Genomic DNA, 64,534 nt, shown 5'->3' on the forward strand with positions numbered 1-64,534 from the left:
GTATTTACTCAGTAGAAAATTCCTTATGGGTTACTTAGAAGTGTGTAGAGATGAGAGGAGACGAGCAGTGAAGAGTCTGAGGTGAGGTGAGGAGGAGTAGGGTACAGAAGACCTTTATTTGGGGAGGTAAAGTGAGGGGTCTCACCTGTATGGAAAGATCTGATACACCCCGCTGCGGGTGTTGCCGGCCAGCAGCAGGTCATGACAGTCGCGGGGCCTGCCAGGGACACACACATCATATAGTTAATGTGCTCTGTTCACTTTTGAAAATTTCAGAAGTGAGTTACACTTATCGCCTGGGACAAACTCTTACACAGACAAGGAACTCATTATTGTGGCGAGGTGTCAGGTCGCCATTAAGTAGAAGTTTTCACCCAACATTAAGAGGGATTCTTCAGCCCTAAAGCTCACCTGTTGGTGGGAGTGTTGCAGCTGTTGTCCCCGGTGATTGGTAGCTGTGGCTGCAGTGGCTGTGAGGGAGACTGATGTGGCTGTGAAGCTGTGTTGTCACCTGTAGAGAAGGATGGGTGCCGTGTTGCCAGCTGCCTCACCTCCTGCTGCAGCTGTAGTAGAGGTAACAGGACGGTGTTGATGGCGGCGCTCCACTGCTCGCCGGAGACAGCAGTGTCTCGCCCACCCACATCCCTCATCTGTTGACTCACCTGCTCTAGTACTCTGCTGTGCCTCACCTGTTCGGTTTCTAGCAGGAGCAGCAGAATTTGCTTGGATATGTCACGGCGGAGAACACCCGCAGCATTCCCTGACACGTCCACGCTGGCCTGGTTCTCTTGAATCGGTGTCAACAACGACTTGACATCCTGAACATGGTGGAGAGTATTATTGGTGACCGCCAGGAGCTGCTGTATCACCTCAGGACTAAGATGATGTGCCACACTGTCGTTCTCCTCCATGAGGGGCGTCCCGTGTGAAGGACCGAGTCTCAGCACCAGCAGTACCACCACCAACACGCCTCTTAGGACCATCTTGCTCAATAATGTGACGACTCCCAGCCTCTGCCTTCACTTATATCCTCCACACCTCACAGTCGCCACAAACTGCACTACAGGAACATGTCTGCTCTGCAAGGTTATTCAATTCGTTCGTTCATTGTGGGATTTCTCTCAAATGTTGAAATATAAAGATGTAAAATATGCTTTACAGTCACTCACTGTCTATGGGTAAACAAATGAACAGTGAGAGAGAGAGAGAGAGAGAGAGAGAGAGAGAGAGAGAGAGAAACACACAATATTGGACACGTTGTCTGCCACGAACAAATTAGAACCAATAGACGAAAAATAAAACACAAGTTATTTTTGGTTTGTTTTCGTAATCGGGAAGTTATGAGCTGAGTTGACGTGTGTTTGTGCACGTGTGTAGTTCAAGAGGCATGGAGAGAGAGAGAGGTCAAGTGTGTAGGTCAAGAGACTTGGAGAGAGAAGTTAAGACCACGGCGTAGTTTTAGGCTGAGAGAGAGAGAAGAGCTTCTAAAAGTTAGTTAATGATACACATGACATTAATAACAGAGGAGATAACAGGTACAATCATACAAATGATCGTACAAGTATGAAATTTGGTATGAACATTCAATATGAGTTACTTATCACATCTTTGCGATTGGACATTCAAACTTCGCGGATGCCAGCCATTTTCCAAGATGGCCGCCAAATTTGCTTAATCGAAAACATTTATATTGTCACATGTTGGCCGACACTGCTGTCTATGATTGGCTAATTAGGTGATGCTCGAGAACGACTAATGTCAATGAGGGTGGTTCACGGCCTCTATGCTGATATAAATTTTCTAGTGTTTTCATTAACGATGGTTCCTTAAACCAAAAACATCTGTAATAACTTCTGCACTGCCTCTTTTCCTCCTCTCTTTCGACCTGATAACTCTATAGCCAACTTCCCCCCTGACAAAGCCAATCTCTTTGGTACCTTATTCTCCTTTAACTCCACCTTAGACTATTCCCACTCTATCCCTCCTACCCTTGCTCCTCCTACTGAACCTATGCACTTTACTATAATCTCCACTCTTAGGGTTGCTGGTGTGTTATCCAGGTTGGCTGTGAGTAACGGGCATGGACCGGACGGAATACCCCGTCGTGTTCTGAGGGAGTGAGCTGAAGTTCCGGCCCCTGTGCTTGCTCGCCTCCTTCGCCTTTGCATCAAAACCCAAACTTTTCCTTCTTCCTGGAAGCATGCCTCGGTTCAGCCTATCCCGAGCAATGGTGACCATTCTAATTCCTATAACTATCGCCCGTTTGCTCTAAATTCATCCCTCTCTAAGATTTTCGAAACTATCTTGAACTCCCATTTTCCCCATCACCTAGATTCCATTCTCTTTTGTCGGATCACCAGTATGGCTTTCGCCAGGCGAGTTCAATTGGTGATCTGCTCTCTTACTGCACCCATCTTTGGTCATCCTCTCTTAGGGATTATGGGGCCCTCGACATCTCCAAAGCATTTGATCGGGTATGGCACAAGTCTTTGCTTTTTAAACTTCCCTCTGTTCTCAAATCTCTAGTTTCCTTAAGAACCGAACCATGGCAGTTGTTGTTGAGGGATCGGCCTCTCACTCTTTCTCTACCAATAGTGGTGTCCCACAGGGTTCTGTTCTTTCACCTACTCTCTTCCTTCTTTTTATCAATGATTTACTTCACATTACAACTAATTCTATCCATTCTTACGCTGATGATTCTACTCATCACTCTTCTTCACATTTTCCTCTTTCCCTAATTCTCAAAATCTGTTTCTAGAGCTGATATCATTACATCTATCAATGCGGATGCGTACAGCATCTCCGAATGGGGATGTAGAAACTTGGTTAAATTCAATAGATGATCTCCCACCAATCACATTTCAGGACGATATCATTCTTCCAAATTCTGAAATAGATATGCTAGGCCTCACCATTTCCTCTAATATGTCATGGAAGCCACACATCCTTAACACTGCTAAAGCTGCTTTTCGAAAGCTGGGAATGCTGTGCAGATGCCATAGCTACTTTACTCCTGAGCAGTTGCTTCAAGTATATAAGGGATTCATTCGTCCTAACTTGGAGTACTGCTTGTAGACAGTATGCAGTAGGCAGCTACCAAACAGGGAGGTGTTACCGCCTGGGAAGATATTGGAAGCATAATGTGTTGTCTAATGGTAGACCCTGCTGCTATAAGGCATCACGAAAATTGTAACCAAGTCCCAGGTTGCTGATCTATCTTTCTGCCTCATTTACACACAATTGCAGGGTCTCAACTGTCTCTCTTACTATTGACAACACCACAAATAAAACCGTACTCATTCTTGATCCGTTTTATTCATTCTATTTTATTCTCCTATGTCAGTTGAAATTAACACTGCAGCCGGGCTTTCTCGGATGGGTCCCACTTGTCGGGAAGGTTGTGGACCCCAGAGCCGACCTGATCATTATCAAGCTACTGGGGCCTCAACTAATTTGGGAATGAAATTGACGCTGATAGCGTCTTCCAGAGGGTGGAGGAGGGGTCCGATATCAGGGATAGTGCGCATCAGGTAGTTCCAGCGATGCTTGACTCCATGGGTGAATGCCGCAAAAGCCGCATGTGTGTCTGTGTTAGAAATCTCACACAGAGCTTGGATTTCCCTAACCCACTCATTCATCTTTCCCATTACGTACTCGGTCTTGAAGTCCGTCGTGCCAATTACTGCGCCTAGGTGTCTTTGGCCATCCTTTGTTATTTTGACCTCACTTCCACCGAACACCTCCGTTGCCCGTTCATAATATTCTGGCTTCACAATGAGTAAAGACTTGCTGGCGTTTGGATGGTACCCTCTTTGTGGCCTGGTGATGTTACCAAGTCCCAACACTTTTTAATGTCCTCCACTTTTCCTGCTCCTGTAAGGTCATCGGCGTACGCCACTTGCTTGACCTCAGTTGTTTCAAATTTTATTGTGTGTTGGAGCACGGATAGGCCTATTGCGTACATTGCCATTGCAACAGGGTCCCCCTGCGTTGTTCCCTCTTTTGACTGTATGATGGTATCCTCTCTTAGAGCCTTGTTGCTTACTATATAAAGGTCTGATTCCTATAGGAGTTTTCAACATACATTGCAAAGCTTGGACACTTGATGATGATGTTGTGCAGTGCGGCCTTGCGGTTAAGTACGTTGAATGCGTTTGAAGCTTCCACCAGGAGAAAAGCCTCACAAGTGCGCTGCTCAAATATCGTTCTCATGGCGTGAATGGTAGCTTTCCCACCAGCTTGCTGGACAGCACAAACTTGCAGGTTCCCTGCTGCTGCCCTGACATCATCCTTTACCACCTCCATTATGCATTTTCCGATGATCCGCAGCAGCACTTCCCCCACTCCTATTGGCCCACATCCTGGATTCTTATCCAGGGGAATGAGGCGGCAGGCTGTCAGAGCATGGAGGTGTTGGCAGCACGAGCATGCTAGCTTTCTTGCAAGGACGGCAATGGCCAATGGCCATGCAGAGATCACTTGCTACGGGGCCAAACTTGTTAGTGCTGACGATGACTCTCCAACCGTTTGCATCCAGACCTGAAGGGCCTTTGCCTCCCTGAGTCTTCAGTGCCTTTATCCACACCATCCCTCCTATTATTTTCTCGAACAGGACAGCATTTGGTGAGATATAGGCACCCTGGAACCTGTTGCCTTCATTTTCACTTGCAGAGGGATGTTTTTATTTCAGTTGTTTTAATGTCTCTCTGTTTATTGGCAGAACCCCACCGGAGGATTCCACTGTGAGAGATCTTACTGCCAAAGACACTTTTCCCACACGCATTTTGTTTCCAAACTTTCTTGCAGCATCATCGGTGTTTTGCTTTCCGTTTCCTGCAGATTTTAGTCTCTCCTGCAGTGTTCTTGCTTCACATGGGAGATCATCAAGGGCCCCATTCTGCCACATTGTCAATCTTCTTTTCATTGCTGCCACATTTTCTTTGCGCTTAGTCTTTGTGTGTGTCCTCTGACAGAATAGATGTGGTATTATCGCCAGTATTTGAAGCGCTAAAGGGGCAAGGAAATAGTCCTGAGTGTACTCAGTTATGAGGCGAATCATCTCCCGAATCATTTCTTTGGTGGCCGCATACTTGGGTGGTTCAAACAGGTTAGCTGGCGACCACCTGACAATTTCTGAGTAAGTTTCTTTAACCCATATGTCCGCCTTTTACATCGACATGCCATTCCACTGTTGTGGCTTTCTCTCGTTCACCTCGTGGACATCTGCTACTACTGGAGCAGCGTTTATTAGTACTACATTTTCAGGTTGAGTAGACTCACTGCTATCATTTAGGATATCATCGGGCTCTTGGGTCTCTGAGGTATCCACTGTGGCCTCCTGTGTCGGCTCCCTGCCTTGTGGGTTTCGACAATTGTTTCCCTTTCTGCAAACCATACATGGTCGGTTGTTTCTCGCACACTCACAGCTAGTGGAATTTTTCTACTAGCTAGCACAAACACAGCAATGTCTGTTACCCGGCATAGTGTTCTGCACCTTGGGCGACAGTTATATCCGCCTCCGACATCTGCTTTGGTCCCATACAGAAGAGGAATCTAGTTCTTATGAGTAAAGGGCAGAAAGGTGACAGGCTGGACTGCTGTGTCCGGATAGTAGGGGCATACGTGCGCGCGCGCGCGCGCGCGTGTGTGTGTGTGTGTGTGTGTGTGTGTGTGTGTGTGTGTGTGTGTGTGTAGACCACCCCCCTGTGGACGACAATCCACACATCAAAATAATACACTGGGAGCGAGAATTGTCACACCTAACACTTGTTTATATATCCTTGGCAGAAATAACCACTATTTCTATGGTCGCACTGATGTAATATTAGTTATATATACTCACTACAGGCAGTGACCGTTACTTGGGGGTGGGGCGACCGCAAGCTTAGGGCACTTGGTCCCAAAAGGGCGAGAGTCTCCATGCCACCCCTGCCAAAGTAGGCCTATCGACACTGGTACTGGCACCTGCAGTAGCCGACCATCCAAATACTCACAAAATCGCTTGGTGATCGCCGGTGAACACACGGATTATTTGCGATTAATGCCGTAAGGGATGAGAAGAACCTTCATTGACAATGCTTAGGAAAAGATCCGATATTCACCGACACACTGTGAAATTCCTGATCCCACACTCTGAATATGTCCCCTCCAATAACCCTTTAGATCAGGGACGACACTCCACCACACCCACACCGAGCAGGCCCCTACTACTACTACTACTACTATTTTTTTTTTTTTTTTTTTTTTTAAATGAAATAGGCCTCCAGCCTCCCCCAATAGCCACACCTTCGCCACCATTTATTTACCTTAATATTAAATATCCTAATACATAATAAGCTATCCTATCTGTGTTAAATTAGTTGAGCCGCAGATCTATGCGGCATTCAGTGACTGTAGCCTCATAGTCAATATCTGCAGCAGTTGTCGGAGTAGGGGCAGAAGCTCTCGTTCCCCTGAGGCAGAGCAAAGCCGACCGAAGGAGAGAGAAGGACAGTCGACATCTCATCCAGGCTGTAACATAACTTCTGGGCTGCTGCTTCTGTTCGGAGATCAACTCCGCGAGTCTGGCGTAGAAACATCTTGCACTTGGGCCCATCCCACCAGAGGTTGTGAACACTAGAGGAGTGAAGCTGCCTTGATCAACGTTTTGAATTCTCTCCCCATATGCCCTTCTCTTGTCGTTTTCGTTCCTCCTATGTGCAGCATCGAGAGCTAGGTTACGGTGACATGCGGCCATGGGATCAAAAATCCTGATGTCGAAGAAAGCTCGCTGTCCCCGCGTCCAGAATCCTCGAGCACTGACGTCCACACGGGTTTCGTTAGATGTGTTTGAAGTCCTGTGTTGGAAGATCTCGCCATCCAGTGGAAGGAGGGTCGGTTCTACCATGACGTCCCGGCAGATTTCCTTCAACATATTTGCTGTGAGATCCCTTACCTCGTCATGCCTCATGCATATGAAGCCCCCCTTCTTGCAGACCATGGCGTGATCACCATCATAGGAAGAGCCACACACGCATTGGGAGGGCAAACCATCTACTGGCCAACCGTACCTTAGAGCAATGGCATCTGTAAATTCTTGTTTGTTAAGGCTGAAACCATTTGCCCTTATCGGTAACGTAGTTAACCAGTTCGAGGCGCCCACCTCCTGCGCTATAGCTACTTTTTTTGTCAAATTTTCTGGAACCTGCAGCAATAGTTGCTGCAACATGTCATTTACTACTACTACTACTACTACTACTACTACTACTACTACTACTACTACTACTACTACTAATAATAATAATAATAATGATAATAATAATAATAATAATAATAATAATATTTCCTTTAACACCATATCATTATAATTCGACATTCCAACATATTATTTCGACAGACTTGCAGATATTACACTGACAGATCACCAAAATATAGTCATATTAAACTATCCAGGACAATGAGACACATAATATCAACAGTGTCATATGTTTAATCCAACTCAGACAGATGACAGAGTAACATCAAGTTGAAGGACTTGGTACATGTATATGAAATACCAATGTATGTTTCACCAGAGACTATGCCTTATACAATACATAGATAATATACTGTTGAAAATAAACTGAAAAATTGTGCGAGTAAAATATAAAAGGGGTGGTACTACTACTACTACTTTTTTTTCAAACGTGGCCTCCAGCCTCCCCCAATAGCCACATCTTCGCCGCCATTTTATTACTCTAAAATTAACAATCCTAATACATAAGTAGCTACCCTAGCTGTGTTGAATTAGTTGAATCGCAGATCTATGCGGCATTCAGTGACTGTTGCCTCAAAGTCGATATCTGCAACTGTTGTCGGCTTCGGGGCCGATGCTCTCGTTCCCTGAAGCAGAGCAATGCACACCTAAGCAGAGAGAAGGACGGTCGACATCTACTACTACTACTACTAATAATAATAATGATAGTAATAACACGCAGAAATTATCATTCATTCACTATTATTACCGAAACACATAGGTATATTGCCACTCTTTAGTAAGAACAAGATTTAGGCTTGATCATGAAGGTGGCGTTCTTGAGTGTGGTTCTGTCAGTGTACCACGTGTTCCAGGTAATCCCTTTTGTACTCTTCTGTTTCTCCAGTAACAGGCTGGTGGGGCTCACATCATGACAATTGGTGTACCAAAACCCTCCATGGTAGTCTACTGCGCAGTTGACAGTTCCTGTAAGCATATCACACATCATATCCTGATTTATTAATACCGGTAATATCTCTCTTTCTCTCTCATATATATATATATATATATATATATATATATATATATATATATATATATATATATATATATATATATATATATATATATATATATATATATATATATATATATATATATATAGATATTAGACTGGCTACCGCCGGACGATTTTAATCAGCAGATAGAGACCCCCAAGAACCCAAGAATTTAAAAACTAGTTGAGTCACTCGGCCATTCAAACCTCCCTAACAAATTTTATCTACCTTCAACACTGTGGAAATATATACAGGACACACACACACACACACACACACACACACACACTGCTATTATAGATAACAAGTATTTTAGAGAACGATGGTGACTGTAATTAATGGTTTATGAATATACTGAGACCATCGATAACGTGTATTTTAGTGAAGAAAATCTGTGATGTTAGAACTGACTGTCTCTATAGGTATGACTAGGGAACCTATTGCGAAATGTGGTGCGTCAGGTTAGGTTAGGTATAACACTCACCATATTTATCGTTATCTCTGTCGGAGGTGGTGAATGGCATGTTGTCATGGTGACTGAAGGCATCCCCGGCGTCACCTGAGTACTGGCCCAGGTGGAGGCGGAACTGACTGTCCTCGTCATCAACCAGAAACGTTTGATATCTGGCTGAACGACTCTCACCGTCCCAGTCACCCAGATCCACCTTCAGCACCTGCGACCACCTGTACGTCAGGTCATGGAGCGCAGCGTTACCTGTCAACACACACACACACACACCAGCGTTACTCCAACACACACCCTAGAAGGAACTATCACAGATATAAATGTGTTATAGTGACGTATTGGGTATAGGACCCAGTCACTCAGCAGTGTGTTGTAGTGACGCGTTGGGTGTAGGAACCAGCCACTCAACAGTGTGTTGTAGTGACGCGTTGGGTGTAGGAACCAGCCACTCAACAGTGTGTTGTAGTGACGTGTTGGCTGTAGGAACTATCCCCTCGGCAGTGTGTTGTAGTGACGTGTTGGGTGTAGGAACCAGCCACTCAACAGTGTGTTGTAGTGACGTGTTGGGTGAAGGAACCATCCCCTCGGCAGTGTGTTGTAGTGACGCGTTGGGCGTAGGAACCAGCAACTCAACAGTGTGTTGTAGTGACGTGTTGGGTGTAGGGACCAGCTACTCAGCAGTGTGTTGTAGTGACGTGTTGGGTGTAGGGACTAGCCACTCTGCAGTGTGTTGTAGTGACGTGTTGGGTGTAGGAACCAGCCACTCAACAGGCAACAGCACTTACCAATCCAGTACTCTGTGTCTGGGTCACCGAAGCCTTCACGGTAGTCTCTCCAGCCTCGGTTGAAGTTGATCTGTTGGTCCAGTGGGCGGCGGGCCAGTACCACGGTCCACCCTCCTTCCTCATCTTCCAGCTCACACCACACCTGCACGCCCTCGTCCTGCCTCCTGCACCTGGGAACCAAGAACCAACTGTGGCAATGTTCAATTGTTGTAAAACTCTAAAGCAACTCCTGCACATAGTGGCAACATTCCCTCGTACGAAGGTGAATCACAGCGGAGACACAAAGGGTGACTATATTAAACAGGAAGTAGTTACTCAGTTATAAGTTTATCAATATTTTTCACTGTTTTGAAAAAAAATGAAGAAGTTATAATTTCAGCCAAAAACAAATAGTTCATATTTATAGAATAAAGAATAGTGGATTATTTGGCCATAATCTAAGCGTTCGTGGGATAATGGTAGAGACTGGGATAGATTAATAGATATCGAAGCTTTGATCACCAGAGAGATACAAAACCTGGGAGAAAACTGTTGGAGTGGAGGTCCAAGGTCGCCAACCATAATATATGAGTATGGCACTTTGATTGATATTTACTCATTAGAAAATACCTTATGGGTTACTTAGAAGTGTGTAGAGATGAGAGGAGACGAGCAGTGAAGAGTCTTAGGTGAGGTGAGGAGTAGGGTACAGAAGACCTTCATTTGGGGAGGTAAAGTGAGGGGTCTCACCTGTATGGAAAGATCTGATACACCCCGCTGCGGTTGTTGCCGGCCAGCAGCAGGTCGTGACAGTCGCGGGGCCTGCCAGGGTCACACACATCATATAGTTAATGTGCTCTGTTCACTTTTGAAAATTTCAGAAGTGAGTTACACTTATCGCCTGGGACAAACTCTTACACAGACAAGGAACTCATTGTTGTGGCGAGGTGTCAGGTCGCCATTAAATAGAAGTTTTCACCCAACATTAAGAGGGATTCTTCAGCCCTAAAGCTCACCTGTTGGTGGGAGTGTTGCAGCTGTTGTCCCCGGTGATTGGTAGCTGTGGCTGCAGTGGCTGTGAGGGAGACTGTTGTGTCTGTGAAGCTGTGTTGTCACCTGTAGAGAAGGAGGGGTGCCGTGTTGCCAGCTGCCTCACCTCCTGCTGCAGCTGTAGTAGAGGTAACAGGACGGTGTTGATGGCGGCGCTCCACTGCTCGCCGGAGGTAGCAGTGTCTCGCCCACCCACACCCCTCATCTGTTGACTCACCTGCTCTAGTACTCTGCTGTGCCTCACCTGTTCGGTTTCTAGCAGGAGCAACAGAATTTGCATGGATATGTCACGGCGGAGAACACCCCCAGCACTCCCTGACACTTCCATGCTGGCCTGGTTCTCTTGAATCGGTGTCAACAACGACTTGACATCCTGAACATGGTGGAGAGTATTATTGGTGACCGCCAGGAGCTGCTGTACCACCTCAGGACTAAGATGATTTACCACACTCTCGTTCTCCTCCATGAGGGGCGTCCCGTGTGAAGGACCGAGTCTCAGCACCAGCAGTACCACCACCAACACGCCTCTTAGGACCATCTTGCTCAATAATATGACGACTCCCAGCCTCTGCCTTCACTTATATCCTCCACACCTCACAGTCGCCACAAACTGCACTACAGGAACATGTCTGCTCTGCAAGGTTATTCAATTCGTTCGTTCATTGTGGGATTTCTCTCAAATGTTGAAATATAAAGATGTAAAATATGCTTTATAGTCACTCACTGTCTATGGGTAAACAAATGAACAGTGAGAGAGAGAGAGAGAGAGAGAGAGAGAGAGAGAGAGAGAGAGAGAATATTGGACACGTTGTCTGCCACGAACAAATTAGAACCAATAGACGAAAAATAAAACAAGTTATTTTTGGTTTGTTTTCGTAATCGGGAAGTTATGAGCTGAGTTGACGTGTGTTTGTGCACGTGTGTAGTTCAAGAGGCATGGAGAGAGAGAGAGGTCAAGTGTGTAGGTCAAGAGACTTGGAGAGAGAAGTTAAGACCACGGCGTAGTTTTAGGCTGAGAGAGAGAGAAGAGCTTCTAAAAGTTAGTTAATGATACACATGACATTAATAACAGAGGAGATAACAGGTACAATCATACAAATGATCGTACAAGCACGAAATTTGGTATGAACATTCAATATGAGTTACTTATCACATCTTTGCGATTGTACATTCAAACTTCGCAGATGCCAGCCATTTTCCAAGATGGCCGCCAAATTTGCTTAATCGAAAACATTTATATTGTCACATGTTGGCCGACACTGCTGTCTATGATTGGCTAATTAGGTGATGCTCGAGAACGACTAATGTCAATGAGGGTGGTTCACGGCCTCTATGCTGATATAAATTTTCTAGTGTTTTCATTAACGATGGTTCCTTAAACCAAAAACATCTGTAATAACTTCTGCACTGCCTCTTTTCCTCCTCTCTTTCGACCTGATAACTCTATAGCCAACTTCCCCCCTGACAAAGCCAACCTCTTTGGTACCTTATTCTCCTTTAACTCCACCTTAGACTATTCCCACTCTATCCCTCCTACCCCTGCTCCTCCTACTGAACCTATGCACTTTCCTATAATCTCCACTCTTAGGGTTGCTGGTGTGTTATCCAGGTTGGCTGTGAGTAAGGGGCATGGACCGGACGGAATACCCCGTCGTGTTCTGAGGGAGTGAGCTGAAGTTCCGGCCCCTGTGCTTGCTCGCCTCCTTCGCCTTTGCATCAAAACCCAAACATTTCCTTCTTCTTGGAAGCATGCCTCGGTTCAGCCTATCCCGAACAATGGTGACCATTCTAATTCCTCTAATTATCGCCCCATTGCCCTAAATTCATCCCTCTCTAAGATTTTCGAAACTATCTTGAACTCCCATTTTCCCCGTCACCTAGATTCCATTCTCTTTTGTCGGATCACCAGTATGGCTTTCTCCAGGCGAGATTAATTGGTGATCTGCTCTCTTACTGCACCTATCTTTGGTCATCCTCTCTTAGGGATTATGGGGAAACTTCCGTTCGTGGCCCTCGACATCTCCAAAGCATTTGATAGGGTATGGCACAAGTCCTGTGACTGCTGACAATGGTGCCCAGACCCAGGATACAGATTGAGTGGAGGCATTGGAAGTGCAAGGTGAGGACTAAGTAACAATAGAGAAGGAGACTTTACGACTATTGAAGGGAACATAAACAGTGACGTGTTTTAAATCGACTAACAATGGACCTCGCAGAATTGACTCAAACTGGTCGAGACTTAGGGTATGATGGAACTGAATTGAAAGTTTTTGTGACTCGACAACAATCAATTCTAAGAGACGAAAGACAGCAAGAGAAAAAGAAAGAAGAGAGTATGTGTTAAGGAAAGCAGAACAGGAATTGGAATACGAGATCAAAATTGAAGAAAAGGAAGTAGTGGAAAGACAGAAAGAACGAGCCGAAACGGATAGAGAACGAGAAAAGGAAGCAGTGGAAAGAGAGAAGGAACGAGTCGAAAAGGAGATCCTGATCCTTGCATATTTCACTTTTATCCTTAATATATTCCATTCTTTAAGGTATCATTGTGACCTGAGTGGCAATAAGCACCCAGGGCACTGCATCTGTTCCATGAATTCGTAACCATAAAGAAACAACTGTAAGACAAAACGTAGTTAAAAAGGCAGCTTGAAATTATGGTGGTATAAATAATAAATAAACCTGCCTCTCATCCAGTCCCCCACCTCCTCTATTCCCCCCCCACACACACTACAGTGGGCGACATCTGTTGACTTACCATAGCATTTTCCCCAGCTGCTTCGAAACTTCAGACTCAAGGCTATTCGAAGCCTCACTGTGGATGGGTAGTATACACGACTTTTGTGCACGATAGTAGTGTGATCAGAAAATCTTATGTCTGTGTTCAAGTAGTGCAATGTGTGAGGGGAGGGTCCCTAATTACAGTTTTAAGTGAAGTGGATACCCACGCTCTGAACATACGGCATTTGTTTCAAGGCAGCGTCCCTTGTACCCGGCCTACAGGTGTGAGTTCTTGATATAGCCCACTTAATTTCCCCAAGAACTGTCAAGCCCGAACCGTATTCTAGTATGTAAGTTAGGATTAAAATATGGATTTAAAAGACACCAGGTCACAATAAATGGGAAAATGGAGATGTGAGAACCATAAGATATCAAAGTAAAAATTAAAGATTGGAAACTGTAGGCCTACACGGTGAGGAGCGGCAGGGCACTGCCCTCAGTATCCTTCGTTCTCCCATCACTTCAGGTCCCACGCGGTCGGAGCACCTTGCTGGGCGTCGGCCATTATCCCTGTGACCGTCCCACCTTGTCAGATGATGACTGCCAGCTATGCTATTCCACTGTGAACCTGTGGATTCCCAGCATACCACCCCAAATGAGTAGGAATAAATAAGGAAATGCTGTGAAACTCCGCGGTCGTCACTTGGAGCGACCTATAATGCCAGGTGTAGAAACAGTACTGGTATGTCTCTTGGTGAAACCTTCGTCTCTCCCCACCGAGGGCGGTGTGCGAACGAGGTGCCTGATATGTGTACTTAGAAATTACAACGAGTCCCATACTTGCAGGTGTGGAGTATAACAGGTGTGGTGAGCTGGTGCTGCAGGGAGGTGAGATGGTGCTACTATGTATGATGACCTAAGGTGCTATACAGGTGGAGCAGTCTATCGTGTGGAGTGTTATTGTAAGAAGGGTAACCAAAATCCTCGTTGTTCTTCTGAGGAAGGCCAACTCATTTGTGTTTTACCGGAATGCAGTATGTTTTATAAGGAATAAATTAGTTAAGACATGTTATGGTTTCACCCTTCCTTCCCCTTATCGATCTGGTCAATGAAAAACCTAACCCAATGCCTAGTCCACTCTGCACGCTACCTAACGAGCTTCATACTGCCCAGAGGGGGTCTGGTGGCAGCGACCTTTAAAATTAAGACGATAGTTAAGTTATCTCCTTAGACTTAGTGACCTCAGAATCTGGCAGTATAATACATTGTACAGAGTGTAGGTATACATTGTACACAGTGTAGGTATACATTGTGCTCTCTGTAGGTGTAAAATGTACACTGTAAGTATACAAAGTACCCATTGTAGGCATACAGTGTACACAGTATAGGTATACATTGTACTCAGTGTAGGTATACAGTGTACACAATGCAGGTATACAAATAATACAGCGTAAGAATACAATGTACACAATGTAGGTATACGTTTTACACAGTATTGGTATACAATGTACACAGTGTAGGTATTCATTGTACAAGGTGTAGGTATACAATGTACACAGTGTAGGTGTACATTGTACACAGTGTATGTATACATTGTGCACAGTGTAGATGTACATTATACTAAGTGTAGGTATACAATGTACACAGTATAGGTATACATTGTACACAGTATAGGTATACAATGTACAGTCACCTTGAAAAGTCTGTGTTCTCGGTAATCAGAATAAACCTGGGAATCTTATAGCTCAGTTTTGATTTACAACCCACCGATGGAGCTTCTTACACCACGAGTTAAACAACACGGCGTCTAGTACAGCTGCCGTATATTCTTTACAGGTGGCGTTGATCATGGCTGGCGACTTTTTACAGAAATCATTAATTTGAGAGTAAGATTAAATTACAGTGAAACATGTAATTATGAGACCAATACTGTAGACAATGATATTTGGTTACTATACTCCCGTACCCTGGATGTATTGACAAACGGTACAATGCAAGTTCCCACATTATGTAGGGCAGCCCAGCTAGTTCGTGGGCCACATACAGTAAGTGGCCCTCCATCATCACAGTGGGCCACATAAGAGGCCATCCATCACCTCAGTGGGCCACAAAAGTGGCCTCCATCACCTCAGTGGGCCACATAAGAGGCCATCCATCACCTCAGTGGACAGCATAAGTGGCCTCCATCACCTCAGCGGGCCTCATAAGTGGCCCTCCATTACCTCAGTGGACCACAAAAGTGGCCTACATCACCTCAGTGGACCTCATAAGTGGCCCTCCATCACCTCAGTGGGCCACATGAATCAGGTGTTTGGTAAATGGTAAGAGAAATAATTGAATTCTCCTTACAGTAATGAGACAGGTTCATTTAGTCCCATGAAGCTCCGACACTTGCTTTGAGATGTTATATGAATCAGTGTCATGAACCGTGAAGGTCAGTTTCGTTGCAGCTGTTGTCGTGTAAACAAGTACCACAGTAAAGTGTGAAAAAGTGCCACAGTGAAGTGTTACCATGTGCCACAGTAAAGTGTTAACAAGTGCAACAGTAAAGTGTTAACAAGTGCCACAGTTAAGTGCTAAAAAGTGTCACAGTAAAGTGTTAAAAAGTGCCACAGTAAAGGGTTAACATGTACCACAGTAAAGTGCTAACAAGGGCCACAGTAAAGTGTTAACAAGTGTCACAGAAAGTGTTAAAAATGCCACAGGAAAGTGTTAACATGTGCCACAGTAAAGTGCTAACAGGTGCCACAGTAAAGTGTTAACAAGTGCCACAGTAAAGTGTTAACAAGTGTCACAGTAAAGTGTTAAAAAGTGTTACAGTAAAGTGTTAACATGTGCCACAGTAAAGTGTTAACAAGTGCAACAGTAAAGTGTTAACAAGTGTCAATGTAAAGTGTTAAGTGTCATATTAATGTGTTAGCAAGTGCCACAGTAAAGTGTTAACATGTGCCTCAGTAAAGTTTTAACAAGTGCCACAGTAAAGTGTTAACAAGTGTCACAGTAAGATGTTAACAAGTGTCACAGTAAAGTGTTGGCAAGTGCCACAGTAAAGTGTTAACAAGTGCCACAATAAAATGTTAACAATTGTTATAGTAAGGTGTTAACAAGTGCCACAGTAAAGTGTTAAGTGTCACAGTAAAGTGTTAACAAGTGCCACGGTAAAGTGTCATCGTTGGTGAAGGAATATAAGATCAAGAGGTAAGTGTTGGTCAACACGGCTGTACTCTATATGATGATGTAGTTGTTGTGGGCCGGAGCTGACACAACACAACCAACTGCTGAAACTATTCTATATAACATTACCTTAAAACTCTTACCAATCACTCCGTGGCCTTACTTGCCTGAATACATAAACATATTGTTATAATTAATAGGAAATAAGTAAATTTGCTGCCACTGTGTTTACAATATGGCGTCTCGGTTCACCTGCTTTCAGTAGAAACATAAGCAAGAACTGCAGCTGTTTCCTCACAATAGTTATATACCATTAAAATATTATCTTATTTAGTATTGATACATCAAGTGAGTGTTAGACTAACTGTAACTTTTGTGACACTGTAATCCTGTCCCTCCCTTCTTATGTGAGGTAAGTGAGGAATGAAAGGACAAATAGTGTATAAGCCATTCAACACACGTGAATAGTTTGGAAGGGCACCTTGCATATTTTTAGTAGCAATTAAGAAAACCTAACGTAACCTAACGTAACGTAACGTAACCTAACCTAACCTAACCAAATACCCTCACCATAAATTTTGGTTGGGTGGGCCAGGTCAGGTTTGGTTGGTTCATAGGTTGTTATTAATATTTAACCAGAGAGTTGTCAATTAGGGGGGGGGGCATAATCTCTTGTAACACGTTTGTTGTAATACAGAGATGCTTATCTAACAGGAGAGAAAGAAAAAACTGTAGGAATGTCAACTATAAACAGTCTCCTTGAGAACTTTATGATCCTGTCATCAAAACTCCCCCAGGAAGGCTGCAGGTCTAAACCACTAACGATGACACACAACATGAACCAACTAAACCAAACTTAATCTTACATAATATTATCCAGTAATTTGGTAAGGTTTTGTTGCTTTCTGTCGCCAATCGTCGTAGCCCCACAAACTGTTACCGTTTCATAAGAACTGTAGGTTCATAGTCAATATTTAATTCTCTCCCACTTAACATTTAAACCTTAGAACAAATTCGTCCTCGAGTTCCTGCCAATATATAATCCGGTATAAATGGCGACCTTCTCCTGAACCTTTACCAACATTTTTATAGGAGTAAAGTGGGATGGAAGGTTAATCGGATTTGTTTTTCTTTCCAGGTGAGTGAAAGTTAACAGCACCTCGAGGGATCGTATCACACTACAACACATCACACTTCAGGTATGTCCAAGTCAGTTTTATATTATCAGTTTAAGTTTTTTTTTTATTTGTTCAGGAGTCCAACCGTTACCTCCCATGTTGAAGATCTGGATCACGTTTGCTGTCGGAAGTCACTCGTGAAATTGTCTTGATCCAGTGATTTCCTAGATGGTAACTTGCGTATATCATTGACTCAGTCAACTTCCGGAACTTTGAATTCCTTTATGCCATTATTAAATGATATTTTAAGTCATTTACCGTCTCACCGTCATCCATCCTCTCAGAGCTGGCATGTTGTCAAGTGTTTCTTGTGATTACCAAAGATCGGGTCCAGAGTGTATCACTATATGCAGGTCATTTTTCACTGTACTTTTCGCAATACGGGACTGAATCTGGATCCTGTTAGCTGTTGGTGATCCTTCCCGGAACGAGGAGGACGTCTCTTAGTTGTCTGGTTCTTCCTTTAAAACAACTCCAGTTTGTTATGGTTTTCCTCTCTCATGCGAGCTCCGGTAGTTATTAGAAGGAAACACAATATTCCTTCTTGAATGTCGTCGTATTTTGCTTTACAAATACAATATATCATGATAAAATGTGGTGCTCCCTGGCAGGCAGGAAGTGCTCCCCAACCTTGTCTTGTTCACCATATACTGTAGGCTCTTCAGTTTTCGCCAATAGTAGATAAACTTGCTGGTGGAACATTTATGTTTTGGGATAGGTCCCTGGTTCACCCGTGGGGCACCTTAGTTCACCCAACTTTAATGAGTACCTTACGTGACTAACACGAAGAAACATTTTAAATGCGGTTTAAAAAATATTCATAAATAGTCTAAAATAACTTAATAATTTGTAACAACCATTTGCACATGAGGGCGTAAGAGACCCGCGATTGTCAGCCGTGGAGTGTGGACTACTGTAGACCTGGTATGGTGATGCTCTGAGACACAGTATATGTTGGCTGTTTGATGATGTATTAACGTAGACGAACGAATGATTTAGACTGACAAGAATAATGACGAATAAGAGAAGATTTGTATATCTGATATAATAGTTAGAACAACAATAGCAGGTTAGATTGATTTTTGGCGCGTTAGATTATAATCTAAGCGACTTAATAACTCCAGCTGTTTACCTTCCTGGTCTTGTAAACACTTTCTTTCTTAGAAAGTGCATCTGTTAAGTTGCCATTTTGGTATTGTCATCGTAGGTGTTATTAATTGTGGGCAAGTTGGAACCTAATTGATTTGTATAAACATCTCAAGGGCCACTACTCAGTCGAGTGTCCTTATAATTATAATTGTATTTATAATTTGCCCCGCGAGGGCTACTGTATTGGGCACCTCCTTGCATACTGTGCAAGGTGAGGCGCAAAAGCGTTTACAGCGCCCTACAGGGAAGCATACGTAATTCATGCTTGCCTTCATGAGTAATACATTAAGGGCGTAAATTCCTGAAGGGTCGTGGGTTTTGTCGGCAAGTTACATAAAGTGACAATACTGAGAACGTGTGTGGGGGGGGGGAATTCCCGGTACAATTCATCTGTTAATGGAAAAGCGTAGCAGGTCCCTAATAATGTCAAGTGCCAGGCTTGTCTCTAGGAGGAGGGATATCTGGTCAGGGAGGGACAAGGTGTTGGTAACGGCTGGGGACCTGTAGGATGAGGTCATATGGCAAGTGAGGATGTTGTGAGATAGGGTGTGAGAGTCGGGTTGACCACAAAGTTTACAAATAGTGTGGCCAGGCTCAGGGTTGCCAAAATATTCCCATAGGTGCAGTCTCATGTACAAAATCTGTTGGGATCGAGTCGGAGATTGATACTCTTTGAAGTGGCGGTTGTTGTCAGCGGTTACGGCGTCTTAGTGGCGTAGTGTGGCGCTACTCCGTTGTTTTCAGCCGCATCCAGCCCATACGAGCACACACTGATTGTTATAAGAACAACCCAGTACCAACCATTGTATAAATTATCAATACCGTGTATTCACTACCAGCCAATCTTACTTTTTGCACTGTCACTATGTTGAAATGCCCTGTAGTTTGAGCTTCTCCCCACCTAGTTATTGTACATCATATTTGTATCACTTATGTTACTTGTATATTATTTGTAAATCAAGAGACCCATTCCCAAATTATGTAACTGTATATTTTAAGCATTCCAGTTGCCATGCTCTTTCAATAAACCGTTAGGTTAGGTTAGGTAATTTGGTTAAGTTAATTAAGGCTCGCATCAGGGTGGTTAATCTTCAGGTGACATAAGCTCGAGGGACACTACCCATTAAACCTTTAAATGAGGATTTTCCTAATAGGGATCATCATCTTTTGTGTGTATTGTTATTACTGGGTTTAAATTGGTTCACATCTGGTAACATTTGTTTTGTGTCATATAAGACGGCGTTTACTGTCTTAACATAACCAAACTTACACTAAATTAGGTTAGGTTAATAAAGATGCTATTAACATTTATAGTCTGTGATTATTGTTATTATACATTACCATTATACATTATATTTACTACATTATACATTACAATTATACATGGTCAGGTATATAAACACGAGTCTGAATTTCCCTACATAATATGGATTGAAATTATCCTTCAGTGTATAAAAACCGTTTTATAACATTTTATGTATAACTTTGTACATGAATCTTGTTGTAGCTTTATGTATCATTTAAGAGAGATAATCTTTCTCTCTCTCCAATATAGCTTTATTTCATCATCTTTAATTATATAATTCTTTCAGTTGGGAATTCAAATGGATTATACCCTAAGCGGCAAATACTACTACTACTTTTTTAATGGCCTCCAGCCTCCCCCAATAGCCATACCTTCGCCACCATTTTATTACCTTAATATTAAATATCCTAAAACATAAGTAACTATCCTAGCTGTCTTGAATTAGTTGAGCCGCAGATCTATGCAGCAGTCAGTGACTGTTGCCTCAAAGTCGATATCTGCGGCTATTGTAGGCTTTGGGGCCGATGCTCTCGTTTCCCTGAGGCAAAGCAATTCAGACCTAAGCAGAGAGAAAGACGATCGACATCTCAACCAGGCTGTAACGTAACTTCTGAGCTGCTGTTTCCGTTCCTGTAACTCCTCCGCGAGTCTGGTGTAGAAGCATCTTGCACTTGGTCCCATCCCACCAGAGGTGGTGAACACCAGAGGAGTGAAGCTGCCTTGATGAACGTTCTGAATTCTCTCCCCATGTGCCCTAATCTTGTCGTTCTCGTTCCTCCTTTGTGCAGAATCGAGACCTAGGTTGCGGTGACATGCGGCTATGGGATAAAAAATCCTTATGTCAAAAAAGGCTCGCTGTCTCCGCGTCAAGAATCCTCGACCAATGACGTCCATTACTACTATTACTACTAATGCTAATACAACAAATAGTAATAATAATAACATGCATAAATTATTATTATTTCACTATTGTTACCGAAACACGTAGGTATATTGCCACTCTTTAGTAAGAACAAGATTTAGGCTTGATCATGAAGGTGGCGTTCTTGAGTGTGGCTCTGTCAGGGTACCACGTGTTCCAGTTAATCCCTTTTGTACTCTTCTGTTTCTCCAGTAACAGGCTGGTGGGGCTCACATGATGACAACTATTGTACCAAAACCCTCCATGGTAGTCTACTGCGCAGTTGCTCGTTCCTGTAAGCATATCGTATCCTGATTTATTAATTCCATCAATATTGAAACTATATATATATATATATATATATATATATATATATGCAAGTAAATCACTGTAGGTGCGCGTGATCCAGGTATATGCTGATAACCACCAGGAAAAAGAAAACACGAAGTTCCCAAGCGCTTTCGTGTAATTCACATCTTCAGGGGTGAGTACGGACTAAGGAGACATACATAACAAGGCAATTATATATACAGTAGAGGAAGGTGAGATCAAGTCCACAATAGTCATGTTATTAGATAGTGACCTCTACTGTATATATATTTGCCTTGTTATGTATGTCTCCTTAGTCCGTACTCACCCCTGAAGATGTGAATTACACGAAAGCGCTTGGGAACTTCGTGTTTTCTTTTTCCTGGTGGTTATCAGCAGGAAAGTTACGTTACTTTATTATAGTTTAGTTTAGTTTAGGTTAGGTTAGGTATAACACTCACCAGATTTATCGTTATCTCTGTCGTAGGTGGTGAAGGGCATGTTGTCATGGTAACTGAAGGCATCCCCGGCGTCACCTGCGTACTGGCCCAGGTGGAGGCTGAACTGCCTGTCCTCGTCATCAACCAGAAACGTTTCATATCTGGCTGAACGACTCTCACCGTCCCAGTCACCCAGATCCACCTTCAGCACCTGCGGCCACCTGTACGTCAGGTCATGGAGCGCAGCGTTACCTGTTAACACACACACACACACACACACACACCAGTGTTACTCCAACACAGACCCTAGAAGGAACTATGACACATATAAATGTGTTATAGTGACGTGTTGGGTGTAGGACCCAGCCACTCAGCAGTGTGTTATAGTGACGTGTTGGGTGTAGGACCCAGCCACTCAGCAGTGTGTTATAGTGACGTGTTGGGTGTAGGACCCAGTCACTCAGCAGCGTGTTGCAGTGAGGAGTTGGGTGTAGGGACTAGCCACTCAGCAGTGTGTTATAGTGACGTGTTCAGCAGTGTGTCGTAGTGACGTTTTTGGGTGTAGGGACCAGCCACGGCAGTCGTACTGTTGTAGGGACCAGCTCCTTAGCATTGTGTTATAGTGACGTGTTGGGTGTAGGGACCAGCCACTCAGCGGTGTGTTATAGTGACGTGTTGGGTGTAGGGCCAGCCACTCAACAGAGTGTTGTAGTGACGTGTTGGCTGTAGGGACTAGCCACTCAACAGTGTGTTATTGTTACGTGTTGCGTGTAGGGACCAGCAACTCAACAGTGTGTTATAGTGACGTGTTGGGTGTAGGGACCAGAGACTCAGCAGTGTGTTGTAATGACGTGTTGGGTGTTGGGACCAGCCACTCAGCAGTGTGTTGTAGTGGCGTGTTGGGTGTTGGGACCAGCCACTCAACAATGTGTTGTAGTGACGTGTTGGGTGTAGGGACCAGCTAATTAGCATTGTGTTATAGTGACGTGTTGGGTGTAGGGACCAGCCACTCAGCGGTGTGTTATCGTGACGTGTTGGGTGTAGGGCCAGCCACTCAACAGAGTGTTGTAGTGACGTGTTGTGTGTATGGACCAGCCACTCAATAGGCAACAGCACTTACCAATCCAGTACTCTGTGTCTGGGTCACCGAAGCCTTCACGGTAGTCTCTCCAGCCTCGGTTGAAGTTGACCTCTTGGTCCAGTGGGCGGCGGGCCAGCACCACGGTCCACCCTCCTTCCTCACCTTCCAGCTCACACCACACCTGCACGCCCTCCTCCTGCCTCCCGCACCTGGGAGCCAAGAACCAACTGTGGCAATGTTCAATTGTTGTAAAACTCTAAAGCAACTCCTACACATAGTGCGACCATTCACTCGTTTTGAGGTGAATCACAGCGGAGACGCAAGGGGTGACTATATTAATCAGGAAGTAGTTACTCAATTATAAGTTTATCAATATTTTTCACTGTTTTGAAGAAAAAAATGAATAAGTTATAATGTCAGCCAAAAACAAATAGTTCATATTTATAGAATAAAGAATATTGGATTATTTGGCCATAATCTAAGCGTTCGTGGGATAATGGTAGAGACTGGGATAGATTAATGGTTATCGAAGCTTTGATCACCAGAGAGATACAACTCCTGGGAGAAAACTGTTGGAATTGACGTCCAAGGTCACCAACCCTAATATATGAGTACGGCACTTTGATTGATATTTAATGAGTAGAAAATACCTTATGGGTTTACTTAGAAGTGTGTAGAGATGAGAGGAGACGAGCAGTGAAGAGTCTGAGGTGAGGTGAGGAGTAGGGTACAGAAGACCTTCATTTGGGGAGGTAAAGTGAGGGGTCTCACCTGTATGGAAAGATCTGATACACGCCGCTGCGGGTGTTGCCGGCCAGCAGCAGGTCGTAACAGTCGCGGGGCCTGCCAGGGACACACACATCATATAGTTAATGTGCTCTGTTCACTTATGAAAATTTCAGAAGTGAGTTACACTTATTGCCTGGGACAAACTCTTACACAGACAAGGAACTCATTATTGTGGCGAGGTGTCAGGTCGCCATTAAGTAGAAGTTTTCACCCAACATTAAGAGGGATTCTTCAGCCCTGAAGCTCACCTGTTGGTGGGAGTGTTGCAACTGTTGTCCCCGGTGATTGGTAGCTGTGGTTGCGAGGGCGTCTGTTGTGGCTGTGAAGCTGTGTTGTCACCTGTAGAGAAGGATGGTTGCCGTGTCGCCAGCTGCCTCACCTCCTGCTGCAGCTGTAGTAGAGGTAACAGGACGGTGTTGATGGCGGCGCTGCACTGCTCGCCGGAGGTAGCAGTGTCTCGCCCACCCACATCCCTCATCTGTTGACTCACCTGCTCTAGTACTCTGCTGTGCCTCACCTGTTTGGTTTCTAGCAGGAGCAGCAGAAGTTGCATGGATATGTCACGGCGGAGAACACCCGCAGCACTCCCTGACACGTCCACACTGGCTTGGTTCTCTTGAATCGGTGTCAACAACGACTTGACATCCTGAACATGGTGGAGAGTATTATTGGTGACCGCCAGGAGCTGCTGTACCACCTCAGGACTAAGATGATTTACCACACTCTCGTTCTCCTCCATGAGGGGCGTTCCGTGTGAAGGACCGAGTCTCAGCACCAGCAGTACCACCACCAACACGCCTCTTAGGACCATCTTGCTCAATAATGTGACGACTCCCGGGCTCTGCCTTCTCTTATATCCTCCACACCTCACAGTCGGCACAAACTGCACCTCAGGAAGATGTTGGCTCTGCTAAGGAGCACAATTCGTTCGTTCAGTGTGTGGTTTCTCCCAAATGTTTAAATATAAATGTGTAGAATATGCTTTACAGTCACTCACTGTCTATGGGCAAACAAATAAACAGTGAGAGACAGAGAGAGAGCCTGAGAGATAAAGAGAAACACACACTATTGGACGCGTTGTTTGCCACGAACAAATAAGAACCAACAGACGAAAAATAAAACACAAGTTATTTTTGGTTTGTTTTTGTAATCGGAAAGTTATGAGCTGAGTTGACGTGTGTTTGTGCACGTGTGTAGTTCAAGAGGCATGGAGAGAGAGAGAGGTCAAGTGTGTAGGTCAAGAGACTTGGAGAGAGAAGTTAAGACCACGGCGTAGTTTTAGGCTGAGAGAGAGAGAAGAGCTTCTAAAAGTTAGTTAATGATACACATGACATTAATAACAGAGGAGATAACAGGTACAATCATACAAATGATCGTACAAGTATGAAATTTTGTATGAACATTCGAGTTACTTATCACATCTTTGCGATTGTACATTCAAACTTCCCAGATGTCGCCTATTTTCCAAGATGGCCGCCAAATTTGCCTAACCAAAGACATTTGTACTGTCACATGTCTGCCCACACTGCTGTCTATGATTGGCTAATTAGGTGATACCCGAGAATGAGCAATGTCAATGAGGATGATTCACGGCTTTATGCTTATATAAATTATCTAGTGTTTTGATTTACGATGTTACTTTATATCAGTGTTATTTAGTTTGGGTTGTTAAAACATTATGTAAGAGCCATATTTTGTTTTATAGGGTATAAGATGTAAGACTTTCGATGTATTGTATTAAGATTAGTTGGCAACTGAGCCATATTTGTGTGTTGGTGGTGATGGTCACGGCAGAGCAGCGTGAGCCATCGACTAAGCTGGTCCGCATGGACAACCAGGAACTCCAGGCCTGGTCTACTCACGCCGACGTGGGGTACAAGATAGCCTCCGAGTTGGGCGTTAAGTAATTGGAGATATTTGGACATGGAAACTTGCTCTGTGGATGTAAATAGTGTGATATATGTCGTTTTTACACTACGAGTTTCCACAAGGCCTTCCTCTCTGCCTGAAGGTCCTGTGACAACTGACAATGACTAACGAGCCACAGGTAACAGATATGACTAACGAGCTACAGGTAACAGATATGACTAACGAGTCACAGATAACACATATGACTAAGGAGCTACAGGTAACAGATATGACTAACGAGTCACAGGTAACTGATATTACCCCAATAAATAAATGAGAAGTAAACATTATATCCATATGAACTTGGGTGGTGGGGGGGGGGGGCAGGAATCGATTAAAAAGAAATTAGTTCCCCCTCCCCCCCCACCACCACCTTTATCGTTTTAATTTGGTTCATATGTTTTATTTATTCTCCTTAACTAAAGTTCTACCACCATAAGACATATACATTACACACTTTGTTTCCATCTAAAGAATCACACACATACTGTACACTAATGGAATATTTCAACAAGCATGGTTAATACTTCGTTATAACAGCTACTACTTATTACATGCACTCATTAAATATTCACATATATGAACTTATGGACAGTAGTGAGAGAGTCGCCAGTGCACCCATATAAGAACATAAGAATGGAGGAAACTGCAGCTGGCCTGTTGGCCCATACTGGGCATTCCCGTTTACACCCAACCCCTATTGCTCATATAAGCATCCAACATATGTTTGAAGCTATTCAGCGTATTCGAGTTAATGATGATGTTTGGTAACTTGTTCCATTCATCCACTACTCTGTTTCCAAACCAGTGTTTACCTATTTCACGCTTAAATCTAAATTTGTCTAATTTAAAACATTTGTTACGAGTTCGCTGCTGGTTGGATAGTTTGAGTACCTTTGTAATGTCCCCTTTGTTTAGCCCTGCCTTCCACTTATACACCTCTATCAGGTCGCCCCTCACTCTACGTCTCTCAGGGGATTGCAAATTAAGATGCTTTAACCTGTCTCTGTACTCAAGGTTTCTAATGCCCGGGATTAGTCTTGTCATTCTCCTCTGAATTCTTTCCAAGGATTCTATATCCATTCTGTAATATGGTGACCAGAACTGAACTGCATAATCCAGGTGTGGTCTCACAAGAGCAAGATACAGTTTTAGGATGACCTCGCTAGTCTTGTAACTAACACTCCTTTGTATGAACCCAAGTACTTTATTAGCCTTGTTAAGAGCAAAAACACATTGCTTACTTGGCTTAAGGTTCCTACTTATCATTACTCCTAAATCTCTCTCGCAGTCGGATTTCTCTATGGCATCGTTGTTCATCTGGTATCTGGTTTCCCTGTTTATATCTCCTATACTGAGTACTTTACATTTGTCCACGTTAAATTTCATCTGCCATTTTTCAGACCATTCGAAAATTTGTTTAGACCTTCCTGTAGTTTTGCGGAGTCCTCGTCAGATTTAATAACACGTCCTATTTCAGTGTCATCAGCAAATTTGCTTATGTTGCTGTCTATGCCGATATCTATGTCGTTTATGTATTTAATAAATAATAATGGTCCAAGTACTGAGCCTTGGGGAACTCTACATGTGACGTTGCTCCAATGGGACTTAGTGCCATTAATGCTCACTCGCTGTTTCCTGTCCTGTAACCACGCCCTAATCCATTTAAGGATATTGCCTTTGATGCCATGTGCTTCCACCTTTCTAATTAGTTTTTCGTGGGGGACTCTGTCGAAGGCTTTGCTAAAGTCGAGATATACCACATCATAATTGTGCCCCTCGTCCACCGATTCGAAAACTGATGAAAAGAATGTTAATAGATTAGTTAGACATGAACGTCCGCTTGTGAAGTCATGCTGGGAAGCATTGATCAATCGGTGCTTCTCCAGGTGATTTCGAATAGAGTTTGAAATGATTGCTTCCAGTAATTTGCCTACTATTGATGTTAGACTGATTGGGCGGTAGTTAGAGGATAGTGATCTATCCCCCTTCTTGAAAATCGGTATTACATTCGCTATCCTCCAGGATTCTGGTACTACACCTGTTTTTAAGGACATGTTAAACAACTTTGCTAAGGGCATACTAAGCTCTTCCTTACATTCCTTTAATACTCTGGCAAATATTTCATCAGGACCAGGTGACTTATTAGGCTTTAGTTTGTCTATTTGCTTACTAACATCGGTACTAGTCACTACTATCTCGCTTAATTTGTTTACTTCACTATCTCTGAATAGAGTCGGTGCCTCGGGTATCATGTTTAAATTTTCGGTGGTGAAAACTGTTGAAAAATATTTATTCAAATTATTGCTCATTTCTCTGTCGTTATCAGTGAGCTCGCCGGTATCTGACCGCATTGGTCCAATCTTTTCTCATGTTTTAGTTTGATACATTTGGTAGAATCCTTTGGGGTTTGTCTTCGCCTCCCTTGCTATCCTTACCTCATTATTCCTCTTGGCTTTCCTAATCTCGGTTTTAACCCTACTTGCCAATACCTTATAATAATCCCGGAGGTAAATTTCTCCACGATTTATCCTTCTACCTAAAGCTTTCCTTTGGCCAATGATGTTCTTTAAATAATTATTTATCCATCTAGGGTCATTGTTGTCTGATTTGAGTTTTTTGTATGGTATGTTCTGCCTTTGTGCATTAAGTAACTTATTATTTAAATTGTCATGGAACTCGGCAATCTCAGATCTCGTTATCAGGTCCGTGTCATCTGTCAGGTTCACGGCCAAGCGCGACACCCCCTCTCCCAGCTGCCTCATTAAACTGTCAAAATTTGCCCTTCTGAAATCTGGTACTTTAGTGGAATTTTCCTTACGTCTGCCCTGAAAATCTAACTGGAATCTAATTTCTTTGTGATCGCTGTTTGCAAGTTCGTTCCCTACATCGACATTGCTAATGAGGTTTTCTCTGTTTGACAGAACTAAATCGAGTATATTATTACCCCGGGTGGGTTCGGTTGTATGTTGACTTAGGAAACAGTCCTGGATCATCTCGAGAAAATCTTCTGATTCTGAGTTACCCATAAGGTCAGTCCAATCTATTTGGCCAAGGTTAAAGTCGCCTACTATACAGACTTTGTTGTGTATGGAAGCCCTGCGCATTTCATTCCAGATAAGTCGCTCATTGACTCTATCAAGATTGGGAGGTCTATATATTACTCCTGTGATTAATTTTTCCCTACCGTCGATTAATTCTATCCAAATTGTTTCTGTATCCGCTCAGTTTTTATTTCCTTATTTATTTCACACTTCAGATTATCCCTAACATAGATTGCTACTCCGCCTCCTTTCCTGGTTTGCCTATCGGTATGGAACAATTTGTAACCCACAATTTGGTAATCGACCGGTAACTCACGTGAGTCTAGGTTGATCCATGTTTCAGTGAATGCTATTATATCGATTTTTTCGGTACATACCAAGGCCCTAATATCATTCATTTTGTTTCTCATACTTCTACTGTTCGCGTAGTATACATTTAAGTTAGTCGTGTACTGAGTCCTCCCTTTACCGCGTTTAATTTTAAACTCCCTCTCTAATTTAGTTTTGTCATCATTCCTAACACTATTTCCCTGTAATCTTTCACTTTGTTTACCCGCTCCCACTGCAGTCTCCTCCACCCCCGTGCTCATATGTTCTCCTAGCAGTTTAAAGACTTCGATATCTTTTGAACTGCCCCCTCTAGAGACCCAGCCAGGGTTGCTACTCCATCCCTAGACAGGTGCACCCCATCCCTAGCATAAAGGTCCCTTCTGCCGTAGAATTTGTCCCAGTTGTCAATGAATGGGACTGATATTGACTTGCAATATCTGTCAAGACGGTCGTTGACACCAACTGCCCTTGACAACCATTCACTGCCAACTCTCCTTCTAGGCAGGACACTGCATATGATAGGGATACCTCCCTTAGTCCTAATACGATCTATAGCTGCCATGAACTTATCAAGAAGCTCCTCACTCCTACACCGGCCAATATCATTGCCTCCTGCACTGAGGCAGATAATGGGTTTGTTCCTATTACCAGTAAAGATATTGTCCATCCTGTCAATTATATCCCCCACCCCAGCTCCTGGCAAACACACCCTCATCCTATTTTTGTTTTTACCACAAAAAGCCCTGTCCAAGTACCTTACCTGTGAGTCACCAACAATTAAAGTTTTTATACCTTCCTTGTCAGCCCTATCCCTGACTGTACTAATGTCCAATTCGTCTATCAAGGGACTGAACGAGTTGGTACACTTAGCTGCTGATGTCGTTGTTGACGTATCCTTGGTGTGTTTCTTCATCACCAGTTTGGTCTTCCCTCTCCTTACAACCTTCCACTCGCTTGAATTTTCGTCAGACACTGGCTTTCCCTGTCCCGCCTCCCCCTTCATCCTCGCCATGTCTTCTTTTAATTTCAGGTTCTCCAACGTGGCCCTCTCTATTTCTTCCTTGGCCCTCTCCAATTCTTCCATGGTCCATTCCAGCTTGGCCAAGAAACTCACAGACCCCAGACCACACATAGCACTGGCCATATCTGATAATTATCCTTCGGGAGCTAACCCTGCCGTGACCTTTCCCCTAGTGAGGTCAGAACGTATACTCTGGTGACTTTTTCTGGAGGCGAATTATGAAATGAAATATCAGTTATTAAATTGAAAATAATTATAGATCGTTTCCCAGTCTGAAAATGTTGCATACGTCCTAATTAAGCTGTTAATCGTCTGGTAAATAAGTCACTCTTGAAAAGTGTGAACTCGTGAGCAAGCGTGGCTTGGGGAGTTGTGAGAGAGGTCAAGCTAGCAGGACCATCTCTGTGCTGTACCCAGGAGAGACTGATTGCGTGAACTGGTTCCTTTGTTTATTTAACATCAGTATTAACAACTAAGTTTTATTCAATCTCAGACAAAGCTTGATAGGGCAGTAGGAACAAACTGTGATGTGAGACAATAGCTAACAGCCCGGGTTTTTTCAGGGTTCTGTAGAGCCCACGCGGTGTGAAAACGTCTACAGTATGATAATGTCCACTGGCGGTATGAAACGAGTGGTGAAGCGAGCTGTATGAACGTCCACTGACCTGAGTTTGAGCCACGCTGTTGAGTATGGTGAGAGTTGGAGTGTAACCAGCTGTCTGGGTACCCAACTAACGACGTGACGATCGTTTGGGGTCATCAGCTCTCCTCTACCTCGGCTCACAATATCACATATCTTCAAGCAGTTTTGTGAAAACCTTTTACTAACGGGAAGCTAAAGCTTCTCTCAACTGTACAAGGTCGTAGTTGCTCAGTCCCTTCTGTTCATGGGTATACTGGGTGTAAAGTGAAGCCAGCTGAGTGAATGAATGATCACACACTGAGACCAGGAGTCTAGTGGAACTTAGAGGTACATTTTCCATGGTTGAGAAAGGCTGGTTTGGGCCTTAAACTACGGGTGCCTGTTGGTTGTGCCTTAAAAACTACGGATGCAGGTGGAATCTATGTGTTAGGTTAGGAAGCATGGTTCACGGGTATTGGTGGACTCAGTAACTTCTTAATAATAGTGATAATATTTTTGTGTGTAATTGATACTATTTTTTCAGTTACTGATGTTGTCTTGCTGTGTGGTGTTGTTCCCAGCATGAGAGTCTTCAACGGTTGAGGTGGTTTTTCCAAATTTGGCAGTCGTATTTTCCCATGAGAGCAGCACAGTCCAGCAGATTCTCCTTTATATTTCTTTGCACCGCAGTGTTCACATTTCTTATCCATGTTGCCAATGACAACAGAGGGATATTTTTCATATTCTATCTCATTGCCATAGTTAAATGCTACTCTTGCAAGTGGACGCCACTGTGTATTCTTTCTTAGAATTCTGGATCCTGCAGCTCTCTGTCTATTAGCATTCAAACGAATTTCATGTGCTTGATCATTTTCTAGAGAACGCCTTTCTGCTGTTTGCTATCTGTCAGTATTAAGACGGGATTCCCTTTCCTGATCTGTTTCCTGCGACCGACTGTCCACTGTTCGCTTTCTGTTAGCATTAAGACGGGATTCCCTTTCCTGATCTGTTTCCTGTAACCGACTGTCCGCTGTTCGTTCCGGGCGGCTCATCCGCTAGCCCACGGTAGGACGCCACCCTTCGGGAGGCTCCACATTGTCTCACTGTCCAGAAACCAAAACTTCTTCTTCCATCAAAAGCTCATTAACGGTGTATGTAAGTTCCATCAAGTTTTTCGCTACAACGGTACAGCAAAGTATATTTTTTTAGCATTAAACTGTTATTATTTTGTTGTCTAATCATCACTACATATAACACCATTCAACATCACTACATATAACATCATCCATCATCACTACATATAACACCATCCATCATCACTACATATGACACCATCCATCATCACTACATATAACACCATCCATCATCACTACATATAACACCATCCATCATCACTACATATAGCATCATCCATCATCACTTCATATAACATCATCCATCATCACTACATATAACACCATCCATCATCACTACATATAACACCATTCATCATCACTACATATAACACCACCCATCATCACTACATATTACAACATCCATCATCACTACATATAACACCATCCATCATCACTACATATAACACCATCCATCATCACTACATATAACACCATTCATCATCACTACATATAACATCATCCATCATCACTACATATAACACCATCCATCATCACTACATATAACACCATCCATCATCATTACATATAACACCACCCATCATCACTACATATTACAACATCCATCATCACTACATATAACAACATCCATCATCACTACATATAACATCATCCACCATCACTACATATAACATCATCCAATATCACTACATATAATCATCATCATCCATCCATCATCTACATATCAACTACATATAACAATCCATCATCATATAACACCACCCATCATCACTACATATTACAACATCCATCATCACTACATATAACACCATCCATCATCACTACATATAACACTATCCATCATCACTACATATAACACCATCCATCATCACTACATATAACACATCCATCATCACTACATATAACACCATCCATCATCACTACATATAACATCATCAATCACTACATATAACACCATCCATCATACTACATATAACACCATCCATCATCACTACATATAACACCATCCATCATCACTACATATAACACCATCCATCATCACTACACCATCATCATCACTACATATAACACCATCCATCATCACTACATATAACACCATCATCACTACATATAACACCATTCATCATCACTACATATAACACCATCCATCATCACTACATATAACACCATCCATCATCACTACATATAACACCATCCATCATCACTACATATAACACCATCCATCATCACTACATATAACACCAATCATCATCACTACAGATCGGTAAAGTAGTTTCCGAAATTCTCGTGCGAACACACAAACACACAGACATACTTCTTTGTTTTATATATATAAATATCTTGAAATAAAGTTAGGAATAATGTGAGACTAAGATGTATCACAGCTTAAGCAACTAAAGCTTTGTGCGTGTCTTAAGGCGATAAACCTATGTTGATGTGTGTGTGAGAGGAGGTTAACACACACACACACACACACACTGCCGTATCTGATTTAATTACTGCATTATATATTAAGAATCGAGTAATCGGTAATACGTAATAAATATAACGTACTGTATAAGGTATTAGGTGTTAGGCCTAAAGGAAGAGGTTTTATGTTTCACAGTATTAGTCTTATATCGGTCTGTCATGTATCAAACACGGGCCTCGTTGTGCAGCGCTGGGTTAGGTTAGGTTAGGTAATTTGGTTTAGTTAATTTAGGCTCGCATCAGGGTGGTTAATCTTCAGGTGACATAAGCTCGAGGGACACTACCCATTAAACCTTTAAATGAGGATTTTCCTAATAGGGATCATCATCTTTTGTGTGTATTGTTATTACTGGGTTTAAATTGGTTCACATCTGGTAACATTTGTTTTGTGTCATATAAGACGGCGTTTACTGTCTTAACATAACCAAACTTACACTAAATTAGGTTAGGTTAATAATAATGCTATTAACATTTTTTTTTTATTATAATTACCATTATACATTATATATTAACATTATCATTATATATTATTCTTGGTACTCTATATAAATCACTTGTTTGGGTTTTCGAAAAAGATATGTTTTGAAATTGTCCTCCTGTGTTTATATAGTATTGTATAATATTTTATATATAACTACATGTATTATTCACAATGAAGATTTTTATTCTTTCTCACTGGCATTTAGCTTTGTCTAGTTAATTCAAACTATAGAATTCTTTGAGTTACGAAGCCAGATGAATTATAATGTACTTGAGAAATAATAATAATAATAATAATAATTATAATAATAACAATAATAATAATAATAGAATGTAATAATAACAAAAATAAAATGCAGAGATCATCACCCGTTCGCTATTATTCGTGAAACATTTATTTTTGTCGCATCATTATTAAGAACAAGATTTAGGCTTGATCATGAAGGTGGCGTTCTTGAGTGTGGTTCTGTCAGGGTACCACGTGTTCCAGTTAATCCCTCTTGTACTCTTCTGTTTCTCCAGTAACAGGCTGGTGGGGCTCACAGCATGACAATTGTTGTACCAAAATCCTCCACGGTAGTCTACTGCGCAGTTGCTCGTTCCTGTAAGCATATCGTATCCGGCTTTACTGACCATCGTATTACTAGACGTCACATTAATTTAATTGTATTCTATTTTTTTTTTGTGGAGGGACTAATGATAGACGATTTTATTCAGCACCGAGAGTCCCTTAGTACATAAGGGGTAACAATTAGTTGAATCACTCGGCCAATTCCACACCTCCTTAACAAATGTCATCTCTCTACCTTTAAAGCTGTACACACACACACACACACACACACACACACACACAGAATGTGGTTTATATAAAATATTCTTTACCAAAATATGGTAAAAGTACAAGTAGAGACTGTATTAAGTACAGTATATCACATTGTTGGAAGACTCTCTTTATCTTGAAAAGAAGAAGAAAAGATAAAGGAATTTACTCTGGACACTAGGGTAAGAAGCCACATTAACACCGGTCACTTTAAATACTTGTAAAAAAAATTTACACCAAATAATTTAAGCATTTTTTAAGTTGTCTAGGTTATATTTGGTTAGGCAGAACCGTTTACACCCAACCCTTATCAGTCATATATTCATCCATCCTATATTTAAAGCTATCCAGCGTATTCGAGTAAATGATGATGTTTGGTAACTTGTTACCCTTATCCACTGTTTACCTATCTCGCGTCTAAATCTAAATTTATCTAATCTGAAACCATTGCTACGAGTTCGCACCTTGTTGGATAGTTTGAGTACCTTTGTTATATCACCTTTGTTTAACCCTGACTTCCATTTATACACCTCGATCATATTTTCTAATGCCCGGGATTAGTCTTGTTATTCTCCTCTGAATTCTTCTCTTGGGATTCTATATCCATTCTGTTGTACGGTGATGAGAACTGAATCGCATAATCCAAGGGAAGTTTCACAAGGGCAAGATATAGTTTCAGGATAACCTCGCTAATCTTTTAACTAACACTCCTTTGTATGAACCCAAGTATTTTGTTCGCTTTGTTTCGAGCAAATACACATTGTTGTCTTGGTTTAAGATTCCTACTTATCATTACGTCTAAGTCTTCTCACAGTTGGATTTGTCTATATAACGTTGTTCATCTGATATCTGGTTTCTGTGTTTACCTCTCCTAGAGTAATTTCTTTACATTTGTCTACATTGAATTTCGCCTGCCATTTTTCAGACCTTGCGATTTTTTGTTTTAGGTCTGGTAGTTTTGCGGAGTCCTCGTCAGATTTAATTACACGCCTTATTTTAGTGTCGTCAGTAAATTTGCTTATATTGCTGTCTAAACCTATATCTATTTCGTTTCTGTACTGTATATAATAAATAGCAATGATCCATTTACGGAGCCTTGGTGGATTCCATTAGTGGCGTTACCCCAATCGGATTTAGTGCCGTTAATGCTTTCTCGCCATTTTCCTGTCGTGTAACCACGCCCTAATCCATTTTAGAATATCTCCTCCAATTCCATGAGCCTCCACTTTTCGTATAAGTCTTTTGTGGGGGACTATGTAAATAGACTTGTCAGACATGAACGCCAACTTGTGAAGCCATGTTGGGAATCATTAATCAACTTGTGCTTCTCTAAGTGATTTAGAATAGAGTTCGAAATTTTTTGATACTACCAATTTGCCTACAATTGATGTTAAACTAGTCAGGCAGACTGATGGTTTTTAATGAGGTTGTTGGACCAGCACTGAGAAAGGCATGTGACCCTGATGATGACAATGATGCCGTTCAGCTTGCATGGGCTGCCAGCTCTGTTAGTCGAGACATGTTCAAGATGAAGACCTTATTCACTGGTACCTTCGACAGCCAATGCCAAGAATCATCAGTTCCAAACTTCCTGATGGCTTTGGTTTCTATGATCTTATATGGTGCTAACATCAAAACCCAATCAAGTTACTCAGGGAACAATGACACTGGCGCAGTTACTGATGTTCAACTGTCTTGTACACTGTCGAGAAGGTAACTCCAGCACACACAGACACGGACAGAAAAGGGAAACACCTCTTCCTGTCTATTTAGGTTTACTGATTCATACTAAAACTCGCAACAGAGAATTAGTAGAAATGCCCTGTTTAAGCTGGAATTATGCTTCTCTTATAATAGAATGCTAAGCATATCCACACATTTGGGAAATGACATCTGCCGATATTTTGAGATAGAGAAAGCTGTGTACCCTCCTAAGCTTAAATGAGGACTCTTCACTACTGCAGTCATAGACAATATTGGCCATAACCCAAGTTTAACTTCTGTATTGGCTGCTCTACAGTGTACTGCTCTTTGCCTGTGTGGAGGCCTATGTGACCGTGAATGGGTCAATCTTGTACAGTATTACAAAATTATTAATATTGATTATTGGAGGTTTTCACTTATTCAACATCCAATTTAATTTATTCTGTATTTTCTATAACATAAGTTGACACATTGCAGCCGAGCTGTCCCAATATTTGAGTGTTAGCTGATTTATGCTGAATTGTTAGTCATCTTATTTTTTGCTGTATGCATAGTTAATCTAATAACACAACAATAATGATTTTTCTTAAAATTATTACGCTTTTTCCCGTATGAGTGAGGTGGGAATAGGTTCCAGATTCTGAACCAGGGCTTAGCGCAAGTCATTTAATGGGCCGGTCTGTCTCACCCGATGATTATAATTTGTGATAAGGCATTCCAGTCGCCTCTGAGGATTCGAACCGATGAGAGATGTTTGTTTCAGTTTAATGTTGAATTCTGTTGATTAAATTGAATGTTTTTACAAATTTGTGGTGAATGCTGTTCCAAGTTTATGGTGAATGGTGTTAAAAACAAATGTTAATGCTATTTTTTTGTATTTGAAAATATTTGCAATTTTTAAAGCACAACAATTTAATTTTATATGATGAAAAACTGACTCGTCACCTCATACAAGATGTTTATTATCTTCCAAAATAAATAGGATGTATTGATACTGGTTACCTGTATTCTGAATCCAAACTGTTAATGAATCTATGTTTATATGTAGGGAAATGAATTTAATAATAATCGCTAATAAAAATGGCTGCCACAGCATTCATAGGGCAGATCTGAGATGGCCTTACCCTGTACAGCCCAAAATATTTACCCTGCCCTCCTATAAGTAGTGCTAAATTTCATGCTTTTATCATTAAACCCACAATTCCTTGATATATTCCCCCAATCTGCCTAACTAAAGTGATGGACGGTAGTTAGAGGATAGTGATCTAATCTATCGGTATCATGGAGGATAGCGAATATGATACTACACCCGCTTTTAATGACATGTGAAACAAATTTGCTAAGGTTAGGGTAATTTGGTTAAGATTCGGTTCGCTAGGCATCTGTTAGGTTAGGTAGCTGTGGTTAAGTTGCTTAGGCTATATTAGAAAGGTTGTGTTAAAATAATTTAGGTTACCTTAGTTACGGTAAAAACTCACCGTGATTATCGTTATCTCTGTCGGAGGTGGTGAATGGCATGTTGTTATGGTGACTAAAGCCATCCCCGGCGTCACCTGAGTACTGGCCCAGGTGGAGGCGGAACTGACTGTCCTCGTCATCAACCAGAAACGTTTGGTATCTGGCTGAACGACTCTCACCGTCCCAGTCACCCAGATCCACCTTCAGCACCTGCGGCCACCTGTACGTCAGGTCATGGAGCGCAGCGTTACCTGTCAACACACACACACACACACACCAGTGTTACTCCTACCCACAACCTAGAAGTAACTTTCACAGATGTACAGTATAAGGAAAATGTTTGATTTCGTAGTAAAACATATTATACATAGACTTTTTGCTCAGTTTTCAAATGGAACCAGAATTTTTAGATGTCAACCCTGACACCAGCCACTCAGCATTGTTTAAAATAATGACGTGTTGGGTGTAGGGACCAGCCACTCAACGGGCAACACCACTTACCAATCCAGTACTCTGTGTCTGGGTCACCGAAGCCTTCACGGTAGTCTCTCCAGCCTCGGTTGAAGTTGACCTGTTGGTCCAGTGGGCGGCGGGCCAGTACCACGGTCGACCCTCCTTCTTCACCTTCCAGCTCACACCACACCTGTACGCCCTCCTCCTGCCTCCTGCACCTGGGGGACAGGAACTCACTGTAACGCATTGTTGTATAACCTTTATGTGAATTCCTGCACATTACACAAAAATCTTAACATTAAAAAAATGAGAACAACACAAAATTTATGCATTAAGAAAATGAATATTTGTTATTATAATATAATTCGGGGAAAGGAGACAATGATAAAAATTACACGACAAAATTGAAGGTAATAAAGCCTTGGGAAGGTAGAGAGTGAGGCAGTATAATGAATATAGAAACACAACACCTGGGAGGATTGGTAAAGAGAGCCAGAAACTTCAGATGTGGCCGTCTGTGGTCGAGAAACCTAAGACATGAATAAGACTGAGTAGAAAATATCTAATGGGTTAATCAACAGTCTGTAGAGATGGGAGAAGAGGAGGAATGACATGTCTGGGAGGCGGTGAGGTGAGGTGGTGAGGTGAGGAGGAGTAGGGTACAAAACACCTTCATTTGGGGAGGTAAAGTGAGGGGTCTCACCTGTATGGAAAGATCTGATACACCCCGCTGCGGGTGTTGCCGGCCAGCAGCAGGTCGTGACAGTCGCGGGGCCTGCCAGGGACACATACAACACTAATTATTTAGTTATTATGTTAAATATTAGATATTTTTTAAACTTCTTCCATAATATTAAATATGAAACTGTTGCTTTCTGTTATTCTATCAATAAGGCTGACAAAGGAACTCATTACTGTGGCGAGGTGTCAGGTAGCCATTAATTAGAAGTGTTCACCCAACATTAGAGGGATTCTTCAGCCCCAAAACTCGCCTATTGGTGGGGGTGTTGCAGCTGTTGTCCCCGGTAACTGGTAGCTGTGGCTGTGAGGGAGACTGTAGTGGCTGTGAAGCTGTGTTGTCACCTGTAGAGAAGGATGGGTGCCGTGTCGCCAGCTGCCTCACCTCCTGCTGCAGCTGTAGTAGAGGTAACAGGACGGTGTTGATGGCGGCGCTGCACTGCTCGCCGGAGGTAGCAGTGTCTCGCCCACCCACACCCATCACCTGCTGACTCACCTGCTCCAGTACTCTGCTGTGCTTCACCTGCTCAGTCTCCAGCTTATTTAGCAGGAGCAGCAGAAGTTCCATGGAGATGTCACGGCGGAGAACACCCCCAGCACTCCCTGACACTTCCACGCTGGCTTGGTTCTCTTGAATCGGTGTCAACAACGACTTGACATCCTGAACATGGTGGAGAGTATTATTGGTGACCGCCAGGAGCTGCTGTATCACCTCAGGACTAAGATGATGTGCCACACTCTCGTTCTCCTCCACGAGGGGCGTTCCGTGTGAAGGACCGAGTCTCAGCACCAGCAGCACCGTCACCACCAACACGCCTCTTAGGACCATCTTGCTCAATAATGTGACGACTCCCAGCCTCTGCCTTCACTTATATCCTCCACACCTCACAGTCGCCACAAACTGCACTACAGGAACATGTCTGCTCTGCGAAGGTGTTCAATTCGTTCGTTCATTGTGGGATTTCTCTCAAATACTGAAATATAAATGTGTAAGAAGCTCTTTACACTCACTCACTGTGTATAGGTAAACAAATAAACATTGAAAGAGAGAGAGAGAGCGCGAGAGACAAAGAGAAAGAACACCCTACTGGACACATTGTTTGCTTCGAATAAATTCGAACCAACTGACAAAAAATAAAATGAGTTATTTTTAGTTTATTCTCGCGATCTGGATGTTATGAGGTGAGTTGATGTTTATTTGTGCACGTGTGTAGTTCAAGAGGCTTGTGGGGGAAGAGAGGTTAAGTGCGTAGGTCAAGAAGATTGACGAGAGAGAAGTTGAGGCCACGGCGTAGTTTGAAGCTGAGAGAGAGATTCTATAAAAACACAAACCCTTAAAGTACGAAAAGCTTAGCCTCAGCAACAGTTCAACTTATACGGAATATTCATTATGACTGTAAGAAAAGGTCTGTTAAATGACGGTTAATGGTACACATGACACACACACACACACACACACACACACACACACACACACACACACACACACACACTGTCATTTGTTATTTAATTACTTCTTTTTATATCAGGTATCAAGATGGGTCCCACTGGTCGGGAAGGTGGTGGACCCCAGGGCCAACCTGATCATAATCAAACTATTGAGGCCTCAACTGACGTCATCTCGTTTGCTGGAGAATCTCCTTTTTTCACACTTAATTTTTTTAACATTCGCGGCCCGAGATCCATTTTTTTTCTGTGGAACACCAACTATTAACCTCTTCCTTCGACCTCTTACTACTATCTGAACTTCAACTGACCAAAGCAGCTTCACCCAAACCTTTTCAAGTCTCCAACTACAACCTTTATACCTCCTTCCGTTCTCAGGGAGGTGTATGCGCCTACTGCAACACACGTACACCTACAGCTTGACTCACGGATCTTGAATCTTCTCTTTATGATGTCGCCTGGCTCAAAATATCTCTACCAACTATGAAGATTTTTTTTATTTCCTTTACTGTTCTCCCAACTCTACCAACTATTTGGAACTTTCTGACTATCTCACTTCTTGCCAGGAGTCGTTGCTATCCACACACCCCAACACCGAGATACTCTGCGTAGGGAATTTCAATGCACATCACAGAGTGGCTTGTCTCTGCAAGGGATGACACAGGGATGGTTGGGGCACTCTCTTTTTCCTTACTTAATGATTTGTAACAAATAGTTAAATACCCCGGATGGTAATGAATAAAGCCTTCCATAGCGCTAATACTCTTACTATACATCAGCTTGAAGAACAATTGAATGTCAATATGGGTGTCAATACGATGAGGGAAATTGAAAGGGTACTAAAACAGTTGAAGAACTGGAAGACACCAGGTCTAGATGGAATAACTGGAGAAATATTGAAAGCCGACGCGAATGGTGCATCTCAAGTAATATTAAAGCTATTTCAAGAATTATGGAGCACTGAGCCTGTCCCGGATGAATGGAAACAAGGAATCATTATAAAACTGCCCAAAAAAGGTGATTTACGAGAGTGTGGAAACTGGAGAGGGATAACATTACCGGGAATAGTATCGAAGGTCTTCTGTCTGGTCATACTGAACAGGATTGAAGAATCCTTAGACCAAAGGCTAAGAGATGAACAGGCAGGGTTCAGAAAATCGAGAAGCTGCAGTGATCATATATTCGCACTACGTCACATGATACAGCAGAGTGTGGAATTCAGAAAACCGTTGATAATGGCATTTGTCGATATTGAGAAAGCCTTCGATAGCGTACATAGACCAACTATGTGGAAAATCTTACAGAACTATGGAATGCCAGAAAAATACGTTCGTTTGATCGAAGAAATTCATAAGGGCAGCAGATGTCGTGTGAACGTTGATGGCCAACATTCCCCAGAATTCAATGTCGAGAGCGGGGTGTTGCAAGGTAATGTTTTGTCTCCATTGCTGTTCGCTGTACTTATTGATTCCGTAGTGAAAGAGACAGTGGGTGATAAAAGAAAAGGGATCGAGTGGGTCGAGGAAGAGGAGCTGGATGAACGATTAATGTAAGAAAACAGAGGTTATGAAAACAGACCAAGAAATTGAAGAGAACATTCGGGTGGAGGACCAAATTATGGAAGAGTTCTTGTGTTCAAGTATCTGAGGACACTCGTCAGAAACGATGGATCACTTGAAGATGAGTTTCAGGACAGAATAAGAAGAAGTCATCAAGTTTTGGATATACTGGGCAAAGTGTGGAAGTCACTGAGACTAACAGTTGTTACGGTCGTCTCCCCTTTCCCTCAATATTTGTTTCAGTTACCCATTGTATTTAGTTTCTGTTGTTTCCCGTTTTTCTTTAGAATCGAATTTCCAAGCTTATGGTAAAGACTTTAAAAAATGTCTTGATTATTTTATATAAGTATGTATACTAGTATTTGTTTCATTATGTAAACTTTGTAGAATGCATTCTTATTTTTTATACTGTTATGAAAGACTGTAAGAAGCAGGTGTGAAGTATAAAAGAATTAGAAATTATATGTTGATGAAACAAGAAAGTATTGGAACATTGTTTTGGCCTTGGAGGGTCTCTCGGTAGCAAGGTTGAGGAGGATAGGAGGGCCAAGCTTGTGTGGTGCACATTTATCTATTATTACCTGGGCAATCATGGATAATTATGGTGTTAACTAAAGTGTAATAAGTTCATTATAGTCTAAAGAATATCATAGTAGTGAGAGAGCATTGTGTTTGGTGGAGATAACATTGTTCTGAGTGAATTGATGTGTGGCCTTTTGTATGCACCTGGACGGAGAGCACACATTTATTATATTTTTGTTGTTAAATATATTTTGTTGTAATTTTAAAACTGTGTTTTGATTAAACCAGTTTTAATGGGAACAGGGGTGTTGAAATAAACACCTGTCAGCTGTCAGGGGATTGTTAGCCAGAAATAAGGTATGGGCCTGTGTTTAACTTTTAATCTCTCTGTTAACAGAAGCTGTTATTTCAGAGTGTCCTCTGATATAATGGGCCTATGGGCTGACTATACATCCTCTAGTGAGTCCTAGAAGAGGGTGTGAAGGTTGTAACACAGTCCAAACCAAACTCAGAATATATACTTCACTGGTAAGACCCGTTTTGGTATAAGGAAGTGAATCTTGGTATGATAATGACACTTTATCCAGAAGATTCATAACTTTCGAGAATAAGGCATTGGGAAGAATCTTGAACGTGAGATGGCATGATCGTATGACAAACGAGACGATAAGAGAAGCCAACACGGTTTTATGCAGGGGCTCTCCTGTTTAACACAATTGCTCAAGGTATTGGATATTTTAGATCCACATTCTGGAACGGGGTGGTAATATGATGTAGTTATATATAACTATATGATTGGGAATCCAGTGTAAGACGACTGGGCGATTTTGTCTTTGGAAGTCCTGTAGCTGTGCGAGGATCGAGGTTATGATGTGGACGTTGTCTCTTGGTTGACTGTGTTGCAGCGCCTGCATGGCCGTTTTCGAGTCCGTGTGAATTTTGATGGACTTGTTGTGTTGTGTTGCAGCGTGTTGTAGGGCCTTTGAGATTGCTACCAACTCTGTTTGTAGGGTGGAGCAGTCATTAGAAAGTCTCCATAGGAGGGTCTGACCTTGGGTGTAAAAGGCCGCTCCGGATCTATGATGTTTTGGGTCCACCGAGCCGTCTGTGAAGTATGATGCTGCATCAGCCGGTGTCTCGGTGGCTATGGCTTCCAGAGTTATTCTTTTGAGGTCCTCCTTCTGGAGGTTGGCTTTGCTATCATCTGGTTCGGTAATTTTGAATATGGCTGGTGGAGGGCTCCATGGTGGTGGAACTACATATTCCCTGTCTCGTATGTCTTGGTTGTTCTTGACGAGTGTTTCTGCTTGCAGGTGCCCCATGACCTCGCTTGCCTCGTGCGACCAGGTGGCCCCTCGCTCTCTGTGAGGTGGAGGGAGGCACTGATTCCCGTTTTGGCAGCTGTGGGCTTATCTAATCTACACATTTTGGCGAGGAGACCGGCTGTCACCTGCTTGACTCGTACTGCCAGGGGTGGTACTTCAGTTTCCATTTGCAAATTGCAAATTCTGGTCCACATGGGTGCTCCGGGCATGGTCCTGAGAGCATTATTTTGGATAACTTCTAGCTTAGCTATCTGGTCTTCTCTCAGTCCAATGAGTGCTGGAGCACTGTAATCTACCAGCGATCTGATGGCAGCCGTGTAGTAGGCTTTGAGCACGTGTACAGTATGTTCGCTCCTGCGGCTGTGCTGGTGAGCGACCTCATTGTGTTGTGTTTGCTCTTCGTCCTGTGCCTGAGATATTCGAGTTGCGGCTTGAAAGTGAGTTTCTGGTCGAACCAGATTCCAAGACACTGGTGGGTGTTGGTCCAGCCTACCGGCGTGTTTTGTATGGAGAGCATCATGTCTGGTGTGTCTGTGCAGATGGCCATCGCTTTCGACTTGGCTGGATTTATCTTGAGTCCAAGTCTGTTGCACTCCTCTTCTATAAGTTGGAGTGCATGTTGCGTGTTGGCAAGTCTGTTTGCTTCTCTTACTATGAGCTGTAAGTCGTCTGCATAGCAGAGGAGCTTGGCTGTTTGTCTGAAAGGAAGTCTGACTAGATTTTCCATCAGGACATTGAACAGCGTTGGACTGAGGATGCCTCCTTGTGGGGTTCCGTTTTCATGGACCCTGAAGCTTGACGTTGCCCCCTGAAAGCGTACTCTTGCTTCTCTCTGTGTGAGATAGTGCTGGATCCACCCCAGCGACCTCCTTTTGACGCCTTTTTCAGCTAGCGTCGTTATAATGGCCAGTGGATTTGCTAGTTCGAAGGCCTTCTGCAGGTCGAGGAAGACCACCAAAGCTGGTTTAGTGACCACTGTGCTGAGTATCTCGGCGGTGTTGTTGCTAGTGCCGGTGTTCTCGGTGTAAGCAAAAATGTGAGGGTGTGGGCTGCCTACTTTCCACTTGAGTCGGTTGAGAGCCATTGTTTCTCCCGTCTTCTCTATGCAGCTGAGGAGGGAGATGGGTCTTGGTTTCTCTGGTTCTCTGGGCTTCGGAATGGGCTGTATATCTGCCTTCTTCCATTCCGGTGGAAGTCTCTGTGCTATCCACGAACCATTGATGACTTGTAGCAAACCCTCGTGCCCGGCTTCTCCGGCATGGGAAAGCATGGAGTAGGTTATCCTGTCGGCCCCTGGTGCTGTGTCCTTGCTTCGTTTTATCGACGTCTGGAGTTCTTGCTGGTTGAAAGGTCTGTCGGTGTCATAGAATATAAGAACATAAGAATGGAGGAAACTGCAGCGGGCCTATTGGCCCATACTGGGCAGTCCCATTTACACCCAACCCCTATTGCTCATACACAGTAAGCATCCAACCTATGTTTGAAGCTATCCAGCGTATTTGAGTTAATGATGATATTTGGTAACTTGTTCCATTCATCCACTACTCTGTTTCTAAACCAGTGTTTACCTATTATGCGCCTAAATCTAAATTTGTCTAATTTAAAATCATTGTTATGAGTTCGCTCCTGGTTGGATAGTTTGAGTACCTTTGTAATTTCCCCTTTGTTTAGCCCTGACTTCCATATATACACCTTTATCATGTCGCCCCTCGCTCTGCATTTCTCGAGGGAGTGCAAATTAAGATGCTTTAACCTGTCTCTGTACTCAAGGTTCCAAATGCCCGGGATTAGTCTTGTCATTCTCCTCTGGATTCTTTCCAAGGATTCTATAGCCATTCTGTAATATGGTGACGAGAACTGAACTGCGTAATCCAAGTGAGGTCTCACAAGCACAAGATATAATCTTAAGATGACCTCGCTAGTCTTGTAACTAACACTCCTTTGAATGAACCCAAGTACTTTATTAGCCTTGTTACGAGCAAAAACACATTGTTTACTTGGCTTAAGATTCCTACTTATCATTACTCCTAAATCTCTCTCGCAGTCGGATTTCACAATAGCATCATTGTTCATCTGGTATCTGGTTTCCCTGTTTACATCTCCTATACTGAGTACTTTACATTTGTCCACATTGAATTTCATCTGCCATTTTTCAGACCATTCGAAAAATTTGTTTAGATCTTCCTGTAATTTGCGGAGTCCTCGTCAGATATAATTACACGTCCTATTTTAGTGTCATCAGCAAATTTACTTATATTGCTGTCTGTGCCGATATCTATGTCGTTTATGTTTATAATAAATAATAAAGGTCCAAGTACTGAGCCTTGGGGAAGTCATCTTCACTATTGCAGGCCTCTTCAATCATCTGGAGTCTGGCCTGTCGCAGACGCCGTTGTGTCTCCTCCGCATGTCTCGGGAGGTTTTTCGTTGCTGCTTGGTCGGAGAACAGTTTTGTAAGTCTCTCGGCTTCCTCTTCTGGGTTGGAATGGGTTGGTGGTGGTGTTGTTGCCTTCCCAGATGCCCTTCGGATCTGGGCCCACATCTTGTCGAGGGAGGTGTGCTCGTTCAGTTCGGAGGACCACTTGAGCCAGCTTACGCTTTTGATTTCTTCTTTCTCTTCCCTGGTATCCTTGACTATTACTTGCAGGAGATGTCTGTTTGTTTCCGTGGGATGTCTTCTGCAGTTTCTTCGGGCCATGTTGAGTTCTTTCACCCAAGGACAGTAGTACCAGTAATCCTTGTACTGTTTTTGGAATAACCTCTTCTGCCGCTTGGTGAAACGCCTCGACCAATTGTTGGTGGAGGGTTGTCTCGTCCACGGGTGGTGTAGATTAATTTAGTCTTTTTCTCTCTTCTTTATACTCTTATCCCCCCCCCCCTCCCAAGTCCCGTTCTGGGTCAATGACTTGTGCCCGGGTGGGCTATTCTCCTTAAAAAAAAGTATTAGGTATAAGGTATTAGGTGTGAAGCCTAAAGGAAGAGGTTTTATGTTTCACAGTATTAGTCTTATATCGGTTTGTCCTGTATCAAACACGGGCCTCGCTGTGCAGCGTTGGGTTAGGTTAGGTTAGGTAATTTGATTAAGTTAATTTAGGCTCGCATCAGGGTGGTTAATCTTCAGGTGACATAAGCTCGAGGGACACTACCCATTAAACCTTTAAATGAGGATTTTCCTAATAGGGATCATCATCTTTTGTGTGTATTGTTATTACTGGGTTTAAATTGGTTCACATCTGGTAACATTTGTTTTGTGTCATATAAGACGGCGTTTACTGTCTTAACATAACCAAACTTACACTAAATTAGGTTAGGTTAATAATAATGCTATTAACATTTTGTTTATATTATGATTACCATTATACATTATAATTACTACATTATACAATACAATTATACATGGTCGAGTATATAAACACCAGTCTGAATCTACCTACAGAATATGTATTGAATTATCCTTCAGTGTATGAAAAACGTTGTATAATATTTTATGTATAACTTTGTATATGTATATTGTTGTTGCTTTTATGTATCATTTACAATACATAATCTCTTTCTCTCTCATTTAGTTTTCTTTCAAAATTTGTTGACTCATAGTCAATATCTGCGACTGTTCCTGGCTCTGGGGCCGAAGATCTCGTTCCCTGTACTACTACTACAATAAATAATAATAATAATACTCCCAGAAATTATCATTATTTCACTATTGTTACGGAAACACGTAGGTATATTGCCACTCTTTAGTAAGAACAAGATTTAGGCTTGATCATGAAGGTGGCGTTCTTGAGTGTGGTTCTGTCAGTGTACCACGTGTACCAGTTAATCCCTATTGTACTCTTCTGTTTCTCCAGTAACTGGCTGGTGGGGCTCACATAATGGCAAGAATTGTACCAAAACCCTCCATGGTGGGATAATGCGCAGTTGCCAGTTCCTGTAAGCACATCATATCCTGTTTTATTAACCCTGTCAATAATGAGAGCAACTTTATATATATATATATATATATATATATATATATATATATATATATATATATATATATATATATATATATATATATATATATATATTTGCTGATAACCACAAGGAAAGAAGAAAACACGAAGTTCCCAAGCGCTTTCGTGTAATTCACATCTTCAGGGGTGAGTACAGACTAAGGAGAAGTACAATACAAGGTGTATATATACAGAGGAGGGTGAGATCAGGTCCCCAATGGTCAGGTATTAGGTAATGACCCTACTAATCTTTAAAAAGCACCGCAACGGTCGGTAGTCAGGTCAGAGGGTAAGGTGACCCAACCTTCTCACCTGATTACAAATCGTCTTAATTACAAAATTGTCCAGTTTGTACATGCCATTACTCAAATTCATGTTGAATGCTTCGGTATGTTTAATGAGACTAGATTTTATGATGTTCCTACTATCAATTGAATTACAAGGTAATATTGACGAGGCATTATCCCAGTCAATGCAATGCTTGCTATCCCTCAAATGAACAAACAGAGCATTGGGAACTTTGTGTTTTCTTCTTTCCTTGTGGTTATCAGCATATACCTAGATCACGCGCACCTACAGTGACTTACTTGCATATATATATATATATATATATATATATTAGACTGGCTACCGCCGGACGATTTTATTCAGCAGATAGAGACCCCCAAGAACCCAAGAATTTAAAAATAGTTGAGTCATTCGGCCATTCAAACCTCCCTAACAAATTTTATCTACCTTCAACACTGTGGAAATATATAAAGGACACACACACACACACACTCACACACACACACACACACACACACACACACACACACACACACTGCTATTATAGAGAACAAGTATTTTAGAGAACGATGGTGACTATAATTAATGGTTTATGAATATACTGAGACCATCTATGAAGTGTATTTTAGTGAAGAAAATCTGTGATGTTAGAACTGACTGTCTCTATTGGTATGACTAGAGAACCTATTGCGAAATGTGGTGCGTCAGGTTAAGTAGGGTTAGGTTTGGTTTGACACTCACCATGTTTATCGTTATCTCTGTCGGAGGTGGTGAAGGGCATGTTGTCATGGTAACTGAAGGCATCCCCGGCGTCACCTGAGTACTGACCCAGGTGGAGGCGGAACTGACTGTCCTCGTCATCAACCAGAAACGTTTGGTACCTGACGGAACGACTCTTACCGTCCCAGTCACCCAGATCCACCTTCAGCACCTGCGGCCACCTGTACGTCAGGTCATGGAGCACAGCGTTACCTGTCAACACACACACACACACACCAGCGTTACTCCAACACACACCCTAGAAGGAACTATCACGGATATAGATGTGTTATAGTGACGTATTGGGTGTAGGGACCAGCCACTCAGCAGTGTGTTGTAGTGACGTGTTGGGTGTAGGGACCAGCCACTCAGCAGTGTGTTGTAGTGACGTGTTGGGTGTAGGGACCAGCCACTCAACAGTGTGTTGTAGTGACGTGTTGGGTGTAGGGACCAGTCACTCAGCAGTGTGTTGTAGTGACGTGTTCGGTGTAGGGACCAGCCACTCAGCAGTGTGTTGTAGTGACGTGTTGGGTGTAGGACCCAGTCACTCAACAGTGTGTTATAGTGACGTATTGGGTGTAGGGACCAGCCACTCAGCAGTGTGTTGTAGTGACGTGTTGGGTGTAGGGAACAGCCACTCAGCAGTGTGTTGTAGTGACGTGTTGGGTGTAGGGACCAGCCACTCAGCAGTGTGTTGTAGTGACGTGTTGGGTGTAGGGACCAGCCACTCAGCAGTGTGTTGTAGTGACGTGTTGGGTGTAGGGACCAGCCACTCAACAGTGTGTTGTAGTGACGTGTTGGGTGTATGGAATAGCCACTCTGCAGTGTGTTGTAGTGACGTGATGGATGTAAGGACCAGCCACTCAACAGGCAACAGCACTTACCAATCCAGTACTCTGTGTCTGGGTCACCGAAGCCTTCACGGTATTCTCTCCAGCCTCGGTTGAAGTTGACCTGTTGGTCCAGTGGGCGGCGGGCCAGTACCACGGTCCACCCTCCTTCCTCATCTTCCAGCTCACACCACACCTGCACGCCCTCCTCCTGCCTCCTGCATCTGGGAGCCAAGAACCAACTGTGGCAATGTTCAATTGTTGTAAAGCTCTAAAGCAACTCCTGCACATAGTGCGAACATTCCCTCGTACTGAGGTGAATCACAGCGGAGACACAAGGGGTGACTATATTAAACAGGAAGTAGTTACTCAATTATAAGTTTATCAATATTTTTCACTGTTTTGAAAAAAAAATGAATAAGTTATGATGTCAGCCAAAAACAAATAGTTCATATTTATAGAATAAGGAATATTGGATTATTTGGCCATAATCTAAGCGTTCGTGGGATAATGGTAGAGACTGGGATAGATTAATGGATATCAAAGTGTGTAGAGATGAGAGGAGACGAGCAGTGAAGAGTCTGAGGTGAGGTGAGGTGAGGAGTAGGGTACAGAAGACCTTCATTTGGGGAGGTAAAGTGAGGGGTCTCACCTGTATGGAAAGATCTGATACACGCCGCTGCGGGTGTTGCCGGCCAGCAGCAGGTCGTGACAGTCGCGGGGCCTGCCAGGGACACACACATCATATAGTTAATGTGTTCTGTTCACTTATGAAAATTTCTGAAGTGAGTTACACTTATCGCCTGGGACAAACTCTTACACAGACAAAGAACTCATTATTGTGGCGAGGTGTCATGTCGCCATTAAGTATAAGTTTTCACCCAACATCAAGAGGGATTCTTCAGCCCTAAAGCTCACCTGTTGGTGGGAGTGTTGCAGCTGTTGTCCCCGGTGATTGGTAGCTGTGGCTGCAGTGGCTGTGAGGGCGTCTGTTGTGGCTGTGAAGCTGTGTTGTCACCTGTAGAGAAGGATGGTTGCCGTGTCGCCAGCTGCCTCACCTCCTGCTGCAGCTGTAGTAGAGGTAACAGGACGGTGTTGATGGCGGCGCTGCACTGCTCGCCAGAGGTAGCAGTGTCTCGCCCACCCACATCCCTCATCTGTTGACTCACCTGCTCTAGTATTCTGCTGTGCCTCACCTGTTCGGTTTCTAGCAGGAGCAGCAGAAGTTGCATGGATATGTCACGGCGGAGAACACCCCCAGCACTCCCTGACACTTCCACGCTGGCCTTGTTCTCCTGAAGAGGTGTCAACAACGACTTGACATCCTGAACATGGTGGAGAGTATTATTGGTGACCGCCAGGAGCTGCTGTACCACCTCAGGACTAAGATGATGTGCCACACTCTCGTTCTCCTCCATGAGGGGCGTTCCGTGTGAAGGACCGAGTCTCAGCACCAGCAGTACCACCGCCAACACGCCTCTTAGGACCATCTTGCTCAATAATGTGACGACTCCCAGCCTCTGCCTTCACTTATATCCTCCACACCTCACAGTCGCCACAAACTGCACCTCAGGAAGATGTTGGCTCTGTTAAGGAGCACAATTCGTTCGTTCAGTGTGTGGTTTCTCCCAAATGTTTAAATATACATGTGTAGAATATGCTTTACAGTCACTCACTGTCTATGGGTAAACCAATAAACAGTGAGAGACAGAGAGAGAGCCTGAGAGATAAAGAGAAACACACACTATTGGACGCGTTGTCTGCCACGAACAAATAAGAACCAACAGACGAAAAATAAAACACAAGTTATTTTTGGTTTGTTTTCGTAATCGGGAAGTTATGAGCTGAGTTGACGTGTGTTTGTGCACGTGTGTAGTTCAAGAGGCATGGAGAGAGAGAGAAGTCAAGTGTGTAGGTCAAGAGGCTTGGAGAGAGAAGTTAAGACCACGGCGTAGTTTTAGGCTGAGAGAGAGAGAAGAGCTTTTAAAAGTTAGTTAATGATACACATGACATTAATAACAGAGGAGATAACAGGTACAATCATACAAATGATCGTACAAGTATGAAATTTTGTATGAACATTCGAGTTACTTATCACATCTTTGCGATTGTACATTCAAACTTCCCAGATGTCGCCTATTTTCCAAGATGGCCGCCATGTCTGCCCACCCTGCTGTCTATGATTGGCTAATTAGGTGATACCCGAGAATGAGCAATGTCAATGAGGGTGGTTCACGGCCTCTATGCTTATATGAATTATCTAGTGTTTTGATTTACGATGTTTCTTTATATCAGTGTTATTTAGTTTGGGTTGTTAAAACATTATGTAAGAGCCATATTTTGTTTTATAGGGTATAAGATGTAAGACTTTCGATGTATTGTATTAAGATTAGTTGGCAACTGAGCCATATTTGTGTGTTGGTGGTGATGGTCACGGCAGAGCAGCGTGAGCCACCGACTAAGCTGGTCCGCATGGACAACCAGGAACTCCAGGCCTGGTCTACTCACGCCGACGTGGGGTACAAGATAGCCTCCGAGTTGGGCGTTAAGTAATTGGAGATATTTGGACATGGAAACTTGCTCTGTGGATGTAAATAGTGTGATATATGTCGTTTTTACACTACGAGTTTCCACAAGGCCTTCCTCTCTGCCTGAAGGTCCTGTGACAACTGACAATGACTAACGAGCCACAGGTAACAGATATGACTAACGAGCTACAGGTAACAGATATGACTAACGAGTCACAGGTAACACATATGACTAAGGAGCTACAGGTAACAGATATGACTAACGAGTCACAGGTAACTGATATTACCCCAATAAATAAATGAGAAGTAAACATTATATCCATATGAACTTGGGTGGTGGGGGGGGGGGGCAGGAATCGATTAAAAAGAAATTAGTTCCCCCTCCCCCCCCACCACCACCTTTATCGTTTTAATTTGGTTCATATGTTTTATTTATTCTCCTTAACTAAAGTTCTACCACCATAAGACATATACATTACACACTTTGTTTCCATCTAAAGAATCACACACATACTGTACACTAATGGAATATTTCAACAAGCATGGTTAATACTTCGTTATAACAGCTACTACTTATTACATGCACTCATTAAATATTCACATATATGAACTTATGGACAGTAGTGAGAGAGTCGCCAGTGCACCCATATAAGAACATAAGAATGGAGGAAACTGCAGCTGGCCTGTTGGCCCATACTGGGCATTCCCGTTTACACCCAACCCCTATTGCTCATATAAGCATCCAACATATGTTTGAAGCTATTCAGCGTATTCGAGTTAATGATGATGTTTGGTAACTTGTTCCATTCATCCACTACTCTGTTTCCAAACCAGTGTTTACCTATTTCACGCTTAAATCTAAATTTGTCTAATTTAAAACATTTGTTACGAGTTCGCTGCTGGTTGGATAGTTTGAGTACCTTTGTAATGTCCCCTTTGTTTAGCCCTGCCTTCCACTTATACACCTCTATCAGGTCGCCCCTCACTCTACGTCTCTCAGGGGATTGCAAATTAAGATGCTTTAACCTGTCTCTGTACTCAAGGTTTCTAATGCCCGGGATTAGTCTTGTCATTCTCCTCTGAATTCTTTCCAAGGATTCTATATCCATTCTGTAATATGGTGACCAGAACTGAACTGCATAATCCAGGTGTGGTCTCACAAGAGCAAGATACAGTTTTAGGATGACCTCGCTAGTCTTGTAACTAACACTCCTTTGGATGAACCCAAGTACTTTATTAGCCTTCTTAAGAGCAAAAACACATTGTTTACTTGGCTTAAGGTTCCTACTTATCATTACTCCTAAATCTCTCTCGCAGTCGGATTTCTCTATGGCATCGTTGTTCATCTGGTATCTGGTTTCCCCGTTTATATCTCCTATACTGAGTACTTTACATTTGTCCACGTTGAATTTCATCTGCCATTTTTCAGACCATTCGAAAATTTGTTTAGATCTTCCTGTAGTTTTGCGGAGTCCTCGTCAGATTTAATAACACGTCCTATTTCAGTGTCATCAGCAAATTTGCTTATGTTGCTGTCTATGCCGATATCTATGTCGTTTATGTATTTAATAAATAATAATGGTCCAAGTACTGAGCCTTGGGGAACTCTACATGTGACGTTGCTCCAATGGGACTTAGTGCCATTAATGCTCACTCGCTGTTTGCTGTCCTGTAACCACGCCCTAATCCATTTAAGGATATTACCTTTGATGCCATGTGCTTCCACCTTTCTAATTAGTCTTTCGTGGGGGAATCTGTCGAAGGCTTTGCTAAAGTCGAGATATACCACATCATAATTGTGCCCCTCGTCCACCGATTCGAAAACTGATGAAAAGAATGTTAATAGATTAGTTAGACATGAACGTCCGCTTGTGAAGCCATGCTGGGAAGCATTGATCAATCGGTGCTTCTCCAGGTGATTTCGAATAGAGTTTGAAATGATTGCTTCCAGTAATTTGCCTACTATTGATGTTAGACTGATTGGGCGGTAGTTAGAGGATAGTGATCTATCCCCCTTCTTGAAAATCGGTATTACATTCGCTATCCTCCAGGATTCTGGTACTACACCTGTTTTTAAGGACATGTTAAACAACTTTGCTAAGGGCATACTAAGCTCTTCCTTACATTCCTTTAATACTCTGGCAAATATCTCATCAGGACCAGGTAACTTATTAGGCTTTAGTTTGTCTATTTGCTTACTAACATCGGTACTAGTCACTACTATCTCGCTTAATTTGTTTTCTTCACTATCTCTGAATAGAGTCGGTGCCTCGGGTATCATGTTTAAATTTTCGGTGGTGAAAACTGTTGAAAAATATTTATTCAAATTATTGCTCATTTCTCTGTCATTATCAGTGAGCTCGCCGGTATCTGACCGCATTGGTCCAATCTTTTCTCATGTTTTTGTTTGATACATTTGGTAGAATCCTTTGGGGTTTGTCTTTGCCTCCCTTGCTATCCTTACCTCATTATTCCTCTTGGCTTTCCTTATCTCGGTTTTAACCCTACTTGCCAATACCTTATAATAATCCCGGAGGTAAATTTCTCCACGATTTATCCTTCTACCTAAAGCTTTCCTTTGGCCAATGATGTTCTTTAAATAATTATTTATCCATCTAGGGTCATTGTTGTCTGATTTGAGTTTTTTGTATGGTATGTTCTGCCTTTGTGCATTAAGTAACTTATTATTTAAATTGTGGTGGAACTCGGCAATCTCAGATCTCGTTATCAGGTCGGTGTCATCTGTCAGGTTCACGGCCAAGCCCGACACCCCCTCTCCCAGCTGCCTCATTAAACTGTCAAAGTTTGCCCTTCTGAAATCTGGTACTTTAGTGGAATTTTCCTTACGTCTGCCCTGAAAATCTAACTGGAATCTAATTTCTTTGTGATCGCTGTTTGCAAGTTCGTTCCCTACCTCGACATTGCTAATGAGGTTTTCTCTGTTTGACAGAACTGAATCGAGTATATTATTACCCCGGGTGGGTTCGGTTGTATGTTGACTTAGGAAACAGTCCTGGATCATCTCGAGAAAATCCTCTGATTCTGAGTTACCCATGAGGTCAGTCCAATCTATTTGGCCAAGGTTAAAGTCGCCTACTATACAGACTTTGTTGTGTATGGAAGCCCTGCGCATTTCATCCCAGATAAGTCGCTCATTGACTCTATCAAGATTGGGAGGTCTATATATTACTACTGTGATTAATTTTTCCCTACCGTCGATTAATTCTATCCAAATTGTTTCTGTATCCGCTCAGTTTTTATTTCCTTATTTATTTCACACTTCAGATTATCCCTAACATAGATTGCTACTCCGCCTCCTTTCCTGGTCTGCCTATCGGTATGGAACAATTTGTAACCCGCAATTTGGTATTCGACCGGTAACTCACGTGAGTCTAGGTTGATCCATGTTTCAGTGAATGCTATTATATCGATTTTTTCGGTACATACCAAGGCCCTAATATCATTCATTTTGTTTCTCATGCTTCTACTGTTCGCGTAGTATACATTTAAGTTAGTCGTGTTCTGAGTCCTCCTTTTACCGCGTTTAGTTTTAAACTCCCTGTCTAATTTAGTTTTGTCATCATTCCTAACACTATTTCCCTGTAATCTTTCACTTTGTTTACCCACTCCCACTGCATTCTCCTCCACCCCCGTGCTCATATGTTCTCCTAGCAGTTTAAAGACTTCGATATCTTTTGAACTGCCCCCTCTAGAGACCCAGCCAGGATTGCTACTCCATCCCTAGACAGGTGCACCCCATCCCTAGCATAAAGGTCCCTTCTGCCGTAGAATTTGTCCCAGTTGTCAATGAATGAGACTGATATTGACTTGCAATATCTGTCAAGACGGTCGTTGACACCAACTGCCCTTGACAACCATTCACTGCCAACTCTCCTTCTAGGCAGGACACTGCATATGATAGGGATCCCTCCCTTAGTCCTAATACGATCTATAGCTGCCTTGAACTTATCAAGAAGCTCCTCGCTCCTATTCCGGCCAATATCATTGCCTCCTGCACTGAGGCAGATAATGGGTTTGTTCCTATTACCAGACAAGATATTGTCCATCCTGTCAATTATATCCCCCACCCCAGCTCCTGGCAAACACACCCTTATCCTAGTTTTGTTTTTACCACAAAAAGCCCTGTCCAAGTACCTTACCTGTGAGTCACCAACAATTAAAGTTTTTATACCTTCCTTGTCAGCCCTGTCCCTGACTGTACTAATGTCCAATTCGTCTATCAAGGGACTGAACGAGTTGGTACCCTTAGCTGCTGATGTTGTTGACGTATCCTTGGTGTGTTTCTTCATCACCAGTTTGGTCTTCCCTCTCCTTACAACCTTCCACTCGCTTGAATTTTCGTCAGACACTGGCTTTCCTTGTCCCGCCTCCCCCTTCATCCTCGCCATCTCTTCTTTTAATTTCAGGTTCTCCAACGTGGCCCTCTCTATTTCTTCCTTGGCCCTCTCCAATTCTTCCATGGCCCATTCCAGCTTGGCCAACAAACTCACAGACCCCAGACCACACATAGCACTGGCCATATCTGATAATTATCCCTCGGTTGCAAACCCTGCCGTGACCTTTCCCCTAGTGAGGTCAGAACGTTTACTCTGGTGACTTTTTCTGGAGGCGAATTATGAAATGAAATATCAGTTATTAAATTGAAAATAATTATAGATCGTTTCCCAGTCTGAAAATGTTGCATACGTCCTAATTAAGCTGTTAATCGTCTGGTAAATAAGTCACTGATGTTGTCTTGCTGTGTGGTGTTGTTCCCAGCATGAGAGTCTTCAACGGTTGTGGTGGTTTTTCCAAATTTGGCAGTCGTATTTTCCCATGAGAGCAGCACAGTCCAGCAGATTCTCCTTTATATTTCTTTGCAACGCAGTGTTCACATTTCTTATCCATGTTGCCAATGACAACAGAGGGATACTTTTCATATTCTATCTCATTGTCATAGTTAAATGCTACTCTTGCAAGTGGACGCCACTGTGTATTCTTTCTTAGAATTCTGGATCCTGCAGCTCTCTGTCTATTAGCATTCAAACGAATTTCATGCGCTTGATCATTTTCTAGAGAACGCCTTTCTGCTGTTTGCTATCTGTCAGTATTAAGACGGGATTCCCTTTCCTGATCTATATCCTGTGACCGTCTGTCTGCTGATCACTCTCTCTGAGCGTTAAGACGGGATTCCCTTTCCTGATCTGTTTCCTGTGACCGACTGTCCGCTGTTCGCTCTCTCTGAGCATTAAGACGGGATTCCCTTTCCTAATCTGTTTCCTGTGACCGACTGTCCACTGTTCGCTTTCTGTTAGCATTAAGACGGGATTCCCTTTCCTGATCTGTTTCCTGTAACCGACTGTCCGCTGTTCGTTCCGGGCGGCTCATCCGCTAGCCCACGGTAGGACGCCACCCTTCGGGAGGCTCCACATTGTCTCACTGTCCAGAAACCAAAACTTCTTCTTCCATCAAAAGCTCATTAACGGTGTATGTAAGTTCCATCAAGTTTTTCGCTACAACGGTACAGCAAAGTATATTTTTTTAGCATTAAACTGTTATTATTTTATTGTCTAATCATCACTACATATAACACCATTCATCATCACTACATATAACATCATCCATCATCACTACATATAACACCATCCATCATCACTACATATAACACCACCCATCATCACTACATATAACAACATCCATCATCACTACATATAACATCATCCACCATCACTACATATAACATCATCCAATATCACTACATATAACACCATCCATCATCACTACATATAACACCATCCATCATCACTAAATATCACACCACCCATCAACACTACATATAACAACATCCACCATCACTACATATAACACCATCCATCATCACTATAATATAACACCATCCATCATCACTACATATAACACCATCCATCATCACTACATATAACACCATCCATCATCACTAAATATCACACCACCCATCAACACTACATATAACAACATCCACCATCACTACATATAACACCATCCATCATCACTACATATTACACCATCCATCATCACTACATATAACACCATCCATCATCACTACATATAACACATCCACCATCACTACATATAACATCATCCAATATCACTACATATAACACCATCCATCATCACTACATATAACACCATCCATCATCACTACACTAACACTACATCACATCCACCATCACTACATATAACACCATCCATCATCACTACATATAACACCATCCATCATCACTACATATAACACCATCCATCATCACTACATATAACACCATCCATCATCACTACATCATACATATAACACATCCATCATCACTACATATAACACCATCCATCATCACTACATATACACCATCCATCATCACTACATATAACACCATCCATCATACATATAACACCATCCATCATATACCATCCATCATCACTACATATAACATCCATCATCACTACATATAACACCATCCATCATCACTACAGATCGGTAAAGTAGTTTCCGAAATTCTCGTGCGAACACACAAACACACACACAAACACACACACAAACACACAGACATACTTCTTTGTTTTATATATATAAATATCTTGAAATAAAGTTAGGAATAATGTGAGACTAAGATGTATCACAGCTTAAGCAACTAAAGCTTTGTGCGTGTCTTAAGGCGATAAAGCTATGTTGATGTGTGTGTGAGAGAGGAGGTTAACACACACACACACACACACACACACACACACACTGCCGTATCTGATTTAATTACTGCATTATATATTAAGAATCAAGTAATCGGTAATACGTAATAAATATAACGTACTGTATAAGGTATTAGGTGTTAGGCCTAAAGAAAGAGGTTTTATGTTTAACAGTATTAGTCTTATTTCGGTTTGTCCTGTATCAAACACGGGCCTCGTTGTGCAGCGCTGGGTTAGGTTAGGTTAGGTAATTTGGTTTAGTTAATTTAGGCTCGCATCAGGGTGGTTAATCTTCAGGTGACATAAGCTCGAGGGACACTACCCATTAAACCTTTAAATGAGGATTTTCCTAATAGGGATCATCATCTTTTGTGTGTATTGTTATTACTGGGTTTAAATTGGTTCACATCTGGTAACATTTGTTTTGTGTCATATAAGACGGCGTTTACTGTCTTAACATAACCAAACTTACACTAAATTAGGTTAGGTTAATAATAATGCTATTAACATTTTGTTTATATTATAATTACCATTGTACATTATATATTAACATTATCATTATATATTATTCTTGGTACTCTATATAAATCACTTGTTTGGGTTTTCGAAAAAGATATGTTTTGAAATTGTCCTCCTGTGTTTATATAGTATTGTATAATATTTTATATATAACTACATGTATTATTCACAATGAAGATTTTTATTCTTTCTCACTGGGATTTAGCTTTGTCTAGTTAATTCAAACTATAGAATTCTTTGAGTTACGAAGCCAGATGAATTATAATGTACTTGAGAAATAATAATAATAATAATAATAATAATAGAATGTAATAATAACAAAAATAAAATGCAGAGATCATCACCCGTTCGCTATTATTCGTGAAACACATTTCTTTTTCTCGCATCATTATTAAGAACAAGATTTAGGCTTGATCATGAAGGTGGCGTTCTTGAGTGTGGTTCTGTCAGGGTACCACGTGTTCCAGTTAATCCCTCTTGTACTCTTCTGTTTCTCCAGTAACAGGCTGGTGGGGCTCACAGCATGACAATTGTTGTACCAAAATCCTCCATGGTAGTCTACTGCGCAGTTGCTCGTTCCTGTAAGCATATCGTATCCGGCTTTACTGACCATCGTATTACTAGACGTCACATTAATTTAATTGTATTCTATTTTTTTTTTGTGGAGGGACTAATGATAGACGATTTTATTCAGCACCGAGAGTCCCTTAGTACATAAGGGGTAACAATTAGTTGAATCACTCGGCCAATTCCACACCTCCTTAACAAATGTCATCTCTCTACCTTTAAAGCTGTACACACACACACACACACACACACACACACACACAGAATGTGGTTTATATAAAATATTCTTTACCAAAATATGGTAAAAGTACAAGTAGAGACTGTATTAAGTACAGTATATCACATTGTTGGAAGACTCTGTTTATCTTGAAAAGAAGAAGAAAAGATAAAGGAACTTACTGTGGACACTAGGGTAAGAAGCCACATTAACACCGGTCACTTTAAATACTTGTAAAAAAAATTTACACCAAATAATTTAAGCATTTTTTAAGTTGTCTAGGTTATATTTGGTTAGGCAGAACCGTTTACACCCAACCCTTATCAGTCATATATTCATCCAACCTATATTTAAAGCTATCCAGCGTATTCGAGTAAATGATGATGTTTGGTAACTTGTTACTCTTATCCACTGTTTACCTATCTCGCGTCTAAATCTAAATTTATCTAATCTGAAACCATTGCTACGAGTTCGCACCTTGTTGGATAGTTTGAGTACCTTTGTTATATCACCTTTGTTTAACCCTGACTTCCATTTATACACCTCGATCATATTTTCTAATGCCCGGGATTAGTCTTGTTATTCTCCTCTGAATTCTTCTCTTGGGATTCTATATCCATTCTGTTGTACGGTGATGAGAACTGAATCGCATAATCCAAGGGAAGTTTCACAAGGGCAAGATATAGTTTCAGGATAACCTCGCTAATCTTTTAACTAACACTCCTTTGTATGAACCCAAGTATTTTGTTCGCTTTGTTTCGAGCAAATACACATTGTTGTCTTGGTTTAAGATTCCTACTTATCATTACGTCTAAGTCTTCTCACAGTCGGATTTGTCTATAATAACGTTGTTCATCTGATATCTGGTTTCTGTGTTTACCTCTCCTAGAGTAATTTCTTTACATTTGTCTACATTGAATTTCGCCTGCCATTTTTCAGACCTTGCGATTTTTTTTTTAGGTCTGGTAGTTTTGCGGAGTCCTCGTCAGATTTAATTACACGCCTTATTTTAGTGTCGTCAGTAAATTTGCTTATATTGCTGTCTAAGCCTATATCTATTTCGTTTCTGTAGTGTATATAATAAATAACAATGATCCATTTACGGAGCCTTGGTGGATTCCATTAGTGGCGTTACCCCAATCGAATTTAGTGCTGTTAATGCTTTCTCGCCGTTTCCTGTCGTGTAACCACGCCCTAATCCATTTTAGAATATCTCCTCCAATTCCATGAGCCTCCACTTTTCGTATAAGTCTCTTGTGGGGGACTATGTAAATAGACTTGTCAGACATGAACGCCAACTTGTGAAGCCATGTTGGGAATCATTAATCAACTTGTGCTTCTCTAAGTGATTTAGAATAGAGTTCGAAATTTTTTGATACTACCAATTTGCCTACAATTGATGTTAAACTAGTCAGGCAGACTGATGGTTTTTAATGAGGTTGTTGGACCAGCACTGAGAAAGGCATGTGACCCTGATGATGACATGATGCCGTTCAGCTTGCATGGGCTGCCAGCTCTGTTAGTCGAGACATGTTCAAGATGAAGACCTTATTCACTGGTACCTTCGACAGCCAATGCCAAGAATCATCAGTTCCAAACTTCCTGATGGCTTTGGTTTCTATGATCTTATATGGTGCTAACATCAAAACCCAATCAAGTTACTCAAGGAACAATGACACTGGCGCAGTTACTGATGTTCAACTGTTTTGTACACTGTCGAGAAGGTAACTCCAGCACACACAGACACGGACAGAAAAGGGAAACACCTCTTCCTGTCTATTTAGGTTTACTGATTCATACTAAAACTCGCAAGAGAGAATTAGTAGAAATGCCCTGTTTAAGCTGGGATTATGCTTCTCTTATAATAGAATGCGAAGCATATCCACACATTTGGGAAATGACATCTGCCGATATTTTGAGATAGAGAAAGCTGTGTACCCTCTTAAGCTTAAATGAGGACTCTTCACTACTGCAGTCATAGACAATATTGGCCATAACCCAAGTTTAACTTCTGTGAAGGCTGCTCTACAGTGTACTGCTCTTTGCCTGTGTGGAGGCCTATGTGACCGTGAATGGGTCAATCTTGTACAGTATTACAAAATTATTAATATTGATTATTGGAGGTTTTCACTTATTCAACATCTAATTTAATTAATTCTGTATTTTCTATAACATAAGTTGACACATTGCAGCCGAGCTGTCCCAATATTTGATTGTTAGCTGATTTATGCTGAATTGTTAGTCATCTTATTTTTTGCTGTATGCATAGTTAATCTAATAACACAACAATAATGATTTTTCTTAAAATTATCTCGCTTTTTCCCGTATGAGTGAGGTGGGAATAGGTTCCACATTCTGAACCAGGGCTTAGCGCAAGTCATTTAATGGGCCGGTCTGCCTCACCCGATGATTATAATTTGTGATAAGGCATTCCAGTCGCCTCTGAGGATTCGAACCGATGAGAGATGTTTGTTTCAGTTTAATGTTGAATTCTGTTGATTAAATTGAATGTTTTTACAAATTTGTGGTGAATGCTGTTCCAAGTTTATGGTGAATGGTGTTAAAAACAAATGTTAATGCTATTTTTTTTTGTATTTGAAAATATTTGCAATTTTTAAAGCACAACAATTTAATTTTATATGATGAAAAACTGACTCATCACCTCATACAAGATGTTTATTATCTTCCAAAATAAATAGGATGTATTGATACTGGTTACCTGTATTCTGAATCCAAACTGTTATCGAATCTATGTTTATATGTAGGGAAATGAATTTAATAATAATCGCTAATAAAAATGGCTGCCACAGCATTCATAGGGCAGATCTGAGATGGCCTTACCCTGTACAGCCCAAAATATTTACCCTGCCCTCCTATAAGTAGTGCTAAATTTCATGCTTTTATCATTAAACCCACAATTCCTTGATATATTCCCCCAATCTGCCTAACTAAAGTGATTGGACGGTAGTTAGAGGATAGTGATCTAATCTATCGGTATCACGGAGGATAGCGAATATGATACTACACCCGCTTTTAATGACATGTGAAACAAATTTGCTAAGGTTAGGGTAACTTGGTTAAGTTTCGGTTAGCTAGGCATCTGTTAGGTTAGGTAGCTGTGGTTAAGTTGCTTAGGCTATATTAGAAAGGTTGTGTTAAAATAATTTAGGTTACTTTAGTTACGGTAAAAACTCACCTTGATTATCGTTATCTCTGTCGGAGGTGGTGAAGGGCATGTTGTTATGGTGACTAAAGCCATCCCCGGCGTCACCTGAGTACTGGCCCAGGTGGAGGCTGAACCGCCTGTCCTCGTCATCAACCAGAAACGTTTGGTATCTGGCTGAACGACTCTCACCGTCCCAGTCACCCAGATCCACCTTCAGCACCTGCGGCCACCTGTACGTCAGGTCATGGAGCGCAGCGTTACCTGTCAACACACACACACACACACACACCAGCGTTACTCCAACACACACCCTAGAAGGAACTTTCACAGATGTACAGTATAAGGAAAATGTTTGATTTCGTAGTAAAACATATTATACATAGACTTTTTGCTCAGTTTTCAAATGGAACCAGAATTTTTAGATGTCAACCCTGACACCAGCCACTCAGCATTGTTTAAAATAATGACGTGTTGGGTGTAGGGCCAGCCACTCAACGGGCAACAGCACTTACCAATCCAGTACTCTGTGTCTGGGTCACCGAAGCCTTCACGGTAGTCTCTCCAGCCTCGGTTGAAGTTGACCTGTTGGTCCAGTGGGCGGCGGGCCAGTACCACGGTCCACCCTCCTTCCTCATCTTCCAGCTCACACCACACCTGCACGCCCTCGTCCTGCCTCCTGCACCTGGGGGACAGGAACTCACTGTAACGCATTGTTGTATAACCTTTATGTGAATTCCTGCACATTACACAAAAATCTTAACATTAAAAAAATGAGAACAACACAAAATTTATGCATTAAGAAAATGAATATTTGTTATTATAATATAATTCGGGGAAAGGAGACAATGATAAAAATTACACGACAAAATTGAAGGTAATAAAGCCTTGGGAAGGTAGAGAGTGAGGCAGTATAATGAATATAGAAACACAACACCTGGGAGGATTGGTAAAGAGAGCCAGAAACTTCAGATGTGGCCGTCTGTTGTCGAGAAACCTAAGACATGAATAAGACTGAGTAGAAAATATCTAATGGGTTAATCAACAGTCTGTAGAGATGGGAGAAGAGGAGGAATGACATGTCTGGGAGGCTGTGAGGTGAGGTGGTGAGGTGAGGAGGAGTAGGGTACAGAAGACCTTCATTTGGGGAGGTAAAGTGAGGGGTCTTACCTGTATGGAAAGATCTGATACACGCCGCTGCGGGTGTTGCCGGCCAGCACACCCACACACCTGCAGACCACCACCCCCTCCCTCCACACCCACACCTGCATACCACCACCCCCCCACACCTGCATACCACCACCCCCACACCTGCATACCACCACCCC

At 42.3% G+C, this 64,534-nt stretch overlaps 5 protein-coding genes and 1 long non-coding RNA gene across 9 annotated transcripts in view; all 6 read right to left on the reverse strand.

The window, feature by feature from the left end:
- Nucleotides 1–1,003, reverse strand: part of LOC121869843 (techylectin-5B-like) — a 3,275-nt gene extending 2,272 nt beyond the window's left edge. The window contains exons 1-2 of the mRNA XM_042371413.1: nucleotides 412–1,003; nucleotides 146–217 (exon numbers count right to left, since the gene is read on the reverse strand). Of these exons, the coding sequence (XP_042227347.1) occupies nucleotides 146–217; nucleotides 412–983 (644 nt within the window). The 5' untranslated portion in view covers nucleotides 984–1,003. The remainder of the gene's footprint in view (nucleotides 1–145; nucleotides 218–411) is intronic.
- Nucleotides 1,004–7,450: 6,447 nt separating this feature from the next.
- On the reverse strand, nucleotides 7,451–20,416 carry LOC121869845. Of its 2 annotated transcripts, XR_006089597.1 has the most exons (3): nucleotides 20,402–20,416; nucleotides 12,511–12,514; nucleotides 7,451–7,650 (listed from the first exon to the last, which is right to left on the reverse strand). It is a non-coding gene; the product is annotated as an uncharacterized LOC121869845 (long non-coding RNA). The 2 variants fall into 2 exon arrangements; XR_006089596.1 differs by lacking the exon at nucleotides 12,511–12,514.
- On the reverse strand, nucleotides 7,867–11,116 carry LOC121869842 (techylectin-5B-like). Its single transcript, XM_042371411.1, has 5 exons — nucleotides 10,518–11,116; nucleotides 10,252–10,323; nucleotides 9,523–9,692; nucleotides 8,756–8,986; nucleotides 7,867–8,200 (listed from the first exon to the last, which is right to left on the reverse strand). The coding sequence occupies exons 1-5, from the start codon at nucleotides 11,087–11,089 to the stop codon at nucleotides 8,010–8,012; spliced, it is 1,236 nt and encodes a 411-aa protein (XP_042227345.1). The 5' UTR covers nucleotides 11,090–11,116; the 3' UTR covers nucleotides 7,867–8,009.
- A 616-nt stretch (nucleotides 20,417–21,032) lies between the features above and the next one.
- LOC121869841 (techylectin-5A-like) lies at nucleotides 21,033–39,629 on the reverse strand. The gene is made up of 6 exons (XM_042371410.1): nucleotides 39,032–39,629; nucleotides 38,743–38,814; nucleotides 38,088–38,257; nucleotides 37,607–37,837; nucleotides 34,032–34,206; nucleotides 21,033–21,095 (listed from the first exon to the last, which is right to left on the reverse strand). The coding sequence occupies exons 1-6, from the start codon at nucleotides 39,604–39,606 to the stop codon at nucleotides 21,080–21,082; spliced, it is 1,239 nt and encodes a 412-aa protein (XP_042227344.1). The 5' UTR covers nucleotides 39,607–39,629; the 3' UTR covers nucleotides 21,033–21,079.
- LOC121869839 (techylectin-5B-like) lies at nucleotides 21,080–51,017 on the reverse strand. Of its 3 annotated transcripts, none has more exons than XM_042371409.1 (5): nucleotides 50,417–51,017; nucleotides 50,151–50,222; nucleotides 22,847–23,016; nucleotides 21,748–21,978; nucleotides 21,080–21,270 (listed from the first exon to the last, which is right to left on the reverse strand). In XM_042371409.1, exons 1-5 carry the CDS (start codon nucleotides 50,986–50,988, stop codon nucleotides 21,080–21,082), a joined length of 1,236 nt encoding a protein of 411 aa, XP_042227343.1. In that variant the 5' UTR covers nucleotides 50,989–51,017. The 3 variants fall into 3 exon arrangements, with proteins under 3 accessions (XP_042227343.1, XP_042227341.1, XP_042227342.1); XM_042371407.1 differs by lacking the exons at nucleotides 21,080–21,270; nucleotides 21,748–21,978; nucleotides 22,847–23,016 and adding exons at nucleotides 46,957–47,557; nucleotides 48,651–48,881; nucleotides 49,553–49,740 and having other exon boundaries at nucleotides 50,417–51,016; XM_042371408.1 differs by lacking the exons at nucleotides 21,080–21,270; nucleotides 21,748–21,978; nucleotides 22,847–23,016 and adding exons at nucleotides 46,957–47,557; nucleotides 48,651–48,881; nucleotides 49,553–49,722 and having other exon boundaries at nucleotides 50,417–51,015.
- Nucleotides 51,018–59,243: 8,226 nt separating this feature from the next.
- LOC121869846 (techylectin-5B-like) lies at nucleotides 59,244–64,436 on the reverse strand (the record flags this gene model as incomplete). Its single annotated transcript, XM_042371416.1, has 4 exons — nucleotides 59,244–59,838; nucleotides 63,240–63,470; nucleotides 63,722–63,891; nucleotides 64,377–64,436. Coding segments are annotated over 4 exons (649 nt in total), but the record flags the coding sequence as incomplete, so codon positions are not given.
- Nucleotides 64,437–64,534: the final 98 nt, after the last annotated feature.

Source organism: Homarus americanus, unplaced genomic scaffold, assembly GCF_018991925.1.
Source record: "Homarus americanus isolate GMGI-L3 unplaced genomic scaffold, GMGI_Hamer_2.0 scaffold22582, whole genome shotgun sequence".
NCBI lineage: Eukaryota > Metazoa > Arthropoda > Malacostraca > Decapoda > Nephropidae > Homarus > Homarus americanus.

Coding starts and splice junctions, on each gene's coding strand:
- LOC121869842 (XM_042371411.1), bottom strand. CDS start 11,089: ATGGTCCTAAGAGGCGTGTTGGTGGTGGTACTGCTGGTGCTGAGACTC. Junction 9,693..10,251: donor TATCAGATCTTTCCATACAG/GTGAGACCCCTC, acceptor CTTGGTTCCCAG/GTGCAGGAGGCAGGACGAGG. Junction 8,201..8,755: donor CAGAGATAACGATAAATATG/GTGAGTGTTATA, acceptor ATATGCTTACAG/GAACTGTCAACTGCGCAGTA.
- LOC121869841 (XM_042371410.1), bottom strand. CDS start 39,606: ATGGTCCTAAGAGGCGTGTTGGTGGTGACGGTGCTGCTGGTGCTGAGA. Junction 38,815..39,031: donor TGCAACACCCCCACCAATAG/GCGAGTTTTGGG, acceptor TGTCCCTGGCAG/GCCCCGCGACTGTCACGACC. Junction 34,207..37,606: donor CAGAGATAACGATAATCACG/GTGAGTTTTTAC, acceptor ATATGCTTACAG/GAACGAGCAACTGCGCAGTA.
- LOC121869839 (XM_042371407.1), bottom strand. CDS start 50,988: ATGGTCCTAAGAGGCGTGTTGGCGGTGGTACTGCTGGTGCTGAGACTC. Junction 50,223..50,416: donor TGCAACACTCCCACCAACAG/GTGAGCTTTAGG, acceptor TGTCCCTGGCAG/GCCCCGCGACTGTCACGACC. Junction 47,558..48,650: donor CAGAGATAACGATAAACATG/GTGAGTGTCAAA, acceptor ATGTGCTTACAG/GAACTGGCAACTGCGCATTA.